Source organism: Peromyscus californicus, unplaced genomic scaffold (assembly GCF_007827085.1).
Source record: "Peromyscus californicus insignis strain IS unplaced genomic scaffold, ASM782708v3 Scaffold_11__1_contigs__length_118956290, whole genome shotgun sequence".
NCBI lineage: Eukaryota > Metazoa > Chordata > Mammalia > Rodentia > Cricetidae > Peromyscus > Peromyscus californicus.
The window spans coordinates 78,993,943-79,066,031 of NW_026294402.1; the positions used below are offsets into that span (position 1 = coordinate 78,993,943).

The 72,089-nt window shown below is 36.5% G+C and overlaps 1 long non-coding RNA gene across 2 annotated transcripts; it reads left to right on the top strand.

The window, feature by feature from the left end:
• The first annotated feature begins 18,838 nt into the window (after positions 1-18,838).
• Positions 18,839-52,149, top strand: LOC128096257 (uncharacterized). Of its 2 annotated transcripts, XR_008213571.1 has the most exons (4): positions 18,839-23,279; positions 37,037-37,094; positions 43,265-43,445; positions 45,919-52,149. It is a non-coding gene; the product is annotated as an uncharacterized LOC128096257 (long non-coding RNA). The 2 variants fall into 2 exon arrangements; XR_008213570.1 differs by lacking the exon at positions 37,037-37,094 and having other exon boundaries at positions 18,845-23,279.
• The last annotated feature ends 19,940 nt before the right edge of the window (positions 52,150-72,089 follow it).

Below are 72,089 nucleotides of genomic sequence, written 5' to 3' on the forward strand. Positions count from 1 at the left end.
GGAGAATGATATTAAGTTAGAAGTTAGATGGTTAAATTATGAGGGTATGAATGTGAGTTATAGGTTTAATTAAGTTTTGAATAACTGTTGGGCTGTGTCATTTGTAGAGAGGATGAGTAAAATTTACCTTCTCATGTTAGTCAAATGGCAAATGGTCTATTCAGTAGTCCAAATTTCTAAGGACCAAAATTGTCTATCTTTAAAATTATCTGCTAGTTTAGTTATCTACTTTCTTTTTCGTTGATCATTGAGTTTTCTGTCTGTGTATTGCAAAAATATCTGGCTAAGAGTGAAGAAATTCTTGATCAAAATAAAACATACAGCAATTGTTTTAGATTTGCCTTCATACTTGATTACACTGCCACTTTGTATCATCATGAATTTTAAGTCAGGTAGAATTCAAATTGAGCCTTGAAGTCATTGACTTTATTCCTTCTTACAATATTAATTTGTCCCATGATTTAAGAACATTTTTCAATAGCTTAACTTTGTAGACTCATATATTTTTACAAATTACCAGTCAAAATAGGCATAATCCACATTAACAACATTTTGAAATATGCTATGAGATAACTATATGCTTCTATCTCCTGCTGTTATAAAGAAGGAAAATTTCAAAGGCTATCATTTTACACACAGTAGGAAGCAAAGCTGCTTTTCTCCACTGATAAAATTTTCTCCAAAGAGCATTAAAATAGAGAATGCATTGTTAAATATTTCAAGGAATACTTCCATTTCTTAGTGTACTCAAAAAACAAACAAACAAAAATCCATGAATGGTTACATTGCTTCATGCCTTGCAGAAGAAATCTCCCCAAACTTATCTGAAGCTATCTAGTTTAACACTTAGAAGTTTTAGCCATCAAATAGAAAGGTGACTTCTGTATGCATAAACACATAGTATTATGTCACCATTTTAATTATCCTGACTTCATGTGTCTCCAATGCATTGGTCTCATTAATTCCACAGTCAAATGCAATGGTCTACGCTCACATTTCCAGCAACGTCATTTCCTGTAATTCCACTGAGAATCTAAACATTATCAAAGCTCACCTTTGTTGCTGCATCATGTGTCCCAAATTCTCTGCGTGAAAAGTTCATGTACATTGAGAAACAGTTCAGACTAGTTCATACATCTTATCGATATACTTTTTATGATGCTGTAATAATTTGTGTACTTACCAAGAGAGTGAAAATTAGGAATAACGTTACAGGCTGAGACCAGAGCTGGCAAATCCAGGCACATTGAATATATGATGACAGAGGTGCAAAGTACTGTGAAGAAGGGCAAACTGGGACAGCAATGTGAAATAATACTTTCACAAAACCCAAAAAGCACCCACTATGGAACAAACAACAGTAATAATCAGAACCACAGAGCAGACATTCAGGATCATGAGTTCAAGGACAAACTTTCATTTAATGCTTTAGTTAATTTCTGCAATTATTTCTCCATAGTGGTAGATGCTTATAAAATTGTACAAAATGAGAGAAATGTATTAAATAAGGTTAAATTAATTAAATATACATTAATTGCTTTATGAAATTGAGTAATAAATTACATTAATAAATCAAGAGTCACCAGGATCTCTAGCATTTTCCATATATAAAATTTTTAATGAAATAAAACTTGTAAAGGCAAAAATGAGCAAACAATAAAGGATAAAGACTGTCACTAATACGAAATCTGCAAGAGTGATAAAACCTTACCAGAACTAACCGTGGAGGCAAAAAGATGCCACAGGATTATTTTCTAGATGGTGATAAGAAGAAATTAAAAATGAAAAGTAACATTACAGTTTAACCAGCAAAATTGCTCAAGTGACTTTTTAAGATAAACCATGAGCTTTCCCAGTCAACAGAAATCTGGACACACTTCTCCTTTCTTCCTTGCCTTCTTCACTCCTTCTCTTCCCTCATCCTTCTGTTCATCCTCACGTCTGTTTATTAGACATCTGACTATGACACCCAGGCTGGTCTCCAGCACATGATCTTTCTGCTTCAGCCTCAGGCATGTGCCTGGCTCTTAGAATTTTAGAAATTATGTCTGTAAAACTTGCTTTAGTGCATACATGTGAATTATTTATTGATCTGGTGAAAATACAGATTCTATCTAATAAGTCTGCAGTGGGGATCCTTAGTTGTATTTTTTGAGTAAAATAGGATTTCCAAGAATATGTATTTTTTGAAAGGGTTAGCAGGAACTCTAGAATTCTAGAATTCTTCATTTAATAATTTTAAACTTTGTTTTTAAGTTAGGATACAAAGTGATGAATATGATTACAGCACATTCATTGTCTGTATACACAGATTCCATTTTACTTTGTTCCGATTTACCCCTCTTCTCTACTTCTGTACCTCACTGACCCTGTGTCCTTCTTTTCATCTCCTATATACCCCAAGTAGTCTTTTCTTGTCTTTATGACACATGTAATTCCATCACTCTATTTTTATCCTCTTTCAGTCACATGGAAATCCCTTCCTCCAATCTAATGATACTCTTCTATTTTCAACACACACACACACACACACACACACACACACACACACACACACACACACACAACTGCACACATAAATCTAGAGTCTGCATGTAGAAGAAAATATGAAGATTTTTTTTAATTTGGCTTATTTCACCTGACATAATATCATGATTAAATTTTTATTCGTACATACCTCATTTCCTTATTTATCTGTTGATGGCCATTTAGGCTGGTGATACTTCTTAGCTATTATGAATAGAGCCTTTTGGTAAGTCATTTCATTTTTTTTGTATAGTAAGTGATAAGCAGCTTTCTGTATCGTTCTTGTTTTTGTTTTGTTTTGTTTTTAAGATAAGGTCTCCCTTTGTAGCTCTAGTTAACTTTGACCTTGCTATGTAAACTACGTTTGTTTTTAACTCATACAGCCACCTGCCTTTGCCTTCTGAGTGCTGGGATTAAAAGTGTATGTTACCAGGCCTGGCTTCGTGATCATGAAATATTTTATTTGTACCTACCTGGAAATGTCCTTATTTCATTATCTATTTTAAATGGTAACTTTATTGATAGACTAATTTGGTTGCTTCGTTGATAGACTAATTTGGTTGAGGGTCATTTACCTTTACTGAGACTTCAAAAAACCGTTTCCACCTCACTTTTGTGATTGTTGAAGAGAAAATTGATGTTATTTTTGTTTTCTTTTTTAGTACAAGTTTGTGCAAGAAACTGAAAAAAAAGTATCAGGCGTTAACATATGTCATGTAAAATACCCCAGGTCTTGAACATTGAAACATCTTCATATTTCTGCCAGACAAGAAAAAGGAAGCAGTTATGAGAAAATGGCCAGAATACCACACCAGAACAATGATGTGAAGCTTAAGTTTGTTTCAAGCTGAGCTCATATGAGAGATGATATAACCTGCAAAAAAACATAACAGGTGTATGATGAAGCAGATGTGACCATTGACTGCTTGTTACCAATGCTGTCACTTTTCTGGAGTTTTGAGACAGATGGAACTTTTCAAGACTCAAACTATTTGAGACCATCTCTTCCCCAAAGACTATATTCCTGTGCTGGGTAGTATATTAGTCCAGTTTCTGTGGTTGTAACAAGTACCCAAGATAACCAACTTAGAATGTATAATTTGGATTCTCAATTGCCCTCTTGCTCTAAGTCTGTGACCAGAAGCATATCATGGTGGGAATGTGTAGTGGAGAAAGCATCTCACTACACTGTGTCCAGAAAGGCAATGAAATAGAGAATGGGAAGGCTTGAGTACATCCCTGTCTAGGGCACACCTTACTTCCATTAAGCCCCACTTCCTAAAAATCCTACCACAACCCAACAGTGCTGTGGGCTGTTGTCCAAGCCTTCAACACATGGGCCTTTGGCGAACACTTATTCATGCCATAGCAGGTAGCTGTGTTTCTGAAATATGAGTTGACACATTTATTTGTTTAAATCATCCTAATAAAGTGCTTTATTAAATACTGCAATCTCAAAACTCTGGTAGGCTAATGGAAATGACAGAACACTAGTTAGGGATGTTGAGCAAGTAAGAGTGACAACACACTGAATGTGAATAATGTCTGGGAAGATGTGGTACCTAAATAAGGAAATGGTAGTCGACAAGTTTTTATTTTGTTTGTAGTTGAAAACTCCTAGAACAGAAAGAAGACTTTTAAAATAAGCTAAAATATATTGCCCTTTTCAGAGACTACCTGGAAAGATATAAAATAAGTATGATTAAATTATGCATTCAGAAAGGGATGAAATTTCTATTTGCACCTGTAATTTTATCAATAAACCCAAATATGCATTGTCATAGATTTTAGCACATTTCTTTTGTACTGAGCACTATAAAATTCAGTGAAATTGCTGAACTCTTCTTGCTTTATTCAGTGCTTCTGAGACCAATGTTGACCAGTGTGTATCCTCTCACATGCACCTTCCAAAGCAACTTTGGAATCTTCATCGTTTTAAGGTATCACTAGCAAAAAAAAAAAAAAAAAAAAAAAAAAAAAAAAAAAAAAAAAAAAAGGATCAACTAGTGTCATCCCATTAGGAGAAATTTTTAGGTCAAACCCGGAAATGATACGCAATACTTCCATTCACATTCCAGGGCATGAAAATTACACCTTTCCCAATAGACTAGGTAATGTGGGTTGTAAACAAAGATACTTCTTGGTATCATTTCTCATATGCGAAGAGAAGAATATGTTTCCATTGACTGAGAGGTACCGTGTTTCTGCTATAGAACCGAAACCCTGATTCATATGTTACTTGATTACTGACAGCAGAGAACATTTTTCTTCCAGATCTTGAATTAATGGTAAAAATGCATGACTGTTGAGGATCTACTCAGAGACTTTTTATTAGACATTTATCTTTTAAACATATAATAGAAGGGGATTGATTAACATTATAGACAGTCTCCAGTTTATGATGGTTCAATTTATGATTTTTTTTTGTTTTATGGAAGTTGAAAAGTGATATGCATTTAGTAGAGATATACTTTGAATTTTATTTCTTTGATCTCATCCTTGTCTCATGATGTGTTGGTATGATGATGTTCTTGTCAAATGCTGGACAGCAAAGTAAGCTGTACCCCAGTCAGCAGTCACAAGAGGAAGAGGGCACTGTGTGGCTAAGTTATGTGTGGTGTGGTAAGCACATTAAATGCAGTTTTAACTTACAATAGTTTCAATATAATAATGAATTTATTGAGACAGAATAGGATATAGCTCCATTATTAATCAAGGAATATCTGGGCAAAATGATTCTGCTTTCCATGTTCTATATGTTTACTTACAAAGGAAACAAAGTGCCAGTTTTTCTTGCAATGAGGGAAAATAAAGTACAGTAAAGCTGATAAAAAAAAAAACCTACCTAAGGATCCCAGTTTTGGTCATTCATAAGGCCAGGTATTTCAGTATTTTTAATTGTTGACTAATAAAGTTTAAAGCAGACAGGATTTTCAAATTAGACTAATCTTGGGATCAGATTCTAGGGTGTTACACACTAATCACAGATTATTATACATTCACTTAAGAACAATTAAAGCTCATAAAGTGAATCTTATTAGGAGAATGAAAAATATATTGTGTGGTAAAGCTGCAGAGGCTTGTAGCTACAACAGATGAAGGGTGACGAGACATGCATACATACATGTGAATACACGATTTCCTTTCCTGAAAAAAAGAATCATTATTTTCAGAACTATTAATTTATATGTTGATAAATATAAAAGAAAACAAATAGCAAACTTGAGTCTATCTATTAGATGAAAAAACAAGATGAAAGTTTGCAGCTGAGGTTTCGAGAGGGATTCTGGGTATCCTGAATTACACAAAACTGCCCAGTGTGTGTCAGCTCCTCAAGTGGTAACAGCCAGCTGTGAGTACTTCTGTAGAACCCAGTATGTTAACTGGAGCGTATGCTTGAGGACTTGTGGCCTCTGCAACAAGGGAGCTAAGTAACTCAGGCAGATGATACTGATGAAGAAAACGGTCGTTATGCAAAAGTTTAAACTCAATGTGTCTGAGTGTGCTATCCGGTAGGCAAGGGGAGAGCACTAAAAAGAAGACTCAGAGAAAAACTGAGGAAAAAGAAGGAAGCCCCACCTGCTCCCATTTGCCTTGGAGCAGGTCTGGAAAACATTTCCTTTGGTACCCTTTTAAAGGAAAGCTTAGAAAGCACTCAGTGGAGGGTGTGTAGGTGGAAAGGTTTCAGGAATGCTTGGATGGAGAATGGCTGGCTGGAGCGGCGCTGGACCCCAGCCTTCTTGTGGAATGATGCACCTGGGCTTGGAATGTGGGGCTAAAGTTTGAGGGTTTATTGGCCTTCTCTCCCCTATTCTGTCACATCTGTGATTTTAGGCACTTTATTGTTTGACTGACTGTGTTTGGGTCTAAGAGTCAGGCCATCTGTAACTAGGAACAGTGGTAAAGTCTGAAGTAAAGTTAGCATTTTGGGTATGTTTACATGAAAAGGGCTGTATTTGCTGTAACTGTATTGTATAGATAAGGTGTTATAGACCATCATTGTATATACTTTAATTAGATCACAGGTTCTAAAATACTTTGAAGATGAAATTTCAATTGCTTGAAGTATAATTCATATTTATGGCATTTCTGCTCTTTTCTTTGGTGTTTGATTTTCTTAGTACGTACTATTTATGATGAGTCTTGATAAGATGTTCAACTGGGTTTATTCTATTAAATTTTGTGTGTCTACTTTGTGCCACTTATGATGGGCTATGAGAATCCATAGAAGAGTAACATATTGTCTTCACTTAGCCTTGGGGAATTGTGTTATAAATGATATATTAAAGGTTTTTAGAGCCCCACAGAAAAGGAGTGGAATTAGAATTTTTAAAAAATGTGAACCTGAAAGGTTTTGTAAAATAGAGATCTCTGAGGAGAATGTTGAAGGGGAAGCAGCAGTAGAATGTCAAATAGCAGTGAAGAGAAGGACATTACACAAAGAGCAGCATCTTTTGAGATGCAAGGTACATACAGTATCTGTGAGAAACTTCAGACTGAGGGTGTAGTTCACACAGAGTTGAGAACGTGAGCCAGGCAGATCTAAATAATAATGAAGTGTTCCTCAAAGGAGTGAGATAACTGCATTGGAGCTCCAGAGCAATTGCTGTATGGGAAGATAAAGTATAGAAGGGATAGAGTAAGAATGGAGGTGGCATGGTACCACCCTGATAAGAAGAGAACGGGACTTCTAGAAATACCCGGGAGAATTGCAGACAGGGTTCCAGCATCTATATGAGAAGGATGATGAAGGAAAGGCAAGAGAATGGGATGTCTTCTAGGCTTCCACTCTAGGCAACTGGGTTTCATTGTGTATGAAAAGCAACATCACCTGAGAAGTAGCATGTTTTCATCTGACGTATTCTCTTTCATTTTGAGTAGAGATGATAACACATGCCAAACTGGAAATCAATCAGCAGATTTGGTAACTTGGGCCTGAAATCTGTAACTTAGCATTCAGAAGTGGATCATTTCAATGTGGGACTCCTGTCAATAACAGCTGTTCCAGCACTCTTCTGTATGAATGTGCAGTTATACATTTTGTAAGAGGATGACATGCTCTGTTTAGTTAAGGAAACTGCAGGCAATAATTTTGACTTTAAAACACAATTATTTCAGCTATTTCGTTTGGGAATATACTATAAAGTATTTTCCTTCATTATCTCTTAAAGTTTTTCTAGACACATGTTCTCCCTTCACAGACATCAACAGGAAGTAACACAAGGACATAGTTAATTCTGTGAATGTCATACATTTTCCAGATGACTATCTTAGTTGATTCATAGTTAACTCACTCTTTCTGCATTATAGTATGATTTACCTGATTAGATAAGTTACAAAAATTTTCTATTTTAGCACCAAAGAAACTTTGGATTGGTCTTCCCATAAAATATGACTATATAATAGTATTGTTGCCATTTTGACTGGTTAATGAGCATTGTACTCATTGCCACAAGGCCTGGATCCTGGTGTAGCTGACTCCAATCTAGAGGGCAACTGCACTGTTGGCTTGTTATGAGTGACTGTGTCTCTCTGGATTTTCCTCCTCACTGTATTTGATGTGTCCAGAATATCCCCATATGCTCTGGAAGTTAAAACCAGTAATTTACATTGTTGGTATGCATCAATCACTTAATGTTAATCACTACTAATATTGTTTTCTGGCTGTAATCATAAACTTTTGGAATACCATTTAAATAGAATCATGGAAAATAACATCTTAAAAATCTGTCTCTAGCTATTTTTTCTTGAAAATAATATACTTTTACTGGTATTAGTAAAAATTATTTCTAGTCACAATTTTACCATTATTTAAAATTACCAGTAGTCTAACATTACATGTATGTGCTTCATATTTCAAATATTTTATTAGCTAGGTAAGGAGGTAAAACAATGAATGATTGATATGTGACTTTTTCCTCAGTGATGTTTTATACAATTTCCTTAGTGAAAGTTAATCAAAATTATTACAGCAACTTTCATAGATCATTCATGATGGCACCTAGCATTCAGAGTTGTCTACTTTTTACTTTGTTATTTTCCACTAAATATAGTTACATGATTTACTGAAGGAATTAAAAATGAAGAAACTTGAAAGAAATACCAATACAATATAGAATAAAGGAAACACGTGGTGAGCTTGAACACAGGTATATGTGTAGGAGCATATGTCCAGCCAGACCCAGCAGACTCTGTGATTCTTCTCCACTGGGAATTTCTTCTAAGGGGAGAAAGTCAGAGGAAGTTAAAAGATATGCAGTTAGGGCAGCTTTGCATATGAGCCTGAGAAAGAGGCCCGCCAGCTTTTGTGTATGTATTTATTGTGTTTGCAAGTGTTGTCTGTGAATTACACTAATACAGCAATCTACCATAGGAAAAATCATGCTCTGCTACATTGAGGTGTTCAAAGTTGTGAGTAAAACACCAGGGTTAAGAGGACTGTCTGTCTCTAAACATATCTCTTCCAGTTGTCTTTGGGACAGATGTATGTGGAAGTGAGAAGATTCCTCTAGTGACCTGCCTTGTGGGTGCTGGGAACTGAACCAAGGTCCTCTGGAAGAGCAGTCAGTGCACTTACCTTCTAGCGTACTGCATGAGCACATTATGGGAAAGATGTACAAGCCAGAGGCCACTTCTGTTGGTTTCAGATAGCTTCTCCTGGGATGCCTTTTACTTTCTGTGCAATAAGTCAGTCATCCCATAAAGCCCCACCCTAAACTTCCCATAGCCCCACCCTATTCTTCCCATAGCCACAGAACCCTGTTGACCCATTCATTTCTCTATTCCCTCACTGTCCCAAATTACTCTTCTGCCATGAACACTGCTATAGCTTCCAGAAGTCTCAAGCTTACCTTTCCTAGGGACACAGACACGCAGAGACTTACCTCATTTGCCAGTGTGAAATAAAAATACAGCCAAGACAACATGAAGGTTAGAAATTTTAACCAAGAGAGCTGCAACATTGCATACACGGACTTGCATTTGTTGTACAGTATTTCCCCTGTGGATCTGAGCAGCATTTCTGTCTTGGCTGAGCGGGCTCTTTTAGATATGCTATGATTGCAGCCAGTACCCTGAAGACCTGCCATCAGCCACATCTCTGACCTCTTGACATCCATCTATTTAGTGCCGCTGTCAGGTTCTGTGAGACAGACACGGCCTCGATCATTTTAGAATTTAGCAGGGAATTAATGAAATAATGACGTAAATATAAGAACAAACTTAAGTCTGCTAAATGACATGAGGGTTAGGTGCAGACTTGATCAAGTTTGCATCGATGTGGCAGTGATTTCTGAAGCAGAAACATTCCCATTAAAACGAGGATGTAAATTGGCAAAGTACCCTAATGTGATACTTTGAAACAGGAAAAAAAAAAAAACAAAAACAAAAAAACCCAAAAAACAAAACCTGAAGTAAATACTGAGTGAAAATGACTTTGCTTAGGGGCCAGCATCTCTAGTACACCACACAATAATTTTGAGACTTCTCTTCAGTTTCTGTAAAACATAATTTCTGCCAGAATGAGTCAAAATTGGCATCGGCAACCACACAGTATTTACATGGCTCTCTCTGTGCTCTCCTCTCAGAGGCATTGGGGAAATCTTACGGATCAGCTGAAAAATACCATCTGGCTTCTAAAGGAAGGCATTCATTTATGTTCCAAACAAGGCAACTGAACATTCAGTCATAACCTCATGATCATGAGAAGTCCACAATGGGTTTGTGCATAGTAGAGGCAGTCATTTCACATTTCACATTTGATAAATGTGTGTTCCTTAGTTCACGCTTGTGGTGAGACAACCTAGCCATCTAGCCAAACCATACCCTCAAATTATACCCTGGAATTCCCTAAAATCCAATGGTAGCTATTTGTGCTTTTTATGATTACTATTACTATTATAAAATATTCTTTAATTCAATGGAGTTGTTTATGGAGATGGGCTGGTCTTCAAGCAGTGTGCTAGTCCCGTGAAAAGGGTGAATATTTAGGATAGCACACTGGGAACTACTTGTTTTCATTACTTCCGTTACCGGCTGATACAGATCAAGTGTGTCTATAGGTTCTTACTTTAAGTTTTAGGGACAGCCAAGAAAGCTGCTATAAGGGAAAATTCAAAGGAACAAAATTCATAGTTATTTCAGAGTTGTGCAAAGTAGAATATTTTCTTTGATACCTTTATCCTATGCTTCAGTTTATAGGTACCCACCTCTATTTTCAGGGGAAATCCTTCATATTATCTTCCATGCTATAGGGAAACACTCAGATTGGGTGGTTAGTAACACTTGGTTTTATTGTCATTCAGTTTAAAACCTTAGGTTTCTTTTACCACACTCTTGTATAAACCCATTCACACTGAATTTGAAACATCTGGTTTAAAAATAAGAACAGTCATATCTCCACTGAGTATTTCAAAGAAATGTGTAGGGAAGACTAAATTAAATGATGCTATATAAACACCTTTCCAGTATGTGAAATGTTATGTAAAAAATCTTTTTTCTTCTGTGGAAAAGATGGATACAAAACTCATGAGATATGATCATAATCAGTGGCTTGCAACTGCGGGCTGAGCTTTGAAAGAATGGGTGAGAGCCTGGACTGGAAGAGATGGGACCGAAGAACTCAGTGTGCACAACTCTGGAATCAGTTGTCCTAGAAAGCTATAAGAATGTGTAGGATGTTCTGGCAGTGAGTGAAAGTTTTCCTACTTTGGAATGTGCTTGAGGTTTGATTTTTGGGCTCCACTACACTTCCTGTTTTTTTTCTTCTGAATAACAACACTTCATTGTGGTGGTATTGTGTTCCCTGAAATATTGTGCACCCTAATAAACTTATCTGGGGTCAGAGACAGAACAGCCACAATATTAAACATAGAGGATAGGCAGTGGTAGCACACGCCTTTAATCCCAGCACTTGGGAGGCAGAGCTAGGCAGAAATCCATGTGTTCAAGGATACAGCCAAGTATGGTGACTCACGCCTTTAATCCCAGAAAGCGAGCCTTTAATCCCAGGGAGTGATGGTAGAAGGCAGAATGATATATAAGGTGTGAGGACCAGGAACTAGAAGCATTTGGCCTGATTAAGCATTCAGGCTTCTGAGCAGCAGTTCAGCTGAGAGCCTTTCGGATATGAGGACACAGAGGCTTCCAGTCTGAGAAAACAAGATCAGCTGAGGATCTGGTGAGGTGAGGTAGCTGTGGCTTGTTCTGGTTTTCTGATCTTCCAGTTCACCCCAAGACCTGGCTCAGGTTTGATTTAATTAATAAGAACATTTAAGATTCATGCTACACTTCATCATATTTCAACTTACTAGATTCTTCACTGCTCTGCCATCTCAAAAGATCTCTTTGTGTTTTAACTAGTTAATTAAGGCAAGGAGCCCTCTTGTTTCCACATCATGTTTGAGTTTGATGAAAATGTTGCTCATATTTTTATTGAAGATTTTGCAAGCTGTAGCCCCATACTAGTATATGATATCCCTTATACTAAGTCTTAAGGGAAATGTAATGGGTCAAAACTATAGTAACAAAGTCCCACTTAATGCTCATATAGTCTACCAGAAGAGAGAACAATACAGTATCAATGTAGGGAAAACAGTAATTTTGGTATGGAACAAGGCTAAAGTTACCCAATGGTCATGCAAGTCAACAAAGCCTAGACTTTGAGAAGTTATCTCAAAGCAATCAAAAAATCATGAATTGGTGCTAAAAAGTTTTGCAATTCTTTTCCATTTCTCTTGAATTGCCTCTCCACATGAAGGTAAGGAAGATCATGTCTGGAGTACAGGAGATCCTTTAGGGTATCTCTTTATGCTACCATGTCCTGTGGGAAACAATCTAACCCAGGCCAGATGATAAAGGGCACAGACCTTTCAGGAATGAAGTTATGGGTCACTCCAGGAAAAGAACCAAGACATGCTGCAGTGATTGCTGAGGTGGAGTAAATAAAGAATGGGTATAGAAAAGTAGTTATAAACACCAGCTAAGGCCGTGTGATCAGTTGCAGAAATGAGAATTACAGTTGACATCAGTGTTTCTGTCATAATTTGTTAAGGATATGTTTGTGTAGATATTTGCATTTTCTTTTCTCAATTTCTTTACCATGAAATGTAACATCATTTAGGAGAATATCACTTGGGATACCAAAAGAATGTTCCTCAAGGGACATTGCTACCTTTTCTAAAATTTATAATGCAGTTTTATGTGGAACAGTTATGTCATGTTAGGCATAATTATGATCTGGTTAAATATATAATGTTCTGTGGTTGCACATAACACAGTCATAACATATTAGGAATAATTATGACTTCTTTTTGTTTACATTTGAAATTAAGCACAGTGTAAGGAGTTATGATTATATGTCAAGTTGTCAAGGGGTAGACTTGTGATAACTCTTCTGGTTGTCAACTTGACTACATCTGAAATTAACTAAAACCCAAGAGGCTAGGTATACTTGTGAGGGACTTTTTTTTCTTGATTAAATCATTTGAAGTGGAAAGACAAACTTTTAATCTTGATGTTTTCGGGTGGGAAAATTCACTTTTAATTTGGGCCACATCTGGTGGCAGCCTATATAAAGGACATGGAAGAAGAATGGTCTCCCTTTGCTTGCTTGCCCTCAAACTCACTGGCAAGTTCATTCCTTCACTAGCATTTGGGACTACTTCTTTGGGATTCTGGTATGTACTGAAGACCAGCTGAGACAACAAGCCTCATAGACTGGATTCTTGGATCTTCCATTGGTAAACAGCCATTGTTGGACTAGTTGGACCACAGTCTGTAAGCTAATTCATGAACCCCCTTTACACACACACACACACACACACACACACACACACACACACACAGAGAGAGAGACAGAGACAGAGAGAGACAGAGAGACACAGAGAGAGAGACAGAGAGACAGAGACAGAGAATCCTGGCTAATACAACTCATTTCCCACTTTAGTGTTCATATAGTACACCAGAAGAGAGAGCAATACTGTATCAACTTAGAGAAAATAGTGGTTTTGGTACGGAACAAGGCAAAAGTTACCCAATGCTCATGCAAGTAAGCAAAATCCAGACTTTTAGAAAAGTTATCTCATTGCAAATAAAATCAAGAAATTGTACTTTTTTGTGTGTTTGCTTTTCTTTTCTTTTTTTTTTGGAGCTGAGGATTGAACCCAGGGCCTTGTGTTTGCTAGGCAAGTGCTCAACCACTGAGCTAAATCCCCAACCCCCACGTTTGCTTTTCTTTTATCTTGTTGGTTTACAACCTAATTTTTTATGGGGAAAACTTTAAAGACACAGTGTAAGAATTACATCTGACATGTTCAAAAGTGCCCAAGAAGTCTCAAGGAATCAGTTATAATCTTGAAGGACAAACGGTGAAGGGAGAGAGGATTCAAAGATTGGGGATTCCTATGTGAAAAAGAAAAAGAATCTGATAGAGTGAAGGGATATGATTCCTAACCCCCTCACATCCATTCCTTTGTGAGAATAGCTGTTATGCTAAAAGTTTATGTATATTTTCTTCTTTTTGACCAGTCTGTGTACTGGAAGAATTCTTACTGTCCTCGTTTATGAACAAGAAACCAAAGGCACAGGGAGGTTCAATATGTCGACCCAAATCTCACAGGTTTTGACTGAGAAAAATGGGACACTAATTCTGAATGTGATGCCACGGAATTCACAGTTATCCCAGAACTTCTTGTGTCTACCCTCTGTGCTGATCCTGAAGAGTTTACCTTTCAATAAAGCTAGGAGGTGAAGACAGGATAAGACAGGAGGTACAACACAATAAGGGAGGTAGAGGACAAAAGTAGAGATGATACGTGGGAAGAACCAGTCTGCGCCCGATGGATCTATAACTGAAGATAATCATCCTTAGCTTTTCTTTCATTTTTAATTCTCTTCTCATACAATACACCCCAACCACAGCCTCCCCTCCCTCTACTCCTTCCAGTTTCCCTGCTCACCTCCCCTCTCCCCCAGTTTCACTGCTCCTCTATTTCCCTTCAGAAAAGAGCAGGTCTCCCAGGGCTGTCAACCGAACAGGGCATAACGAGATACAAGTAAGACTAGGCACAAACCGTCATTTCAAATCTGGACTAGACAACCGAGTAGGAGGAAGCACCCCAAGAGCAGACCAAAGAGTCAGAGACACCCTCACTCCCACTTTTAGGAGTCCCAAGCGAAACAACTCTAATGTGTATGCAGAGGACCTAGTGCAGACCCTTGCAGGCTCCATGATAGCCGCTTTAGTCTCCGGGAGCCCCTATGAACTCAGCTTTTCATTTGCTCTATGCTTTGTGGATAGAATGACCTTAGAGCTTGTACCAAATGCTTCACAGGCATAATCAGAAGTGACTTTTTTTTTTTTTTTGGTTTTTCGAGACAGGGTTTCTCTGTGTAGCTTTGCGCCTTTCCTGGTACTCGCTTTGGAGACCAGGCTGGCCTCGAACTCACAGAGATCCGCCTGGCTCTGCCTCCCGAGTGCTGGGATTAAAGGCGTGCGCCACCACCGCCCGGCGCCAGAAGTGACTTTTAAAGACTAGTTTTTCAAAGTTCTAAACTTAGCAGAAGAGGAAATACAAAGCAAGGTGAGATTTCATCATAGTAAAATAACAACCAAGTCTCATGTGTTGACCTCCGCATTTTTGTGGAGGTCCTCCTATGTTTCAAGTCTCAGCTGGTCCAGTTCACAGAATAATCTGTGGGAATGACGCTTCCTGAGCTTTGAGCATGCATCACCACATGCCCAGGTTTTTATACACCTAGGTTGTCCTGAGTGTATAAAAAAGCAGTCTGAGCAATTCATGAGGAGAAACGCAGTAGGCAGTGTTCCCCCACGCGCTGCTTTAGTTCCTGTCTTCAGATTGCTGCCTTGAGTTCACACACTGACTTTCTCCAGTGTGACCTGAGCATTGTAAGATGAAATTAACAGAGCCTCTGACCCCCAAGTTGCTTTTGGTTATGGTGTTTTATTACAGTAATGGAAACTCCAACTAGGATATTACCTTCGGTGTCTACACTTTCAGATGTTGCGTCCAAGATTTCTGACCCCCAAGCAAATGAAGTTGAGTAGCTAGGAAGGCAGCTGCCTTTTTTGACATTACACATATTCCACTCTGAGAAGAATTAAAACCCAGGTCCTGAGGATTAATTACAGGATAATGAAATAAATAAAAACCACTGTGCTACTGGCTTTGTGATGAAAACAATCTGTCTAGATTTCAGAAGTCGGAGCTTTTCTGGGAGCCTATGGGCAATTTTTATCCCATCAGAGTAATAAGAGTAGTCACAAATTAAATAAGTAGTTTAAACTTGTGAATTCTCATTCCAATTTTGTAGAATTTTAAAATAATACTAGAACAAGTAGGAAATCCCAAAGCTCATCTCACATTTATATCTAGAGCTTTATGAGAATTCCTGAAGTACATACAGACTTCTTTAGTCATTTGGTATATTTTAGAAGCAAATTAAATTCATTCCATGTGAAACCATAGTTTAAAATATTTAAGGGAATACATGTACAACTACACAGTAAACCTCAGCTGTGAATGATTTATGCTGATAAATGGAGTACAAAGACATAAATTTAACTACAAGCTCTAGGAAGAGGTATCTCTGTCAGTAATTCTACCCCCCTCCCCCCACTTTTTTTTTTACAATGGAATATTAACGCACTAAATTCTCAATGGTTAATTATTCTGGCTTGCAAATTCACAGTCTAGGTCATGACTTAAACCCAGAGTGACAATGTAGCTATGTCTGAAGTCAGAATCATCCTTGGACTTTTCAGTTACTTATTTTCGTTTTCTTTCTTTTTTTCCTCAAATGCAATTATTCTGACTTCGTTATCTAAGACTTGGAACAGAAAGTGTTTTGACTAATGGAGTCAAGTTTGAGGGTGTTTTGAGGATGGCTTGAAAAGAAACACATTGGGAAATGTGTTGGGTGGTTTTGAGAGTTTAGGGAAAACAGACTCATTCAAGCTTTATACTATCTATTCAAATAAACTTCTTTATTGCTAGTGAGGCGTACTAGGAATAGCCTTTTGGAGGGTTATAGAGGAACCCCCCCCCCAGAGAATCCAGAAAATCCTAAATGTCTAAAAATATTCCACTATAATCTTACCACCCCCAAATAAGCAGAATCATTTTATCTTTTATTAGATCATTATTATATGTCTGCTGCTTATTTGTGTAAACTATGTATGACAACAATGTCCACCAATATATGTATTGTCCCTATAAGTATGGTTCATGTACTATAAAGAAGAAGAGTTATTTGAACTACTTATCCAATAGAAATATGTCTGTTTACCAAAGTCTTTCTTTGGTGCCAGCCTGTGCTATCCTTATAAATAAAGCTCAATTCTGTTCCATTCCATATAACCAGATGGGATGATCCACATTCTTTCCAAATCCTTCCTAGAGCCTGGTTTCAATGTTTATCAGTATCTCTTGGAGTACAACTGATAATATTTGAAAGCTTTAGGAGATCTTGGTCCCCACACTCTAACCTACTGTGAAAATTCTTCCCTTGGAATGTGAAACCAAGCCCTGGGAGACAGAAAAGAAAAGTTGAATTCTTGACTCAGGTACCAGTGTCACTTGCCCAATGTCTTGCCAACCATAATGAGGCCAGCCAGATCAAAACCCCAGTTTATAATGAATTCCAGATAAGCAGTGGATAGATTTCCAATAACACTATGTCTCATAGAACATTTGGTTTATCCTTTTGATGAAAAATTCATTGTTTAAGTGATGTTAAAATTTGGCTGGTGCCTTGCCTTTTCATTGGCTTAATCTAGTAACCCAACATATAACCCCAAAAATTACATCAGGTTGACACAAAAAAAAGCCACAGTGTCTTCTATTTACTATGCAATTGTCTGGAGCAAGTCCAATTACTTTGTCTTTCCTGCGGTCTCAAATGTAGTTTAAAAAACCATAATCAAACTGAAAGCAATAAGCTGACGTAAAGTCACTGAGACAGGTCTAGAAAGGAAGAAATGAGTATGAAGAACTTTAGGCATAGAACTGAGAAAATAGTGACTGAAGGGTGAATCAAACATTACAATTCTTGCCAAAGAATTGTATGGATATGCTAGCAGGAAAGAGAATAAGGATTCAGGAAAGTGATATGGCAGAGGGCATTAATTCTAGGGTGATTAGAGGAGCTCTCCCTCAATACAATTTCCACTTCCAAGTATTGCCTTATAAAAGTTATTAGGGATTTGATTGGCACATCAGAAAAGAGTCATTCTCTTGTTTTTTGAGAGTTGGCAGAACACAGGCCACACATGTTGTTTGATATGCTCTCCTCTGCTAATTCCAAACTCATATAATCTTCTACCCTTTTACTGCATCAGTGGAAATAAGCAGGGGTTGGAGGTAGGAAGTATCTGAGTTCTGAGAACCAGGGAACTTCATTAAAAAACATTAAAGACCTTCTCTTTGAGGCTCTTACCCAGCATTTAGAGAAGGTGGCTGTATTGGATTAGATGCCAGGCAGTCTAGGCGGATAGAATGCAAGTGTGACTCAGTAGACTTATGTAATTAGAGGAGCAGCCATGGTCACTTACGGAAGAACAGTCCTTACAATTATCCTTTTCATCCTTTCCCCACCAATAAAATCTCACAATGATGACAGAGTATGATTTCATGCTTTGATTTGACTAACCAATAGGGGAAAAGAATAATTTAATATATGTGAAAGTCTTTTCTTAGGACATTTCGATAAATTAAGCAGACTAAATATTGTTCACTAACCTAGAAATCTCCACTTAAACACTTCATTGAAAACATTTATAGATAAAATAGAGATATTTATGCGAAGATGTTCATGGCAGCATCATTGAGGACAAATATCAAAGATAGTCTAATGCTAATTTACTTTGGATATAGTGTGTATTTCCATATAATGGAATATTATTTTGGCATGACATTGCATTGTAGATAGTTAATGACATGATAATGTTCACAATGAATTATTCAACAAAAAATAATTATAATATATTATGCCCAAAGCAGTTTTGCAATTTTCTCAAAAGAGTAGATATATAAATATTCATCAAAGAATCAGAAGGATATGAAATAAAATGTAAATAGTGATTACCAATGCAGAACTATAACATGTGATTGTACTATGTCCCTATACTTGGCTTTCTAACTTACTATAGATATCACACATTACATTTGAATTTAAAAGATAATATTGAATAAACAAGTATTTAACTGAATATATAGAATAATACCACCTCTGCTGGTATTATTAAATCTCAATTTTGTTCTTGGAAGAAAATCTCTAAAAATAGTTAGCTTATTCCCTGGAAAAGCTGAACATGAACTGCAGGAAATAATATCTTAAATATAGAATCTGCCTAAAATTATTGGGTGTAAAGGGTTTCATTTGAATTCATTTAATCTTGTGTTAAGATGATGTCCAGCTTTTAAGAACATATTTCAAAAGTGTCTCTTAGGTGCTGAACAGATTTTCAAGCACAAAAATTATTTCTTAAGTAACATTTGATGATTATTGTATTTAAAAATTCTCAAAACAGATTTAAATCATAGAGGTGAACATGCCTTGTAAAATTACTTACAGTTGTATTCTGACTACTTTACAACCTTAATACAAAACTCTAATCAAAATCACTGTAAGGCCGGGAGTGGGGGGAGGAGGGAAGAGAGGGGGATCTGTGGTTGGTATGTAAAATGAATAAAAAATTTATTAATTAGAAAAAAAGAAAATCATTCTAATTCATAGCTGGATGCAAACTGTCTACAGCAAAATTGCAGCATGTTTTATGATTGACACAGACCATGTAGACTTCCCAGAAGCCTATTCAGTCCCAGATCAAATGAAAATTATTTTCAGCCAAACTATAACAACTTCTTTAAAAATAGAAATGTCCTTGAGGTTGTGTGAAACCACAGGTCTTACAGCCACCCAAAAAGCATTCTGTGAGGATTATGAGGTGTCTATTTTGGGTAAAGAGTTTTGAGCCCAAGTCTCAGCAACAATGCTGAAGTTGTTTCTTTGGGCATTTGTGGGGTGGTGTTAGGAAGATGGGACTTTGTGTGTGGCCTGAGTTCCCACAGTTTTGACATGTGACTGAAAAGATGTGAGAAGGCAAGTGGATTAATGCACCCAAATCTCATTTGGATTAACCTTTCCTGAACGAGGAAATCTTCCAGTGATGACACAAATGGAACTTCTTGAATTTATTGTGTGAGCTTTAGTAGGCATTGGTGTGATAGCCTCCCACTGCAGTCTGCAAGGACATGCCCATTCCTCATTTTTCAACACCTGTTTGCAGGGAAGTTATTCTTAAGTTAGTGTACTGCTCCCAACTCTTCATCTCTTGTTCTATGCTGTACTTGACCCTGTTGATCTGGGGTGTGTGAGACAGTTTTCCTCATGCCCAGGCTTGTGTGCCAGAAGCTTCTGGAGAAGATGACTTGACACATGGCTTCAATCATCTTTCTTTGGCAGCATGTGAAGCCAACTCGTTGGCAGATTCCAGGTCCATAGCTGAAATAGAGTCTGCTATTCTTGCACTGAGCTTAGGTTCTGCTGCTGCAGCACAAATGAACCCTTCCTACATGTGCGATGAAATGCAGTCTTGTTAAAAGAGGAAAAGAGGTGAGTCAAGAGTGGCAGAGATGGTGTGCACATAATCATGAGATATAAAATAGTGATAAGCAATAATAACATATCCAGAAGCCTAGCAGATAAGATAAGGGCAGCTTTAGCATGAGAATAAATACTTTCCCATTATATTTACTCATGTAGGTCAGCATCTCTCCAAAACCCATTTGTGTTACTATAATCAACCCTCTCAGGTTTTTATACTCTCTCCTAAGATGGAGATCACACTACACTATTCCCTTAGAAATACAGATTTCATGGCCTCTCAAACATGTTCTTATAAGACTTCAGTTTTCTTATTGGTGAAGTGAGATCTGAAACAGATGATCAGCAGCATCTGTGCCAAGTCTTTAGCTTCGAATTATCTTTCACAGTGAGGCCAATTTCTCTGGGAAGTGGTCCCTGTCCACTGTATCAGTAACTGGGAGAAGAGGGAATATCTGGACTTTAGGTCATTTCCCATATTCTAATCTTCTCCTCATGGTTCTAGGCTTGAACCTCGTGGTCCAAGGACATATGACATGTATAAGTGTAGATTGGTAAGGGAGTGTAATGTGATTTTTATACCCAAGGAAGCAGTAGAAGAGACAAAATAACATATGGTTGCTTATTTTTTTTCACTTAATAATAGTAGTTTAGGGCAAGACATTTTACCTCTTTAGATACAAAAATTTTTATTCAAAAATATAGTATATCTCATACTGTACAGGACTTTGTTAGCACTGAAAGAGAATATTTGGATTATAGAAAAATTTAAAATATTAATTTCCATATGTGTGCATGATGGCGTGACATATTAAGTTTATTAAAATAAAAATATAGTGGGGCAAGCTTTTGAAAATTAAATCAAAGTTTTATCTCTTTTAATGAAGTAGAATTTTTAAAGATGAAGAAAGGTAGTTTGGTATGTTTGTTTCTTATTTAATGAATAAAATACTTATTGTGTACTGGGCAATTTTGCTTTGAACACATCAATGAATATACAGGCAATGATCTATCTCCAAGCTCATGGTGCTGACATTCTACTAATTTGATTGACTCTTATGGAACATGAATTATTTAAAAGCTTGATAAGCTGCTAAAGAGCCAATAGATGGTTGTGTTTGATCATGTGAATGACAGTGGAGCTGTGCCTTTTTCATGCATCAGTGAGTCATGATGTCATAGGAAGTTCATGGCTGGATTGGAAGAAAGGGTTACAAAGAGTTTCTTAAGAACGGAATGCCACAGTGAAACAGAAACGAAGAAGCAAATAAACACTACAGTGAAAAATAACTATCTTTTGGAAATTATGCCAGGTAATGGTTCTACCTTATCTAAATAAAGCATTAAATTTGTCAAGCCTTTTGGGTAGAATTTAACAATAAGTGCACTCTAAGGTAATTTATTTGAGTGGTTATGATGATTATTTCATGTAAACAGAGGTCAGTAGTACATAAACATAAACTTTGGTTTCATGATGTATTTTTAAATACACTATCAAAATAATTTTAGCCAATAGGAAGATAGTGACTCATTTTGCTGAATTTGGGGGGTCAATGTTTTTCCTCCTGGAATTCTCATACACATTCTCATTTTTCAGTCCCTTTGCCAAGAGCCAACCAGTTGTACCTATTTGAAAGTAAAACATGGAGTAACTTCCTTTTAAGCTCTTTTGAAAAGTTGAAATTCCCTTAGCAAGCACTAGTTTCATACTGAAAATGAAATCTGTTGATATCTAGTTATGCCAGCACCATTTGTTTAAGATGCTTTCTTTTTCCCATTGTACAGTTTTGGCTTTTTTTTTTTTTGTTGTTGTTGTTGTAAAAAAATCAGGTATTCACAGGTGTGTGGGTTAATGTCAGGGTCTTCAATTCAATTCCATTGGTCCACATGTCGGTTTTTATGCCAATACCAAGCTGTTTTTATTACTATATCTCTATAGTAGAGCTTGATGTCAGGGATGATGATGCCTCCAGAGGTGCCTTTGTTATACAGGATTCTTTTAGCTATCCTGGGTTTTCTGTTTTTCCAAATGAAGTTGAGTATTGTTCTCTCCATGTCTGTGAAGAATTGTGTTGGGATTTTGATGGGGATTGTATTGAATCTGTAGATTGCTTTTGGTAAGATTGCCATTTTTACTGTGTTAATTCTACCTATCCATGAGCATGGGAGATCTTTCCATTTTCTGGTATCTTCAATTTCTTTCTTCAGGGACTTAAAGTTCTTGTCATACAGGTCTTTCACTTGCTTAATTAGAGGTACCCCAAGGTATTTTATATTATTTGTGGTTATTGTAAAGGGTGATGTTTCTCTGATTTGCTTCTCAGCCCATTTATCGTTTGTATACAGGAAGGCTACAGATTTTTTTTTTGAGTTAATCTTGTATCTTGCCACATTACTGAAGGTGTTTATCAGCCATAGGAGTTCCCTGGTAGAATTTTTGGGGTCACTTATGTACACTATCATGTCATCTGCAAATAGTGAAAGTTTGACTTCTTCCATTCCAATTTGTATCCCCTTGATCTTTTGTTATCTTGTTGCTCTAGCTAGAACTTCAACTCTATTGAATAAATATGGGGAGAGTGAACAGCCTTGTCTTGTTCCTGATTTTAGTGTAATCGCTGGATCACCCTGGGAAGGGGAAATAGATGAGATCTCCATGAGTGAACTAAGGGTGAAGGGTGGGATGGAGGGTAGGGGATGGGGGATAAGAACATAAGGGAATGGGATGGAGTGGAAAAGCAATGAGAGAGATACTATGATGGAGGGAGATATCATGGGGACAGAGAGAAACCCAGTGCTAGGGAAGTTGCCGGGAATCCCCAAGGATGACCTCAGCTTGGACTACTAGAAATAGTGGAGAGGGTGCCTGAACTGAACTGGCTTGCCCCAGTGATCATATCTGTGAATAACCTAACTGTCATCACAGAACTTTTCTCCAGTGACTGATGGAGGCAGATGCAGAGATCCACAGCTAAACACAAGGCAGAGCTCCAGAATTCTATGAGCAAGTGCATCAGGATCATGATGAGGAAACCTGCAGAGACGACCAAACCAAACTAGTGGGAACTCATGAAAGTTGGATTAATGGCTGTGGAGACATCATGTGACTGGACTAGGCCCTCTGCATGGTGAGACAATTGTGTAACTTGATACACTTCGTGGGCCCCCTGGTGGTAGAATCAGAATCCATCCCTGGTGCATGAGGGGGCTTTTTGGAGCTCACTACATATGATGGGACACCTCATGCAGACTTGAGGCAGGGGGAAGGGCTTGGACTTGCCTCTACTTGATGTGCTTCCCCATGGGAGGCCTTGTCCGCTTGTGGGGGAAGTGTGTGGGGTGGGTTCAGGGGGAGGCTTGGGGGGCAGGAGGAGGGAAGAGGGGGATCTTTGATTGGTGTGTAAAATGAATGAAAAAATTTTTCTTAAAAAAAAAAAGAAAATGAAATCTGCTGTTCTTCACTTTGCTGATGCTTCAGCAGAGCTGTTCTTATGCATTCCAGCCCTATTTTCCCTAGAGTAGGTAAAAACTAGACTTTACTATCGTTCTTGGTACTAATTGCCTTAGACATTAATTTGATGGGGATTTGTTCATAGACTGATGATACAGAGTTAGCTTTGGCACCTCCTATCTACTGCTTTTATGAAGTCTTGTGAAAATATTTGTAAAATCCCAGGAGTGCCTTTCAGCCTCAAGAAGATTTCATCATACAATAACAAAGAGGGTGTCAAAACCAGGCTATGGCTGGCTACCATCAGCCCCACCCTAGAGTAGTTTAGAGGACAATCTGGTTCTGCTCCCAAAGGTGTCCCCCCACCCCAGGGTCAATTTGGCTGCCTAGGCTGGTATTAAATGCTTGGGTTCTAGGGATATTTCTGACTCAGTCTTCCAAGAAATAGGACTACAAACATGTGCTGCCACCATCTCCCCTTGACCACCAATGTGAATGTGAGCCAGGTGTTGCATCACAAGCCTGTTATCCAATCTTGGGAAAGGGAGGCAAGTCGGTGTGGACTTCAGCTTGTTCCTGTATAGCCAAAAATGGCAGAATGGCCACCTGTATTCCTTCTTGTCCCACAAAACTATCATATAATTTACACAGACTTCTTGATTAGAATTTCACAATGTTGAGTTTTCCTCTTGGGGAAGTTGTGAGAGGTCAGTTAGTAACATGACAATTTTATTTAACCTTGGTCATAATATTGGGTCATATAGATAATCTCCTACTGCAAGAGTTCCATTATGTAGGTTAATACACAGATCCCCTGAGCCTGGGAAAACTAAGAGGAACTTGTTTTCATGTTAAAGATTTCTGTGATTCTTTTTGTTTATTTTTGAAAAGGTTTGTAAAGAAATGCCCTTTTTTTTCCTCTAAAATTCCAAGCTTTAAAAGTAGTTTATACAAATGGTTAATACTAATGGGCAACTGTAGCTACAAGTTTTCTTGTGCCCCAACTGGCTGGCGGTAGGCACAAATCTCTCCCATTCGCATCCCCCAAGTAAATACACAGAGGCTTATATTAATTATAACTTCTTTGGCCATTAGCTCAGGCTTAATACTGACTAGCTCTTACACTTAAATTAACCTATGATTCTTATGTATGTTTAGCCACGTGACTTGGTACCTTTTTTTTCAGTTCTGCCTTGTCATCTTGCTTCCTCTGTGTCTGGCTGGCAATTCCTGACTCACCCTTCCTCTTCCCAGAATTCTCCTTGTCTGCTTATCCCACATATACTTCCTGTCTGGCTACTGGCCAATCAGCATTTTATTTATCAACCAATCAGAGCAACACATATATTCACAGCATATAGAAAGATGTCCCACAACAGGCAACTGTATAATTTAATTATTTTTATTATGTTTGTTCCTTTGTGTATGGAGGATATGGATATGTGCATGAATACCACCCAGAACATGTGGAGGTCAGAGAACAATTTGCAGGAGTCAGTTCTCTCCTTCCAGTGTGTGGGTTCCTGGGTATCGAATTCAGGTCCTTAGATTTGACAGCAAGTGCATTTATCCACTAAAACATCTCACTAGTCACAAATTATGTGATTTTTTTTAACAATAAGATTGTTGCTCTTATTTTATGATAAATTGATCTTTTATTAATAGAAGTATAATGGTTCTAGTTTTTTGAATGCTTCTTAAGAGTCTATTCTAAAACGTAAGTGCAAAAGGATGACTGCTTCTAACCCAAACACGTTTTACATTTTTTAAAATAACTATTTACAATGTTGCCCTTTCCTGCCCTCACAGTGCAAGATTGTTATCAGCAACATGGTATCAAAGACATTCTTTTCACTGTTCTGGATGGTAGTAAAACAATTTAGGCCTGGTGCTGGTGGCCCATGCCTTTAATCCCAGGCAGAGCCAGGTGGATCACTGTGAGTTCCAGGTCAGCCTGGTCTACAGATTGAGATCCAAGACAGGCACCAAAACTACATGGAGAAACCCTGTCTCAAAAACCAAAAAAAAAAAAAATAATAAAAATTAAAAAAATAAAAACAAACAAACAAAACCCCAACAAAACAAAAAACAATTTAAAAGCTTTTATTATGAAAGAATATACACCTTTTTTTCCCCAATAGTGTTTGTTGAATTAGATATTTTTATTTAAAATGTGTTTTCAAGGCCAGATTTTCTGATGGAGCAATAGATTCAGAAATCATAGAATGTATTCATATCAAGTTCCCAATGTTTTCTGTCTTTGTTAAGAAAAAAGAATAAACATGAACACCTGAAAGACACTGGACATTGAGTGGGAGGCTGGAGCTAGTAGCCCAAGGCAAAAACTTTGTGCTGACATTTCCCTTTTTTTTTCTAGTACTGATGTTTGAATCTTGATTTTTACTGAGTGTACCACATGAGAGAGAAGTCTTCAGACATTCTGCCCATTTATTCTATGGTCACTTAGTGAAAGATTTCTGTGACATGGGTACTGTTCTATAGCTAGATTTGTATAGGCTGTGTACAAACCACAACTAAAAAGATACTCATTTATTTCACCTACAATTAATTAAAGACAATTTGTACTACATTCTGTAGTATAGAGATAAATAATGAATGCTTTTAAATTCAGGGAGCTTGTATTATAGCCAGGAATTAAATCCCTCTAGTAATTAGTGAACTAAACAAATATTTAATTGTATCCACCAAGTGGCAGGCATTAAAGACTGATGGAAGGAGAGAGCAATGTCCAGTCTTACAGGAGACTTTTCCTCATGAGCCCTCAGGGTCTAGAGAAGATACAGAAGCACATGAGCAAATCCATGTACAGTATCAGGTGTACAGAGAAAAACAGAGCGATATGAGCAATCTGGGAGAGCAGTCAGGAAAGAGCTACTTTAGTGTGACGAGGGATGCCTCTGTAGGTGATTTCAGCAACAGGAGCCTGATAAAGGATTTAAACCAAGTCCTTCATCATCAAAAAAATTTCACTTTCAAAAAAATTTCTTTAGAGGCTACAGTAATGTGGGTTGGAAAGGTGTTCAAAACAGAAGAAGAAAGATAGGATAAGATGGAACCAGTGAGACTAGAAAGATCTTGCCTGGCCTGAGAGAATGGTATAAGGGAGAAACGAACTTGAGACACATTTTACAAGCAGGACCAATCGAATCTGATGGAGGATAGAATACAAATTAATATATGCACTAAAGTACTGTATGCATTAGTACATTCATGACCAAAGTGAAAAGCATAGGGATCCCTCACAGAGTGTGCACAGTGCTGGAAAAGCCTTGATAGAAGGCAGTATCTCTGGATTGAGTTTGTGTACCCAGGCAGTGAGAGGCTGGGCATTTGTGCAGCGTACTAGCATGACAGAAGACAGCAAAGGGAGGTTGCATGCGAGAGGACAAGAGCAAATGTGCTGAGAGGCCCAGGAGGACACGTGGGTTGTTGTATTGGTCAGGCTTCTTTACATAAACAGAACTGGTAGGATGGCTATTATTAAACAGCATATTTATTAGATTGGATTGCACAACATTATCTGAGTAGTCCAACAATGGCTGTCAAGCCCTGGAGAGGCTGAGAACCTGGCAGCTGCTGAGTTGAGGAGACTGGATGCCTGGGTAGTCCAAGTTTGGTGCTGAAGGCCTGGAAGATTCTTGGAGAGCTGCTGCTCTCCAGTCCACCTTGGATGGCCTAGGAAGCTGGGTTCAGGTGTCCATGAAGAACAGTGGCAGCCATGACAACAGCAGCAACATGCTAGATTAAGTCCACAGTGAGACAGGAAGTGAAACCCAAAGGCAAGCAAACCAAAAGGGAAAGTATTTTCCCTTGGACTTCTTTATATGGATGGTAACAGATGGTGTTGCTCACATTTAGGGTATGTCTTCCCACTTAAAACAACCAGGAAAAGCGAATCCTTTATAGAAGAGGCACAGATTCTCTTTCAGTTGATTCCAGATCTAGGAAGTCAACAACCAAGATTAGCCATCAGCTACTCAGTGTGATGCTGAAAAGTTCAGAGATTGCCCTGTAGGAGGAAGCACACCACTTGGGAGAAGACAACATCATAACAGTGTGGAGAAAGATCCGTGCATTTTCCTATTGGTAAAAATAGTCACCAAACCCATCACCTAGTTGTAATACAACAGTTTTGAATAATATTACCTTGAATATATCATTTTAGAATTAATATATATGTATATACACATTTTAAGTTTTCAAAATCATTAATGATTTCTAAACATACTGTTTTCGAATGGATAACATTAGCTTTAACAAGAATGTAAACTTCATTATTTGTGGCAAGCAATACAATGTAAGAACATAGATCCTTATATACATGAAAATATATCCCTTTCATGTTACTCTTAAATGCTCATCTATCAAACCAGATGCTGATTAAATTTTAAGGATGCTTAACGCGTTCTTCATTTCATTTTATCTTATGACCTGTATGTATGAATATAATAGAAATAATCATAGTTTTCTGTAATTTTTATGTAACAAATCTCTGATTTGTCCTATGGATTATTATTTTGTTATTGTTCAGATTTTTTTATATATAAATGGTAAGTTTAAATCTGTTTGCACAGGGTAAAGGTCTTTCAGTGGAGAATTTTGAGAGCAATTGTAAGAGAAAATGGCATTATAGCGTAAGTTGTCTTGAGACCATAATGAGGTAAAAGTGTTTTGTACCCACTGAAGCTACAGTCACACTCATCTGAACATGACCAGCAAGTCAAGTGTTTTCAAGGTAATGAATGCATTCCAGAAGATCATCTGTGTTTTGCTCCACACTCCAAATAGCTGGAAGATGGTTGGAATAATTTACTGTGGCATCAAAGACATCCTGGTGGGCGTTGCCCTCACAATTCCAAAGCAGAATTTAGCAAAGAGTGGGCATTTTAATGAGCACCAACTTACATTTTTCTTGGCATTAGGTTTACATAGAGCCGTATTTCTTGCCCTTTGGAAAAAGATACAAAAATGCAAAGAATGACTATAATGATTAACCAAAATGAATGTCCAGGGTAATAGATATTTTAGCAGACTCCAGGTAGCATTTTGTGAGAGTTTTACTGATTTGTTGCTGCACCGTGAGTGTTGATTGGAAAAAAATATTCTAAAAATATAAAAACACTGTTTGCATATACCATAAAGTAAGGTTCAGGAGAATCTGACAGTCACAAAAGTTAATGGAAATTGCTTACTTCATTGCTGTTTTGATATGCTACACTTGAGAACAAGAAAGATTAGTGTGAAATGTCAGCTGACTTACTTTCCCAAATGTTGTCAAGGCAGCCCCCATGGTTATTTATAGGATTACTCTTATGTCATATGTAGGAAGATTAAGGACACAAGCTCAGTGTTTAAACCAGTAGAAATCTGATATATTAAACAGAAAGTCTAAGTTTCTTCAGTTTTACGGTCATGAAGAAAATGCTTACTTTTTTTTTTTTTTGAGAAACAAATGTCTCTCACACCATATGGGGATGAGTGAAAAATTCCCTCTGAGTTCATTGATTTAATTGTACAAAAATCTCCTAACATCTTCAGGAATTTTTATTGCCTTTTGTGAAGTGATTCCTATGTCAGTCCTACGGTATGCTGACATTTGGTATCAGTTTTAAAATTAGTTTAAGCTGTAATTTTAAAACATGGTTCTAATCATTTTTAATAGCTTATTTGAGAGAATTTTGTGGATACAAATAACACAAAACAAATTTTAAGACAAATAAGAATATGGCTGTTATGTGTTTTGTTTTCAAATTTTGCATCACATGGCATATGGATGTGAAAAAAAACCATCAGCACTAAAATTTGGGATTTGTATGACATATTGAACACATATAATTTAAAGAGAGAAGTAAAGTTTGAAATGTAAGCCTCACATTTCATAATGGATGCAAGACGTCACACTCATTTGGACTACCGTTACATTTATTGTAGACCCATACTCATTTAAGATGAACAAAGAAATAAGCAAGTATTTTACTGGGCACTCTTCATATTTGAAGAAGTACCAGGCTCTATTGGAAAAGGCATGCAATACTCTCTTTTGGGGAACTTCTCAGGTACTTAGGATGTGTGATGGTAATGTGGGGTGATTGAGTTATAGGATATCAAGGAAAGAAACTGCTGTGAAACTTTAGCGATGGAATGAATGACTTCTGATTGAGGGAAGTATTTAAAATGGCATTTGAAGGTTGAAAACATTTGTGTATTTAGAAGTAAAAATTTCAGACAGATAAACAAAGATAGAAATCATATTAGCTTGCAATGGTTTCTGTATGGGATGTCAGATGAGTCTAAGGAAACATGCTGTGTTTCCTGGGGATAATATTGATTAGGAGTTAGGTTGATTTTTAATTTTCTACTCAATTGGACCTTTAATGATTTTTTGTTAAATATATATACATATATATACATACATATATATATATATATATATATATATATATATATATATATATATATATGTATATATATGCATATGTGTCTCCATGTGTATCTGTGCAGGTGTGTACAGTGCTTGTAGGGGTCAGGAGATGGTGTCACATCCCAGAAGCTTGAGTTACAGGCAGCTGTGAGCTACCAGATGGGTGCTGGGAATGGAACTCCAGTTCTCTAGAAGAGCAGGAAGCACTCTTAACTGATGATCCATCTCTCCAGACCCCATTAATGTTTTTTTTGTTGGTATTTGTGTGGGCCTGTGTGTATGTACATAAGAATTCATGTGTATATGGTTATGTGTGTACAATACATATGTGTGTGTGTGTGTGTGTGTGTGTGTGTGTGTGTGTGTGTGTGTGTGTGTGTGTGTCTGTGTGTGTTTTATGGACCAGAAAAAAATCAGGTTCTATCCTCAGGAGCATCATCTACCTTCTTTGAAACAGGGCCTCTCATTGTCCTGGAGCTTGCCAATCAAATGAAAATAGGTAACTCTTGAGTACCGGGGATGTCCCTGTGTTTGCTTCCCTGGCTCTGTGATCCCAAGTGCACACCACCACACTTGGATGTTTTTTTTACATGGATTCTGGGGATAGAACTCAGGTCTACAAGCGTGTCTTACGTGTACTTAACTGACTGAGGCAATTGCTCTACCCACCATCAACAGTTTTTTAGAGTTCACAGGTTGAAAACTTTTTAGACAAAAAGAATTTTCAGAGGTGCTGAGGAAAATGTTGATTAAGGAGAACACTGATGTCGTTAATGGTGCCCAGCGGTGTTCTGGGTAACCTTGGTGAATTGTGGTGACTGGAGGAAGGGAAGGAGGATGTTCACTCAAGCAATCCTGGGAGATTTAAGTTTGGGAGGTCACAAAGCTGCAAGGCTTTTTCCTGGCATGTGAAGGATTTTTATTTTATTTTAATAAATCTACTTCCACAAAATTTCATAGTCAAGTAGAAATTAACTCCTTGTGAAATAAACTGGATCCTGCTGTTTGTAAATAAAACTTAAATAAAAAGTGAATCCAGAAAAATGTGCTGTTATACTAATTACTCTATTCCTCAGTGGATACTCAAAGTCACATTAATACCGTAAACAACCTACTGGATGCACTTTGTGCTATTTTATTTAATGACTTAAATGTAAGTTGTTGACATAATTTTGACTGTTTGTTTCCTTAATAATTTCTCAATAATCATGACTATTCTCTTAAACAAACAAAAGACAACTGAAGTGCTATCAGTAAAGATCTCAAGTGAAGACAGAGATGAAGGGTATCTACTGTACTATCACATGGAGAATTCCTAAATGGAGATGGAGGTGAGCAGATGTCTCCTGTACTAAATACATGGAGAATTCCCAAGAGTAGATAAAGCAGGTCCTGTCATTTCCTCCTTTTATCACAGAAGCTTTCCCAGCAAAGAAAGATCAATTCTGGACAAGGAAGTTCTGTTTCTTTAACCTTTGTGAATCAATAAGATGCAAATGCCACCTGCACCACGCACAAGGCACACATTGTTTTCTCTCTAACGTCTTCTTTGAACTTTGTTTATGTCTTTTGGCTCATACTTTTGTTTGAATTTGGTGTCTGAAATGGCAAACTTTGATTATTAGCAAATAATATAATTTCAAAACGCCACACCTTGACATTTATTCTGAAGAACTTCCCCTGTGTCAATATATTTCATGATAGAACCTGGACAAAGGTTGCCCAAACCACTCATGAACCTTTTGAAAAGTGTATCACAGTAAAAAGAGAACTATTTTTTGTAATGCTTTTTCAGGTCTCACATGGGGAATAAACTGAATGTAAATTGTAACAGTCTTTATTGAATTTACTGAAAGTTAGCACAGGTAGTCTTAAGTGAAGCTGTGTGAAGTGGTTCTTGAGGACCGGTCTTGTGAATGATGCTGGCTGGCTGGTACATTTTCCACTGCATTAGTTTGTTTCCATAAGCTTTGAAAATCTATTTGGAGCAAAAGTATGCTAGAAAGGTAGCTTCCATGTGTTCTGTGATGTATGGTTTCTGTATTTTAGCCACCCTGCATATGACTAAGTGAGGAGCAAAATTTACCTTGAGGACTGCACTAGTTTGGTAGTATATTTAGTATGTATGGAACCACATCTTTTTCTTCCTACATCTACAAAGTCTAGCTGCTTTGGCCCTTCTCAGCCAGTTTCTCTAAACTTGGTACCTTAGGCCTCAGGGAAGGCTTGAAGACCATTCTTTTTTATTGGAACACTTACTCTTGCAATTGGATAAGCTCAGTCTGTTCGCTTGTATGTCCTGAATGTGACTGAAGAACTCTAGGGACCAATGATGCCATTTCCACATTTCCAGTCTTTCAAAAGTCAATAAAAATGGTAATGAATTTCCTAGATGCCAAGATATTTATTTTAAGGTTTAAGATTTTTCTTGTAATAGCTATTTGTATTAAGTATATGCAACAATGTAGTACAAATCTGCTTAATTTGAGTTTACTCACCCCAAAGAAGCCTTTTGCTACTGCCACAGTCAACATTAGATCTAGCTTCTTTTATAATCCATGCCAATCGAGCTCATCATTGCTGAGAACTAACAAATGATTTTGGATATAGATAAAATATCCTTTCTGCTTAGTTTATGAAGCATTGGTTTGCACAGATTGCTACTTTGAGACATCGCATAATATGTAAGCTTCCTCAAAAACCTTGCCACAGTTCAAAGAGAGGCTCTGAAGGGTCTATCTGTCAAAAGAGTTACTGGGACTTAAATTAGGCATGTACTTGACTTCTGGTGCTTAAGATGCTGTTGTACGGCTGATAGACAGATACCATTTCAAAGCATTATTCAAGTTGATCCTTTGTGCAGAATGCTCTGTCGATCCACCTTGCCTACCTCTCAGGGTTTCCTAGGACCAGAACTTGGGATTTCTGTGCTTGGGAAAGTGCAATTGATTAGATGTGGGCAGTTGTCTGGTCTACCTTGCCATTCTTTGTTCCTCTAGTTTGGAAATGAGCTGCAATTGCTCAATAGGATGCAAGGTAAGTAATTTGGTGAGATTTGATAACATTGTCTACTTTGCATTTCCTTTTACAATTATATACTAAGCTAACATTACAAAACACCTTATAGTATTTTCTGATTTAAACTATTGTAAATTTAGTAGTTTTCAGCTATCATCTCTAAATATGGGCCAAATAAAAATATTCTAATAGTTTATCAAGAAATTTTAATATTTAGTTCTAAAGCCACAACTTCCCTCTTGTTCCATTGTTTTTTTCCTTTGTTTCTTTTCTTCTATACTGTTTTCAGTTTGGATATTAGAAGTTGTCTGCCACCTCAAAGTTTGCACTCTGTCAAAGTCTGTAAGATAAAAGTGCTGTTGAATTGAAGGAGAAGGAAGAAGCATGGATATTTTTGACTCCAAATGTATAGTCCAAATTCCTTTCTTTTGTTGTAGTTATACTTCTACATGAAGTGGGTGAGTATAAATAAGGACTGTGCTGTGTTCTCCAGGCAGCACCCTGCCAAACAACCTGATACAATGAGAGTCAAAAACACATCATTGGTAACAGAAGCCAATTCTTGATCCAAGTCATCTGTGATGTGGCTGGCCGTGTACAAATGGCTCATACTTTTTTGTTTTTAAATATTCACCTCTGACCTCTGAGGATTTGATGGTCTCAGAAATAGAATTACAGATGTCTTAAATGAAAGTTGATTTGGAAAGATATTCTACTTAGCTTTTCAAGTCCAAGACTAGTTAGACTTTAAAAAAGCTAAAAGAAGTATTTTATGAAATGAATCCAAGCCTAAATGCCATGTAATTAATATGCCTCATTTATCTCAGAATGAATATTTTTATAAGAACAAAATCAAAGTATAGAAACCATCAGTGCATAAATTGAAGATTTTTCACAAAATAAACAGTTCTGAATTATCAGCGTGTAGATTTGGAAACAGCATAATCTGTATCTTGGATCCTTTCCAATTACCAGCACCGCCTAAGATAAGCATGGTCCTAGCTTCAAACACAGTTAGTTGTCCTTATGTTTGACTGCTTTATAGAAGAAAGAAACAAAAATTCATTCTTTTGTGCTTGGATTTTTGAAGATCAGTATTGTCATACTGATCTTTTTTTAATCCTTTTTTTTCTTCTTTTGTCTTTAATCTTTGTTGACATAAAGTATTGCTGTGTAACTCAAGCTGGACTTGAACTCATGGTCTTCATCTCCATCTCACGAGTGCCAGGATTACTAATGAGCCATATCATGCCTGGTTCATATGATTTCTTTATGTGTGTTACGTAGGCTAATGGAGCAAGTGTATTGTACTGAAGCTGAGCTAACTGGAACACAGATCTTGACTCTGTCATTCCTTAATGTCATTGGATTTTATATATTATTTAATTGAGTGGAACTAACTGCTGAGTTGAAACTTGGCAATTATTAGTTTCCTACCTCAACATCTTTCAACTTCTACCTTTTTAAAGTAAACAAGATAGCTAGAGAAAAGTTATTCTCAATGTAAGCTAAAATATTTTGTCAAGGGAGACCCATGTATTGTTCAAAGGAACAAAATACTATTTGTTAGAATATTTAAAGAAACACAATTATATTTTTCAACAACAAAGTAAATGTCAAGGGACATTGATTCACAGTACAGCCAGGAGCTTACTATGTCAGCAAGTTGGATGTGAAGTCTTGTCTCTCCTCAGTGGCTTCTTCTTTTTTGCAATTGACCAAGGAGGGATTCTTAGACACTACTTTAGACTTAGATTTAATGGAACAGTGGTTTCCATCTGGTATATTAATGTTTAAAAATAAAAATATAATAATATTCAATGTAGATGTATTTATTGTTATACATTGATGGTAATTATTGCTATGAAGAAAAAAATGCCTGAAAATTATTAAATAAAAGACAAGTTCAGCTAATTCAAAATTTCAATGAATTTGTTCATTTGTTATAGCTCAGAGAGAGTGAGGTCCCAAGTGAATGTGTACTGTTGATATGGACGTGGCCCTGCCATGTACCCCACAGTCTTAGACCAATGGGAAAATGGCAAAGTTTCCAGTGTTAGGCTCATAGGGACAGCAAACTCTTCCTAGGTGAATAAGAGTGAATAGCGCATGGAGAAATGTACACCATAACTCCCCTCAACATTTACAACCTAAAGACTGCTCCCTATAGAGACTGCTTCTACCAAGATTAGCTACAACTGTCTCTTTGATCCAACTGTATACCACAACCCCTGCCTCCTTGTTGACATGTATACAATAACCCCATCTCTCTGTTCAACTCTCTATATAAATGCAATGACCTTGGGGAGTGGGCTGTGGTTTCTCTAGTGGAGAGTACAGTCCACTCTATCCCAGCTTTTCTATGCCTGTTTGTAATTTCTTCATTCCTTCATTATTCTCAGTCAGGTCCAAGTCCCTGGGGCTGTGCAAAGATGTGGCAGTTAAGGGTGTGCAAAAACTGGAACCAGAGCACATTGACAGTGAAAATGAACAATAGACATGATGACAACCAGTGTGGAGAGCCATCAAAAAACTAGATGTGGAACGTGATGTGATCCAGCCACCTCATTCATGTGTATTTTTCCAAAAGAACTGAAATCAGGATTTCGAAGAAGCAGAGAATTAGTATGTTCCTGTAGCTTCTTCCAGAGCAGCCACTGTGCAGAAAAGACTTAACTGTCCACTGCAGAGTGGATGAAGTGTGGCACATAGACAGTCACACACAGGCAGTAAGGGATTGCACAATATGTATCAATTTGGATGGACTTTAAGGACAGTATGCTGAGCGAGATTAGTCAGTCACAACAAATGCTGTGTGATTCCACCGATGTGTGGCACCGTAAAACCTACACTGATAGAATCAAAAGGAGCATTAGTGATTGCCAGATGCTGAGGGACGGAGTGGAGGGGCATGAAGTCAAGGTAAAAGCCGTGGTTAAGCTCCTTTGGCCACTCAGCATACCTGAACTACAGTGTGCTCCTCACTAAAATGTCTGTTAGAGTGTAATAGGTCTTGTCAAAAATTTCTCCCATCTGTTCAGTTTAAGTGTCCCCATCTCTAAATTAAAACCACTGGTTTATGAAATTAAAGTTAGAAGCTGGCCAGTCTCCCTGCATGCTCCTATACAGACCCTGTAGTGTTTTTACTGTGTCTCTTTGATCTTCCACACAGGAACACTTACCTGGGGAATGTCACCAAGACGCGCACATACTTCTCTCACACATAGATGGCGCTACTAACACATCATCTCTAATAAATCTCCTAAACTCTTACTGGCTGTGGATAAGCACTGGTCTGTCCTGTCTGGTCCCCAGATAGTTTCTATTTCGGGAGGGCTAACTGGGGTTTTGGGGTGGGGTGAAGTCTTTAACAAGGATCTGTTATTGTATGCAACCAACCCTGCTAATATTTAGAAACAGAACGCATTAGTTGAATAGACCTTTTATATTTCAACGGATTGGCTGTTATGTGAGTGAAGAAAAGGAGCCTGATTTGGACCTTTTTACTTCAAGGAATTGTTTGTGGGATGCTGTCTGCTTCTCTGAATCATCTTGGTCTCTGCTTTCCTAATTTGGATGGGAGGAAAGGAACCAACATTTACTGATAATCTAGTATATACCAGTAACTGGGCTACTCATGAATGACACATACTCCTAATCTCTTCATTCTTGGTGGGAAAATGGCTGATCTTCTTTTATTTATACATTATAAAAGTGGAGGTTAAAGATTTTACAATTAAGCCACAAAGACATTGTGATTTTGATTTTAGACCAGTGCTATATGATTTAAGATTTGAATCAAATGTCTATACAAACATGTCCTGCAAATAGATTCAATACTAGCCTTGTATTAACATTGCTGTCATGGGGCTAGATAAGCCATATATCTTTGGAAGGATAAATGACAACAGAAGCTGATTTAAATACCTTCATTGAATCAAGCATCCTCAGATTAACCAATGCTCTCTTTACAGAACATACTGACTTACATAAGTGTGGACCCTTTCTGTTGCTTTCAGACTGAAGTATGAGGTAGGATTGTAAATATTTAAATTTTATGAATATATGTGTGTGATTTTATTAAGAACTCTATGGAATTGAGGAAGTTCTAAAAATAATATATAATATATAATGAAAAGTATATATGTATATATATAATCTCTGGTTTGAGAAAGAACAGTTTATCAAAAATTATGTATTTTCACCAATGGATTAGCTTGATATGACATACACATTTACTATATCATATTATGGTGATTGCTTCTGAAGATCATCAGGACCACTTTCTGCAAGGCCAGATGTGGGCAATTTGCTAATAATTATTTTGAAAATTAAAAAAAAATCTATAAATCTGTAAATGTTGGGTCACCTCTCACATGCCCAGTCTAATACACATGCACAGGATAGACTCATTTCTGCATTGCAGGACCATGTGTTAGAATTTTATGTCAAATCCCTAATTAGTTTCTCCATAATTACTTTTATTGCATTTTTCAATTTGATTATGCTTCTAAATCTGTACAGTTGAGTGACTTTGCAAAGTTTCCTCCCATCTTTGTGTTTAAAACACCTGGTTAGGAGGCCCTGTGACGTCATTCATGGTGGTTCTTAGGGAGGGGCCGCTCACACAGTGGTACCCACACAGTAGAGAGGCCGTGTTTTCAGTACAGATATAGAGACCAAGGGCTAAGGCAGATTCCAAAGGCAGATGCCCTTTAAGTAAATAAAAGACAGACACTCAAAGTAAGTCAAAGAGTTTTGAGCTGCATTTTAGCAGAAAGGGGCTTACAGTTGATGGATGACTCAAGTCTGAGCATTTGGCGCTGACCTTGACAGCTAGATTTAGGACAAGTAGATTAAAAAAATTGATAAGGCTACTTCCACAAAGAGAGGGATGCACAGGGACGATGTTCCCCACTAACAGAAGAACTGTTTCTGGAGCAAGGTAATAAATGGGTAGACTATGAAAGAAAACCTCAGAATCCACAGAGCAGCAGGAAATTCCTTCACCAAAGAATGAAAAGTGCTGCTTTCATTTCTGTTCATTCATTTCTGTTCTTTTTGCTTTGTTCCTACTGCGTATGGTCTTCATGTGAAAAACAGATCCCACTAATGAACCTTTCACAAGTTTACACTGATTCTCTTTTCTCTTCTTGTATGACTCTTCTTTGAATGATGCAAATAAAACTCAGTACGCACCAGTAAAAGCCAAGGGCCTCCTCTGTCCAGCCTGCTGCCATATTCCATCACATTTCAACCTTTTCCTTAGTAGAGTAAAACAAAGAGCAAAGATTCCATTTCCTCAGGACTTCCTTACATATCCAGTGTCCACTTTACAGAGGTTTGGTGTGCATCTCCATTCCTCTCTAGAAGAGTTACTTTACAAACACCTGCTTTCCATATTGTCAAATCCAAAGCTACTTCTCTATCTCCATTTCCCTGCACTTGCTGGGAATAGTCAACAGAAAACCAGTCACTCTCTGTTGAAAAGCATTTCCCCCACTGGTCTCTGCAACACGGTTTTCATTTGGTTATTCCTAATAGTCATAATTTGGGTTAATAATCAACAAAGACAATGCTGAGCCTTGAGATTTTGTTGCTTTTGGACCTCTAAGCTTTGCTTAGAAGCTGTCTTATAAATTTTAGTTGGGGAATGGATCTAGGGGAGAAGAAAGGTGGGGAGAGCTAGGAGGAGTGGAGGGAGGGGAAACTGTAGTTGAGATATAGTCTACAAGAGAAGAATCTGTTTTCAAAAAAGATAACCACACCCATCTCACCTCAGAACAATATTTTCCACACTTTCATAGTAAGTGTATTTGACAATCACTGCCCTGGGCTGGTTAGGTCAGCTGGATCATGGTGTAGTGGAAAATATCAGGCCAATAGTAGTCAATGTATTCATAGCATAAGAGGAGTTGAATTCAGGCAACTATAAAACAAAACTATTAATTTTCTGAAATAGTCCAGTTACTGCTGATGTCCAGCTTTATTTCAATAGAATAATTTAAAGACTGAAAGTGTTTCCATCTATTTCCTTGAGTATAGACTAAGTGTTCCACCAACTTGAATATGTGTTTTCAAAATTTGCTCTCTTAAAATTGGGTTATAACTACCTTCATTTACTTTCAGATTAAATTGTTCTGGTGATTAATTTTATTTTGACATGTCAAGAAGCATACTTTAGGTGTTGAAATGTGTTTTATTTCTGTACATGCAAACAGCTTACAGATTTGATTGACACTAGATATAAAGTGGTTCTATAGTCTGAGGCACAAGTGAGCTTCAAGTTGAGCCTTGTAATGCTTAGATGTGTTTATGGAAAAATGAGTTGAAATATAAAACCACAACCATTGTCTGCATTCTATAGTCTTTGCTGAGCCTAAATGCCATTTTGCTTAGAGAACTCTCTATGCTTTTAGGTTACAGATGTTGAACATAATGTAAATGAACACATTGTTATTCAGTTGCCTATTGGCAACATCATTTTTGTATGGGCATAGCCAGTGACTTCTTGAACACCAACAGTGAAATATCAGAAACACAGAAACAAGTAGTTCTAGGTGATTGGGACTGGCACAGAAAGAAGGGAGTGAAAAACAAAAATGTAACACTTACCGTCACAGAGAAGCCTCAGACTGATCCACGATGATATCTGTAGATGGAAGACCCAATCCAGGTTAATGGCTACTTAGATGTATGTAACATACTTGTGAAAGCATAGTAGTATGCTCCTAAATACTAACTTAAGGAACTTAAAACTAAACCTCAGTCTTTAGCCAAAAAGACTGAAATGAAACCCATCTCAAAAGGAGAGCAAAATGGCCTGACGAAAGCAAACAAATGCTCGGTTTTAGGGATGGAATTTAGCTAGCTCTGGAGTCTACTTTTATTTAGGAGATAGTTTCTCATTCCTTAGGTGATGAATCTTAAGCCTGTGCTTGAGAGGCTAAAGTGTTAATGGTGAATAAGGGAAACAAAATCACACCACAACTGGAGAGTAACTTTAAAACTCAGTCAACTGATTCGGCAATATCTACTTGTCTGTGCATGTATGTATTTATTGGCTGGTTCCTGCATTCATTATATAATGTGTCTCTTTTTTGGATAATCTCATGCATGTATACAATGTATTTTGACTTATTTACTCCCCGTAGTCCTTTCACTCACCTTACTCCTGACTCCTCCCATTTCTAGGTGTTTCCAGACAGCCCCCTCTTACCTTCATGCCTCTTTTTGTGTAGTCATGTGCAGAGCACTGCACTTACTGTTTTCATGATTGCAGTGACAATGTCTTATCCTGAAAGTGACATTTCATCATACCCATCCTCCGGCTACTGCAATGTTCCATCACTTCTTCCTGGCTGGTTTTTTAGCCATTGGGTCGTTTAGATGTTTCATGAAGGGCTAAACATTCAACGGTCTCTTGTTCTCCATACTTTACCCACTCGTGGGTCTCTGCATTAATGCCCCCCCCACACTGAAAAAGCAGCTTCTGTGATGAAGGTTGAGAGCCACACCACTAATTTGTGGAATAAACATAAATATTTAGAAGGAAGCTTGGTTACATGTCCACATATGACATAACTTTTGCCTCAGGTTAAATATATTATCATCTCAGTTACTACGTGACAGCACACCTGAACTTCTTACTCCTGTCTAACTGCAACTTAGTCCATTGATGAAATCTTTCCATCAACCCCCCTCCACAGACTCATAACCACAACTGTACTCTCAGCTTCCATGGGGCCAGACTTGTTAGATTCTGTAAATGAGTGAGGTAATGTGGTACTTGTTTTTCTGTACCTGGCTAATTTGGAACTGGTTTGTGAAGCAGTAATATGCCTTTATTAGCTGTATTATTGAAGAATATGAAATCGTGATGCCAGACACTATCATAACAGACAAAATTGGAAGCAACCTGTGTCTATTAACTGACAAGTACATAAAAATTTGGTATGTATGTGCAATGGAGTACTGCTCAGCCTCATACAAGAATGAGTTGCTGTCTTTTGTAGCAGTATGGAGATCTTTATGGTAAATAAGTAAGTCAGACTTTTTTCGATTACTAAGTTACCTACTGAATTTAAAATTTTAATTTTTATATGAGACAGTATAGAATATTTATTGAAAACTTACTGCATTTTCCACCATGCATAGTGATTTTTTTCCAGGAAGTGCTTTTATTTAACTTCCATGAAACTGAGTGAGGCTGTACCTCCCTTTCCATCTCAGATGTGAGAATTTCAACTTTGTGAAGAAATTTGCAAATTCTTACACACTATGGGTGAGGTGCATAAAACATCATTTTGCTTTGTGAAGGGTTGAAACCAAACTTAATTAAACTTATTTTACAACTAGCATATGAAACACACAATTGTACATAGTAGTGTACTGTCATGTAATGATTTGATATATGTGCACATTCTATATGTTTAACTTAGGTCAAACATATTTATCCCTACTCATCTTCAAACTGTCAGCTCCCCAAGCCTCTGCTTATGCTTCCTATATCACACAATAGAACAACTGGATGACTCCTCACCTACAGAAAATGCTTTATAAATGTCATTAGAGCTGAACGCAAATGGATTTATCAAAATCTTTGAGGAAATGTAAAAGCAGAATTTGATGATTTCATGATCAGATGATGTCCAGGCTTTATTGTTTCACCGGATCATGTAGAGATTACATTTTCAGGACTCTGCATTTTTGAGCTGAATACCCTTTGCCTTAGGGTCTGCTGCACTCGGAACCATTTCACATTCCGTTCCTGTGACTGACTGACTGATGTGCATGACTATGACAAACACTTGGCAGCCTAGCTGGGCGAGGCCTGAGTGTGAGGACTCAGACTGTCATTAAACTGGGGCCTGGATCCAAGGACTGAGTGCATGCTCCAAGCCCCACCATCCTACTGGCCAAGACACAAGTGCAAATTGTACTTGTGAATTTATCATAAATTATTATTTTTTTAATAGAACATTTAAAACTAGACAAAGAAAGTGCTCTCCCCGTGGAATGGAATTACACTGCATTGCAGTCTGAATTTTACTTGATAAATAATTGGGCAGGCTACTGAGAGAGATTACAAATTGTATCTCTCAGGGGTTTTTAAGAGAAGAGCCATCTGTACAGGATGAGTGTGAGGTAGGGCTGAATCTGTGAATCCGAGAGGCAAGTGGTATTGTGAAAGAAACATTTCATAACAGAAGAGGAACAAATTTCAGCTTTCATCTTTCCAGTAACTCCTTTTGTGTGATTTCAGCAACTTGATTGATGCTCATAGTTTCCTCTTGCCATGTTGTGATCTGACCAGAGAGTAGGCATTCTTCTCTGTAAACTTGGAGCACTTACATACTAAGAAACTGAGTCTACAGTAAGATGAGAGAGCTGACCACAGATTTGTTTTGGGAAAACTAGCTTCATAGGAGGGCTGACAATTACTTTGTCATTAAGTTGGGGAAAGTGAATGGAATGAGTAAAGTTTGGTTTTGAATTTCAAGGAGATGTTAATATGTTTACCATATTAAATATGAATGAGAGCCCCAGTTGCCTAATGGATAAGGCATTGGCCTCCTAAATATGAATGGTTTGAGAGAGTTAAGACACTTAAAGTTTATCAAGTGCAGAAGCATGGGATGCATTTTGTACCAGGAATAATAGATTGCATATCTTAGATAATATACTATGTTCACAGATTTTGAGTATGATTTTTTTTTGCTTTTGCACATTCAGCATCTCTGTGTTTTATGACAACTCTGGTTTCATTGTGCTTTTTATTGGAAATATGAAAACATGCATATTCATTAACCCATATGGGAAAGAAATTTGTGCCAATATGTGTCAGGGTAATGCTTAGTGCTGAGAACGTGTCAATGGATGAAGAATAACACAAAATTCCTGATCACATAAGAGCTTATATTTTAGGGCTGTAAGGCACATAATAAATAATTAAATAATAAAAAAATAAATACTATGGAGAAAAACAGAAAAAAAAGTATCTGGGTTTACTTTAGTGACTCATTTACAACCAGTGAGGTCAGGAGGGGTTGGCATGGCTTCTGCAGCTGGGCTGTCAAAGCTGATTTTAAAAAATTACAAAACTATTACTTGAGATATTCTGAGGACATGTGTATCTTAAAATTTGGAAATTAATCAAAACACAAAAATGTATTTACCGTGTGTTCTGTCTGTTTCCACAGGACAGAGGCTCTGTTCTATCTGCAGCTCTGTCTGCTTCCCAAGCAAAGGCCATTCTTGAGACTGACGACTCTGAACCAGCTGACATAGGCTGGCTATGCTGCATGGATTCTCTCTTCTGAAATTTTATTTGTAGGCTGAAGATCCAGTTCCATGGTAGAGTGCCTGCCTAACATCCACAAGGTACAGTTTTAACACAATAAAAAAGAGAAGGCTACTCAGGAAGTCATATTAGTCAGATAGCATGATATTGGAGTTGGCCAACTAATTTAAATGGCTAATTAAATTAAGCTACAATAAGCTGTTCATTTTAACAAGAGACACTTATTCTCACAGTATGGGAAATAGAGTATAATTGCTGAGTAAAATTACACAGAACTAGATGAGAGGTTAAAGTGTGGTTTCAGTAAATATGTGTGTTTTTATTTATTTCTGAATTTTGAGACACACACATCCTCAAACATCTAAAATTGAATCCTTCTAAGATTTTTCTTTATGAAAGAAAGCAATTCACATGCTTAGGCTGATTTTAAATCAAATTCATCTTATACAACTGATTTGATATTCAGATTCATAATATTTGGAAATCAAATTAATTTTCCTTATTGCTTTGAAGAGTATACAGCTGTACCTGGGATTTTAAGAGGCTGTAACTCTAAAATAACCATGAATCCAAGGAGTAGAGCATAATTCTAAAGACATCTATTAAAGGGGCTATTTCTTTTTGTATTAATTATATTAATAAGCAGATGAAACACAGATAATGAACATAACAATGTGGTCTAAGGCATTGTGTTATAACTTTACTATGTTTCTATTTGAATAAACTCATTTTAAATTATTCTGAATGGCTTTGATTACAACTTAGAAATCCATACTGCCTTCTGATTGGCTCCTATAACTAGTCCAAATAACTAAAACTCACATTTGAAAGCTTAAATTCTCTTTCAATGCTGCTAAAATCAAATTGTCACCATTATACAATTAATTTACATGTAAGGAGAATTTGTTAGCTCATTTATTCTGAATCTACATAATTAAACATCATTAATAAGAAAGCATATGGCAAGCCGGGCGGTGGTGGCGCACGCCTTTAATCCCAGCACTCGGGAGGCAGAGCCAGGTGGATCGCTGTGAGTTCGAGGCCAGCCTGGGCTACCAAGTGAGTCCCAGGAAAGGCTCAAAGCTACACAGAGAAACCCTGTCTCGAAAAACCAAAAAAAAAAAAAAAAAAAAAAAAGAAAGCATATGGCATATAGAAGACCGCAAAATCAACTTAACTTCAATATATTTATTTGCCATTGAGTTCTTTGATTTGATCATTGTAAGTGAGTTTAGGGTCTGTTTTGGATGGCATCCTACAGAAAAGAGAAATGTGGTGATCAGGAGAGGAGTAATTGTGCATGTGGCTTATAAAAATCTCTCATAAGCCCCAAACTCACAGGGAAACAAAATGAAGAGACCATCCTGGCCACCACACTAATCATATAGGTTTATTCTCTATTCAGCATGCCTAGTTTTATACTAGTCACCCCATGCAATTTTAGTTGGGGGCTCATTACACAGAATAAGAAACTTTTTAATTGGAAATAAATAGTCACAGGGGCTTTTTTTGGTGTGTGTAAATTTCATTGTTCTTAAGGTATGGTATTTTGAACACAGTAAGATTGACGGAGCTGCACACAATGCAGGTGGCTGTCAGAAAATCGGTAAAAAATAGATTTTGTGAATTTCATACCCTTCAAGCTTGCTTTGTTGCATTGGAATCTGATGAAGCTGAAATGATTATGTAGGCCTACCTGTAATCTATGCTTCTTTCAGAAACATTTTACCCTGAAGTTTCATTAAAAAGTCAGAAGAACGTCTCTCCTCCTTCTCTACTAGTTCTTTTCCTCTGACCCAAGAAAGAACAATCAGAAGAGCAGGTTTTAAACAGGGACTGGTTAGTACCTTGGATAGTTCCCGAGCTCATCTCCCTGATTTACATTCATGACCTCATTGAGTCTTTATTCCTGAGCATTCTAGCGATTTAGAAGTTGTCTTTCCCTTTCATTTATTTAATAACTAATCTTCAGTGCTTACTTGATGTTTCCTGGAAACATTTGCAGTGGAATGGCACAGAGGCACACAGCCCAGCATGGTGATGCAGAGCTCTCCTTCATTCTCCTCACTAAACTTCTGCCCTCAGCAGATACATGGTATTTTGCCTACAAAGGTATGCCGCAGGGATTTAATGACCCCAGGAGCTCTCTCAGTCTTGTAATAACATATTTTGAGCAGTTAATCAAGAGTTTAACCAACAGGGATTCAGAGTGGAAATTTAAAGCAATTTCACAACATGGGGTATAATTGGTTTCTTTTGTACTTTGCTTGGCTGCTCAACCAAGGATACTGTATAATCATGCATTTGCTCCAAAATCTATTACCCTTTACTTTACATAATCTAACTAGGTACATACATCCGGTAATAAATATATCACATTCTGATCTTCAGATTGTTGTTTTAAAAATGAACTCTTCACAATGTTCAATGAGAAAAAATATGTTACTCTGCCTTGTTTTTCATTCAGGGAAATGTCATCTCTCTTACTTCATGTGTTCAGAATAATTGTTCCATCTTACTTACTCTTTGTTTCTATTACTTTGTTCTTTCTAGACACAGAAACAAGGAAGGACTTACAGTAATGTCTAGACTCCAGGTCTTCTCTTCAAAAAGATCACTGCTGAACCAGATGTGTGCTATCCAGCAGAGGCTTCCTTTACTTCTATAATCCTACTGACATTTTTTCATTATCATTTATCTTGTTTTGGAAGGAATTCTATGAAACATCTTTGAAACAAGGGAAGAAAAATGAGAAAAAAAACAGATCAAGAATCTCATGAGACAGCATGTTAGGAGAAATAAATAAAGAAAAACCTCACATATTTTAAGTAGTTTAAGATATCTGTTTAGTTTGGGAGTAACTACAATTGAGCAAGAACACTAATAAAACAAATCTTCCATGCTTCACTTAATTCCTGAAACAGAACATAAGCACGGATCTAACTGACTGATGTGCTAGTGGATACTCAGAGAATACAAACCCTTTCACTCAAAGCACATGTCTTTGCATTGTTACACTTTGCAAGCTACTGCTCCTTTACAATCTGCTTTACATGATAGTTTTAAACTGTTGAAATATGGAGTAGCATATAATAAATTTAATTATAGGGTAAAAACATTAACCAACCAAAAAACAACATGAACTGTTCAAGTGTCTAAGGTTAATTGAATTATGACTCTAAAAATACTCAGTTTAATGTATTATGGCATATCGTAGAAGGCCTTCGTGATTTATTATAATGAAGAGTGACAACTCTATTGAATTATAAAAAGTAATATATTGACATATGAAAAGTTATACTGTAGATTAGGAAATGCATATCTATGTAACTGTGATAAGTAATACATAGTCAGTTATTATTTAAATAGATGCTCACTTATTACACTATTAAAGTATTTTTGAATAAAGCAAAATTTGTCTGGGGTATTATGCCATGAATATATTTCAGCATATTAACCCATATAAAACACATAAACATGTTCATATCTGTGATTAAATTATTAATTGTCTAACATAAGGTATAAAAATGAATGAAATACTATGCTATATTATCACAATAACAAATTAAAATTGAAAATGATAGGTACTATATGTGAAGAAACAACAATGTTCATTGAAAAACTAACACAACAGTTATTTCACTCAGTAAATCAGACTAAGCATGAGCAAATCTTTGCAGCCCCAAACTGTCTTGGAATTTTCTCACAACAAAATAACGTTTACAAGATTGACTCTCAAATCATCTTCCACCAAACATTTAGAATAAATCTTTGTGTTCTGAATTAATGCTTTTATCCAACATCAAAGCCACTTAAAATTTTAGAAGAATTATCTATCATCCTTTTCTTTGAAAGCCTAATGTATTCTAGTTATGAAAAAATCAAGCAATATTCCAAAGTACAAAAACAGAAAAATACACTCAGAATTTCACTACCCAGATACAATAAATAATTAATGGCATCTCATGCACATCAGTTTCTGTGTGCACATTTCTTGTTCTACGTGTCCAGATAATGTGTAAAGTACGAACACTTTTAGTAACAAGTTACCTAGTATTAAATCAACAGTGGTTCAGCTGTAAACCAACAATGGTAGAGATAAGTTCTCCCCTTAGGCAAAGTGTTGAAACTCAGTGATAGAATCCAATGATCCATATTGGTTTGTTGTGTTATTTTCACCATGCCCAATTTGGATCCCATGGTGGCAAAATGGCTGCGTTAGATCCAGATGTCTACATTCTAAGTATGAAGCAAATGAAAATGGGATCCTGCAATGGGCTTGTATTTTGTCCTCCAGAGCACAAAAGTTTCCTGGGGAATTCTTGTCTCTAGCAGTTTTCCGTTTATAGCTCATCAGCCACACGATTATATTTCTACATCTAGGTAGACCTGGACCTAAGAAAAGAAATTTACTAGAGAAGGTGGTTAAATATATTATCATCTCTATAGATGTAAAGCACATTTAAAGTTGATATTTTCCAATAAACATTTAAAATTTTGTTTTGCAGGAAAAAATAAAGTAAATTTTAAGGAAACATTGAACTAATAGGTTCTCAGAAAATAGCTCTTATTTTGTAAGAATACTTATGATATGAGAAAAACTCAATGGTATTTATTGAAAAATATCAAGAGTAATTTTGATTTATTTGTATGTATGAATGTAGTAATAGACCTGCCACTTTCTTTGCTACATGCATACCTAAGAGCAGAAATTTTATATCTTATAAACAAGCATATTTAGCTATTTATTGATTCACTCACAAAATTAATACATGTCTGTGACCTCTTTCCCTTAGTTTTCTAATTTATGTTGACAGTTAAACTTGTCAAGATTCCTAGAATTTATTATTTTGTAGCTATAAACTCCATAACTGTTCATTTGCACATTTAAATCTTTCAATGATTTTTTAGTCATTCTATGAGATTTCCATTTTTGTTTTTTATCTTTGGTATTAATTAACCAAATTTTCAGGGGAAGCTTTTAAATGGAATAAAGATGTGTTAAGAATAAATTCTTAAGTGATAAGTTTTTTCAAGTCATTTAGTCTTTGTTTTATCTATTCATTATGGTTGTATTAATTGGAGTGGGGATTTGTTGTAAGATCCTCAGTCGAAATTCATTCAGAATTTGGATTTTTATTTTTGAGAAAACATAGCTTTTGTTTCTCAAAAGACTACACATCCTGAATTCTTAGTTGCTTGTGTAGTATTTACTTTCAAAGTGCTTTAACCTCATTCCATTTCATCTTCGCAAACCTATAAATACCAAGGAAGAGCAGGGGAAAGGTTGTAAGAGCCAGAGGGGATGGAGGACACCAGGAGAACAAAGCCTTCTTAATCAACTAAGCAAGGCACATACGAGCTCATAGAGACTGCAGCAGCAAGCACAGGGCCTGCCCAGGTCGGTACCAGGTCCTCTGAATATATACAATAGCTATTAGCTCAGTATTGTTATGGGATGCCTGACTGTGAGAATGAGTGGGTTGCTGACTCTTTTGCCTGCTCTTGGGACTCTTCCTTCTGTTGGTTTACGGCATCCAACTTTAATATGATAGTGTCTGCTTTATCTTACTATATTTTATTTTGTCATGTTTCTTTACCTCTTATAAGCCTATTCTTTTCTAATGTGAGGCAGAAAGGAAGTGGATCTGGAGGTAAGGAGAGGTAGGGAGGAATTGAGAAAGGTAGAGTGAGGAGAATCTGTAATCAGGATATATTGAATGAGAATAAAATTAAAAAAGAATCTATATTCAGTTGAAAGAAGATAAAAGAGAAAAAAGCATTGTCTCATATTTTATAACACAAAACTAAAATGTAAGTAACTTAAGTGCCTTTTTAATGTAGTATTAATCTAAAATTGAATTAAAATGAAATTAAAACATATATGCATGTAATATCATATGAACTGGGCAGGTTGTATTTAGAGATGCATGTACATACATATGTACTTGTAACAACAATTGATGAAAATAGAAAATGAATTTGAAAGAGAGCAGTGAGGGGCAAATGGCAGGGCTAGGAGAGAGGAAAACAAAGGAGAGAATGATGTAATTATATCATAATCTCAAAAAATAAAAGAAAAAAAACTCTACCCAGCATGTCTTTATGTACAACATCTTTACCTCTGTATGTAACATTCGTTAATTTTGACTTTGAAAATTTTCGTAGTTACTTAACTGGTATACTATGCAGTATTAATTTGTCATATTTTAAAGCTTTTGAAGGTAGCAGAAATAATGTGGAAGAACTCAGAAAACCTAAGTGAATTATCTTTTCAAAGGTTTATGATTTCAGTTCATATTATTTAGCTGTGTTTGATTGTGGAGGAAATTCAGTCTTCAGCTTTTATGAAGCTTAAGTTTGCATGCTAGAGTTTTAATCATTTCTAATTTTACTAGAAGATCTGATACAAGAGAAAATAATTCAGATAGTTTGTGGGACAATGCAATGCTGTGATCCTACCACTGCCTAGGTTCAGGTCCTGCAACTGGGAAGGGACATGGGCAGAAGAAGAATTGTCCAACCACCAGATGAATTTCATACAAGTGACCTGCCCTGGATATCTCAAGTCATATTTATTTATACTTCAAAAATAAGCATGTTTCGCCCACTCTCGGCCATTAACCTCTGGTAAAAACAAATATGTCAAATATGTTTTTTCCCAACCTTTGCACCAAAACAACTTTTAAACCAAAAGCAACTGTTCAGTATTTTTCTAGTTTGGCTAAATTTCAAGCCAGGCATCTTTACAAAGCTAAAAGGTAATAAGCATAGACACACACTTTCAAGAATGCAACATTGTTCAAAACTTAACACATCATATATTTACATAAATAGAAATTATTTGCCATAAACTGCTTGCATATAGTTAGCTTGTATTTCTCGAACTGTTCTCTTGTCTTTCAAAAGGGTCCTGCATAGTATTGCTGAGTGAGAGTCCATTACCACGGGTTTTGCCTCATGGAGACCTGTTGGACAAACACTCATATGCTGATCTGAAATTAGGCCACATGGCTCCCCACAATGCAATGTGCTGTATGCTTTGAGTTTTTTCTCATTCCTTTTTGAAACAATCACAGAAATTCAAACTGTAAAGGGAAGAGACTTTTAAGTCAGTTAATACACCCTCTCACACTTAGCCCTAGCCAAAGAAGAAACACACACCAGTTACCTCCAAGGTCGAGATAGTGGCTTAGGTCTGAGCCTGGTGGCACAGGCTTTTAATCCCAGCTACTGAAGCAAGAGCACTGCAAGTTCAAGGCCTGACAAAGCATTTTAGTGAGACCATGTCTCAAAGTAAACAATGGCTGGGTCTACTACTCAGTGTGCCAGTGCTTGCTGGACATGTTTGAGATCACAGGGTCTGTCTCCAGGATTGCAAAAAGACGAAACAAATACCTTATGTCTGTTTCTATTCGGACTCCAGTTGGGTTTTAAAAGGCCATGGACAGATGAAAAATGCAGACTCCACTTAGGGTTCAGGTCTCCATGAGCAATGGGAGGAACCCAGGACACTGGCCAAGGTGATCTTTGCAGGAAATATATAAGGAAGTAGGGGAGACTGACCAAGCAAATGCGAGGAGGGAAGCTGAAGGCTGTCTCCTTCCGTCACCCTCCCTCCTGCTCTCAGTCTGTGTCAAGTGGACACCGGAGATATTTTGTCTAGTATTGCATTGCAATGGGTTTTCCTCTGGTTGAAAGTAGATCTCACCATTTTAAGCCAGAGAAAATTTGACTTGGGTGCGTTATTTTAGTACAAGGCCATGGTAATGGTGGTTGTCTGTACCTTCCAACGTCTGCTTTTCATGGATGTGCTCTGTAAAGAATGGCACAATCTTACTAAGAGATAATTGTGCAGTATGATTTACTAGATTATTATGTCTAAACATAAGGAATACTCCACATGAACCATAAAAGAAAAATTCATATTCTTAGATATTTAACCTAAAGCAATAATGATTGATTGTTTTCATAATAGTGTTGATACAGCAAATCTTGGAAAACATGAGTAACAAATGTTCTAGATTACTGTGTACCCTTTGAATGATCATATAAAATGTAATACTGACAGAATATATTACTGAAATATTTTACAGTGTAATTTTAAGCTATAAAATTATATCTAAAGGATATATACATGTAGTGTGCTTAAATGGATATTAAAAGGATTATGCATCATATTGTACCAGTTTTCGTGGTAAGGCTTCCTAGCTCTTCTTTGAAGATAGTTCAAACCAGGTATCAAATAAGAAAGAAAGTGGAATAAGTGAACATAGTCTAAAACTTATATAGAAGAGCATGTGGTTATTAAATCCCACTGTAATTTCATTCATGGCTTAAATTGTGATGCCCTGGTAAACACAGAGAGATGACTGTAGGTCCTTATGAAATCACAGTTCGCTTTAGTGGTAACAGTTTTGTTATACTTTCAATAGATAATGATAGCTCTTAGTGCTTGATTAGGCTAGATATGAGTATGACACCCACCCATACTCTGTCAAACAGGTCACATTCTCTCTTGGAGTCTTTTTGGTGATGCTTGTGATTTACTGGACCCAATACACTTAGGGCATTGAGTAAGGAATTGATTGTTTTGGCATTACTTTAGTGGCCCCTGCTTTCCAGTTACTTACCATATTCCAGCCATAGAATCCCAAGTTAGGGAGCCACATCTGCCTCTTAACCTAGCTCCTTCAGTTCCTGTGCCAAATCCAGTCCCACACATGGACAGAAGAAATCCCATCTGAATTCTCAACTAGTGGCAAAGGCTTTTGGTGGAAGCCAGAGCATATGAGGATAGCAAATAAGTTATGAGTAAAGTTTCTTAATGTCCTACGAGTCTGGCAGGACTCCACCTCTAGGCACCCCTGGAGAGTGCTTGGGAGCGTAAAGTAGGATCTTACGCAATGGACTAAGTTGTATTAGTCATATTTACTTACCTTATAAAACCAAAATTATATCTCTCAATTGTTTTGAAGACAGCTGCAGCTAGTGTATCTATCCCTCTGGGTACTCTCAGATTTGGGTTATATTTTCTCAACTGGTTGGAACAGTTTAGACCCTGGCTACCACATTGCTATACTACAGCAAACAAATTATTCACAGCTTATTATTACTATGATTCACCACAAAGGGAGCTTCAGATTTAGGAAATTCCCAATGTTGTAGGGAATGGAAAACTTTGAAACTGTATCATAACAAATTTTACCAAGACGCCAAGAATTTAGGATAGAGAGTTGGGTTTGAGACATTGGTGGGAAAGCTGTTTCTTAGAATAGTATGTACTGGATTGGAATGAAGAATAGAGAAAGGCAGACAAATCAGAATTTAGATCAAAGGACACCAGGTCACAAATATCACTTTTACATTTTATTCATATGCTACAGACTTATTATATTTATGATGAGTATATGTCACAGAATGTAATTCTTTACACTTTCACTTTTCTCATCATTAAGCATTTATTCTTAAGTTAGATTTGTTAGTTAGGCTAAGGGTTAGTAACCTTTTTGTCTGTAAAAGGCCAGGCAGTAAATATTTTGGCTATTTTGGATCATAAGGTCTCTGTTGCAACTACTTGGTGTGACTGTTGTACAATAAGGACAATAAGGACAAATGGATCTTGCTCTCTGAATTTTCATTTCCATAAGGTATAGGTCAACAGATATGCCATGCAGGTCATGCAAAAGCATCAGAGATTGATATTTTATATTCTTTTTTTTTTTTTTTTTTTTTTTTTTTTTTTTTTGGTTTTTCGAGACAGGGTCTCTCTGTGTAGCTTTGCGCCTTTCCTGGAACTCACTTGGTAGACCAGGCTGGCCTCGAACTCACAGAGATCCGCCTGGCTCTGCCTCCCGAGTGCTGGATTAAAGGCGTGCGCCACCACCGCCCGGCTTGATATTTTATATTCTTAATTTCTGCTATATTTTAAAAACCACTCTAGGCACTTAGAATTATGCTTTATATTATGTTGAATCATAGTTTAAAACTTCAACATGCTAAAAATCATGAGATGTTTTTGAGGTAACTTAAAATTCTAATCTCTTTTTCCTTAGACCATAAGTAATTTGAGGAACAGTGGATGTATTTATATGTCTCTATTCTAGAAACAATTCATGACCTCCTTTTTCTTGGAAGCACTTGATCATCTTCATTGGACAGTGTCAAATCTGGGTTTCATATAGGAAGCTTCTCTTTAGACATCAGTTGAACATAATCACACCATCTTCTAAATTATTAGTAAAATCTAAAGTCCTTATCCATAATGATAAAAATTCTTGGACATTGTGGAATTATGGATCTTTATAGGCTAAAAAAGATTCTAAGAGAAAATGACAGCTTGGGCCACCCACCAAAGGTCTGCTACTAAAACTCTTGTGGTCAGATGCTACTTTACAGAGTAAATCAGTTCATTTACTTTGAAGATCATTGATTTTCACTGATATACTCTGACATTTATGTTTATTATGTATTTTGTATCTCTTTTATGACAGAAAGTCTTTGTAGCCAAACACTATACTGATAATTGGCTCTATATCTTGTCAACTAATGTTATTATATGGAAATATCATGGAATCTCTGAGCTAAAAAGGACTTAGAAATTGTGTATTTTTTTCACTTCATATCATATTGTGAATATTGCACAATTTATAATAAGTTTTTACTCATGAATATTTCACAGCAAGAAAATAATTAGCAAAAAATAAGAAAGTTATCACTTGATGAATTTTATAATAAAATATTTAAAATAAGGTGTACTGGAAAGACACAAGGAAGGTTGTTTACTTGTTAAATGTTCAGAATTTTGGCTGAGAGGAAAATAAAAAGAGACATAATTGCAAATCTGATCTTCATAAATTTCTTTGAAATCTGTGACTTATAATTCACTATATATATTTATTTATTTATAATGAAAACTAGAAAATATATAGCATCACCAATATACGGAAGTGATGAGTATGACTGTACTCTATGCAGTATTCTGTGTCTCAGAATACTATATCATCTGATTTATATTCTGTTCAAATCCAATGGCAGTAAAATGAGTGTTAGGGTATTTATTAACAATAATATGGGGAGATGCTTTATTAATGAATTATATAAAAATACTAACTGAAGTGTGCCTATATTTTAAAAATCCATCATATTGATGATTTTTAATGATGCAAGTGATTAAAATAATTAACCTTCCCAAATCCTTCTATTTTGTCAAACTCCAAATCAGGAAACCTGGCAAAATGTAATGAATGACCTAAATCTAATATATAACATAATGTAAATACATTTTAACATTTTAATGTAGTATTTTCTTTTATCATATAAATAACAACTACATGTTCAATTTTCTGATAGGTTCAGAAAAATAAAAATATTTACTTTCTATAGTCTTAAAGAAATAGTTTATTAAACCTAACTTAAACAATTGCTGTGGTTCATGTTTCCTTTATGACGCATGATATGTATTATGTATACACACAATATACATCCATACATGTGTATATATGTGTATATATAAAGTTCATATTCACAACTATATGAAATATGAATGATAATTATGTTTGAAATAAGTACATAATTATTATTAGTGAATATATGAATTACATAAAAATGGCACAGGAGATTTCCAGTATAAAAAAAAAACTCACTGCTTGCCATGTTTCTTACTGAGTTCTGATGATTCAAGAAATGTTACCTTCTGTCACTGGTACTATGCCCAGTCTGACAGTGCTGCACATTATCATGTGAAAATGTTTGTAAAAAATGACAGATGCTGATTATAAACACAAGGAAGAGAAGTTTAATTACTTCAGTCTGACAGCCTATGTGTACTCAAAACAACAGAGTCAACCTTGAGGAATGAAAAATAAACTCTAAAATTTTGCCTCTTGGTGATTGGTGGAACACCAAAACTATGAAAAATATTCATGCAACAGTAAATGCACTATATATATATGTATATGTATGTATGTATGTATGTATGTATGTATATATATATATATATATATATATATATATATATATATATATATATATGCAGGGTATAGTTCACAGTTCGAAGCATGCAAAGAAAAGTGACAGAGGATGTTCTTATGTTGCCAGAGAAACAAAGTTAAGGAAAAATTGAATACATGTCTAATATAATGGATCCATGAAGTCAGTGTGTGCTATCACTAAGGCTTTTGTCCTGTTTTTCACAGAAGGAGAACTTTGAAAGACCACAGTGAAGAATTATGCACTGTCTGACAAAGGTGTTGTAGGAAAAATTTTCAAGTATGAAGGCATTTGGAAGCTTGAATTATCCCAATTAAAAAAAAGGGCCTCCAATAATAATGCACATCCTGAAATCTGGTGTATACCGGGATGTTGATGAATTTTTACACAAATCCTTTTTCTTCTTTCTGCAATATTTATGAACCTTTTGCTTCATTGAAATACTGCAAGTTATCAGTAGTAGGGAAGATTTGTCCTTAATTGGCTAGGAATAGGGTTAGAGGTAGATGAACAGAAACCTGAGTATACAGTGGAGAACAAAAAGATGCATATTCCTAAACAGTTTACATAAGAAACGTAAAACGTTACTATTCATTGCTGTAGCAGACAGTAGTTGTTTGAATTTGTCCCCTTGGAGTGCTGAGCCTTAATGGTCACCATGAGTATTAGCACACACGGACTTTATGAAGGGCTGAGAAATTAGAGCCACCCTAGAAGAGCCTGAGTGAAGCCCTTCTAACAGATGCTTCGTGGAGATTTGGGTTTCTGTCTGGTTCTTCTGTTTTTCACTTCCCCTTCCCTCTCCCCCCTTCCCCTCCCTCCCCACTTCTTTTCCTTCCCCTTCCATGTATGTGCCTGGTGCCTGTGAAGGGCTTTAGACTGTTGTGTGATATTTTGGTTGTTTTCTGACAAATAAAGCTTGCTTGGAGTCAGAGGGCGAGGCCACCCACTAGCTGATCATAGAGGTTTGGAGGACTATAGTGAGAGGAGAGAGGAAGTGGTAAGGCGAGGCTGAGAGAGGGTCACAGCCCTTTTGGTGGGAGGAACAGAGAGGTAGTTAGCAACTGTGGCTGCTCCCCTGCTTCTTTGTTCTTTCAGATATTTACCCTGATATCTGACTCCTGATTTTCTATTGATAAAGATTAAATTTGTACTTCATTGGATCTCTTGGAACTGGTGGTACAGCTGGTTACAGCCACTATGTGGGTGTTGGGCAGCACATCCTTGTTCTCCAGAAAAGAAGAGAGTGCTCTGCACCCCTGAGATGTCTCTTCAGCCCTCATCCTCAGGTATTTTATTGTAGCCGAACACAAGACATGGGTCAAGGTGTAGGTAGATTTCCCTTATTTTGAAAAAAAAAAAAAGAATGCAGTAAAAAAAAAATCCAGTACTTTTTTATGATAAAATTTTACTTTTTATATAGAAAAATCTTCTGTGTATATGTATATTATGGCACATATATCTGTGATAATTATCAAAGTTAAATGAAAACAATTTTGAAAGCCTGTGACTTTTTTATTATTTTTTATTTAATGTCAAGATTTATTCATTCCTGAAAATACCATTCTATAAAACGATGCCCTTTAAAATGTAGTTATCAAATATGCCACATTTGCCATGGCCATATGTATATGTATAGCCATTAGTCAATGGAGTCTCTCAATCATCCATTTTCCAGTTTACATCACTGCTTCCTTGATTATACCACAATTAATAGCATGTAGTTCCTTATTGTCTTATCTTTTCACTGTAGTTTCTTATCTTTTGTCTTTATTATTTTGACGTGAGGAAACTAAAACCCTCTGAGAAAAACTAGTAGCTAGTTTGCTTGTTAAATTCATCAGAACTTAGAATTCCAAAAATAGAATACATTGCAGGGAACTGGAAGTTGTACTGTCTTGTGACGAACTGAGGGGAGCTGTCTCACAGGGCTATGTCTTTCTCATTTTCATGCACCCAGGGATAGGAGTTAAGGAGGATGCTGATGGTTGAATTTGGAAGCACAAACCTTTTCCCTAGATTTTGCCACAGAGGACATCTTGAACCCTTCATGACCATAACTCTGCCTCGTTCTGGTTAGCACTTCTGGAAATGCCAGGCTGAGTGGTTTTGACTTCTGACATTTAGTGTTAGAAACTACATTTGTTCCTTGGGAATAGAAACCACTCTCTAATACATGCTTCATGACAGTGTTGCATCAACTCCCATGTGCATTTCCGTATTGTTTTATTTCCTGATTGCTCATAACGTGAATAGGAGTGGAATATACTGGGTTTAACTGGAGCTCCACCAAGCAGTACTAATGATGTCCATTTTATAGGCTATGTCCCAGATGCCATGGCTTCAGCCTATAATTTCATACCAAAGGAATAGGACTAAAGCCATTTATGCCAGTATGACTTTGGAGTTTGAGTTGTTAATATAAATACACATGGAATAGAATTATTTGAATTTTCAAAAAATGAATTCTTACAGAAATTCATGGTAAATATTTTAAACAAACTATCCACTGAAATATAAAGTATGTATCTATTTAAATGAGGAAAAAGTTAAGAATTATGCTATTTCAATCATGGCTTTAATCTAAATGAGCTTAGAGATGAAGTATATTATTAAGTTCTACTTTCTAACTGCTGACATGTTTGTCTTATATTGGAAACACAACTGAGAAAGTTTAATGAAAATAAAACCCAGGAAATTATTTTTTAGTTATGTATCTGTAATATATTAATTTGTTTTTTGTTTTTACTTATTTTTTAGTTATAATTTAGTTATGACATTGTGTAAGTGAAAGTATAGAGTGTACACAGGAATTATGCTTGAAAACAATATCCATGAAGCACCTGGCACATATAATCCCTAAAGATATTGATAACTCCTACTAAATATCATTCAAGTATCATTAATAAATATATTCCCATAGTCCCAAGCATACTGTATACAACATGTCAATATAAAATGGTGTTTTTAACTCACAACTTTGAAATATACTTAAAAGTTCTTTTTCTGTTAACTGTGATTTTGAATACTGTTACACTGTACTTCTTTGCTTGATGATGGTGAAGATTTCTGAGCAGTGGTTAACTCGGGCTATAAATCTTGCCAAAACAGAATGAAAACCCCACATTAGAATTACAGAAGATGGGTGAAATTTTGTTCAAGAGATATTTATTAAATGTTCCCTTTTAGGTGGCATCATGGTTTTAAAGACTTAGCTTTTCACATAAATGAATGGGTTTAGAAAAAGCAGGATGTATATTCCACTGAAGTGGAATGTACTGTAGAGTAGATTCATTGTAAATCAGCAGTTTCCATAATAGAATCTCCGTCTGTATGTGAAAATGAATTTTTCAGCAACTTTATTGATGCCTAAAAAAAGGTAATTTAAAAAAGAAAACACCACTGCTTCATGAGGAGCGCAATGTTAATTACAGAGTTTACGATACAGACTGCATTAAGACATGTTTAAGATTTATATATGCTATGTACAGGGGTTGAAATAGAGGTGAGGCTTTTCCAGGTACAATTCAATAATGTTGAAGGCCCATGCTGTGTCCTGTTATAGAACAGAAGATGTCCTGCTGGTGTCATTGTCAGAGATGAATGCAGCACGCGGTGTCCCAGCGTGACATTTCTCAGTGTTTATTAGGCAGGTAAAGAATGGTGATGAGCGCACAGTTTGGTGTGTGTGTTTGGGTTCCTTTTCAGTCCCTTCCCGCATGGTTTTTCCATGACCTCTTCCATTCACTGCACGGACTTAGCAAACATTTCCATTTCAGCTCTCTCACATCCTCCCTCTCCTCTTACTTCATCACGCCAAGGGTCCTATGCTAACCTAGAATTGTAATCACTTTCGACTTTGGTCATGTATCCCGTTTGCAAAGTTATGGAAGAGGGCATTATGCCATATTCATTTTTATACCTTTCATATTACTTAGCAGCTGTAATCAGCTCAAAATCATTGAATTCATTTTGCTGTTAATGCCTACTCACGGGATTTAAATTTCTTGAATTTGGCTTCCCTCGGTAGCTCTTTGCTTTCCCAGTGTTGACTCTATAGTTGGAAGTGTTAATAATATATAATATTATAAATGCATAAAAATATCTAAGGAAATTTTTAGAACATTTCTTATAAGTACAAATTATATTTACGTGATGAGAAAGTCTCTCTTCGCTTTGTATTTGATACATTAATGAATGGTGACTTAATATTACATACGACAGTTCTTCCAAGGTTAAATTATAATTTTAATCAAATACAAGCAAGTTACTTGATGAAGTTAAACAAATCAATACTAAATTGGTATAAATAAAACAAACTGTGATAGCCTGGAAAGCAGCCAAAGAAAATCAGCTTGGGAGACCCTACTTCTGCAGACTGTAAAACGTATCATAAAGTTTTCAAAAATGAACAGCATGGTTCTGGGACATTAATATACAAACAGGTCAGAAGCTAAAATGGAAACCCCATACAATGTAGACTGAAAACTGAAAAATCTTTCATTGAGCGTGCTGGACACCTGAGTATGCTTTCATAAGAAGATAAAATTACAGCCACTTCACATATAATATTCAAAAATATAAATCATGTACAAGAATAAGTCATAAAAGTATGAGATGGAAACACAGGGGGATTTCTCTATACACTATACAAAGACTTTCTACATATGACTCAAATTCTAAAATCTATTATTAAAAGACTGATAAATTTGACTACATAAAACTTACTGATAAAAGAATCAAAAGATATGACAAACTAGGAGAAAATCTAATTGCAGAAACAAACAAACAAAACCCCCACAAAACAGAATAAAAGAAAAACCAACCAAGCAAAAAACATTGAATGAGGGCTAGAAAGATATCTCAGTGAGTAAAAGTGTTTCTGCCTAGCTAATGACCTGAGTTTGTTCCCTGGAATCCACTTGGTGGAGAGAGAGAATTAACTCCTGCAGGTTGCACTCTGATCTCCATGCATGCACTGCGGCATATAAAAGTGTTTACACATCAACACCCCAAAATAAATGTTTATAAAGTGATTGGATGAATGCAAATTGAAAGACATTCTTTAAAATTATTGTCTACGACTCACTCAAGGTGTTGAGGTTTTTTTTTTTTTTCACAAAGAAGCAAAGAAGAATTCAGAAACACAGATTGGAGAAATAAAGATCAATGGTTTAGCATTTATTATTTTTATTAATGTCTGATAATCTGGTCTGACTATTTTATAATGTGTACACACATTATTATTATTGAGAAAGATAGACAAAAGGTGTATACGAAATTTTTGTTTTTTAGTTTTCTATGCATCTAGAATTTCTTAACATCAGAGTTTGTTAAAGGGATTATAAAGGCTTATAGAAACAAAAAGGCACAAATGTGGGTGCTGAACAGGGAGGGAGTTAGCAAGTAGATATGATCATATTTCACTGTAGACATATGAAAATTTCAAGAATAAAATAAAGTGTCTAGAGTTACAGAAAATATATGAAGGTTACATGTCATTGTAGCTTGTATCCTAAAATAAATTACTGTGTGGCCCAAGCACAGCTTGTAGGATGAACCCAGAAAAATTTAAATTAATAAATAGTACTGTCTTACACACACACACACACACACACACACACACACACACACACACACATATCTGCATTGAAAGGTAAATACCACCTTTAGATAGTCATTACTTCTGGAGGCATGGAAAAGAAGTAGGAATTAAAGGGCACACAGAAAACTCCCATTCAGTGCAATGTTTAATTTCCTAAGGCACATTGGGATAAATATGCCAAGAGTCAGGATTTTATGAATTTTGGCATTGGGTGCATGTGCTAGCTCTTTTATCCTTGAATTACTCTGTATGAAATATATTGAAATAAAAATGTCATGAATTGACTAGAATTCAATTGAATTCCTCTTTTCAATGAGGAATGAAAACCCTGTCTAGGATGCACATGCATCTAAAAAATGCTTGAAAGTACTCACCGTATTCCTACTGGTTCTATAGTAGAAAACATAGACTAGCAATATTGATATAATTTCATACTTTTTCTTTGAATTTTATACTAAACAAGTAGTTTATTTAAAATATTTATATGTAAATACAGATATAAAATACCTCTTTCTATATTAATTATTTGGAGAGGCCACACATAATATGTGTTTGGTAAAGTGCACCCAGTAATTTTTATAAAGTTAAACTAACGTGTACAGTTGGAAATATTTGGAAATTCATATTTTTTTTTGCTTCTTGTGAAAATAAAACTAAGAGGCTAACAGTCCTGGCTCTGTAGTGGGAACAAGAGCTGAGCCGGCGGTATGCCTAGTCTCTGTGGCCCCTACCATTAATTCCAACTACATTTTGTACCTTCCTAGGTCATTTAATATCTTGATTTTACCTGCTTTCCCTTGTAGCTTAGGAGTTTAAAATTTCTGCTCTAAGGGTGAAACATTTACTACATTTACTCTTCTTCCCTTTGAAAATCCCCTCTGTCTCTGTCTTTGTCTCTGTTTCTGTCTCTGTCTCTGTCTCTCTCTCTCTGTGTACATGTACACATGTGGGTGCATGTATGAGCAGTTTTTTAGAACAATATAATCTGAAGCTTCTTTCAAGTTAATTTTTGTAGGTATTCTAAGTACATATATTGCTATGAACAATCTGAAAATAGAGTCGTTTTAGAAAAATATGGTGTTGTAAGACCAATTTGTTCTTATTTTTATTGTGTGTATGTGTGCATTTCTCTCTGGGTGTTTGTTCATTTGTGTGCAGGTACCCTCAGAGTCCAGAAGAGGGCATTGGAGCTAGAGTTACAGGTACCTAATGTGGGTGCTGATAACTGAATTCAGGTCCTCTGGAAGATCAGCTAGTGCCCACAGCCCCTAAGCCATCTATCCAGACCCTATAAGAGGCTAAGTAAGCAACACTTTTCACAGCCATTTAAAAGGATCTACAGGCAACAAAGGAAAGCTGAGATTGGGAGAAATAGTCTTTCCCAAGGAAGAACATACCAATTGGTAATCCAAAACCTGAAAACATAAACAAAAGTAACACTTAACAGACTGACCAAGTTGTACTTATCTATTTAGGAATGTATATATAATATTCATCTCACACACACACACACACACACACACACACACACACACACACACTCATGAAACAATAATTAAGGACAGAAGAAGTCATGGATTTGTAAGAGAGCCAGGAGCTATATGGGAAGTCTTGGAGGGAGAAAATGGAAGGAAGAAATAATATAATTATATAATAATCTCAAAAGATAAATGAAATTATTTAAAAAAAAACAACTGAAATCATTAAAAAATAAATGAAAACATTATAAACAAACAAGGTCAATGGAATGCCTCCTATCATGTGTAGGTGGAAGATTACCTAATTACTCAAACTGTAGATCATGCTTTCTCTATTCATCATCTACCTTTCCTTTTCCTTTTTTCTATTAGCATATTTAACACAATATTACATATGCATAACTGAACTCTAATGGAAACTAGTCTGTAGCTTATTAATTCAATATTATACAATTTTATTAGCCATATTTTGGCAAAGGAGCATTTGGGGTAGCTTAGGTTAAATTCTGATATCATTACTGATCCACAGTGTGAGGAATACATTACATGCTTGACAAGAAGTTATTACTTGGCGTGACAATAAATAAATAATTGTTTCTTTCTCTTTTTTGTAATTTTCTTTTTTGTTCTCTTTTCTCCTGCTCCCAGCTTTATTTTATTACCCTAAGTAATAAAACTAACTGTGGTCACATGGAGCTGCAGTTACAAGAACTCAGGTCTGAATGTGCCAATAACCTCCTGTGAGTTGCTGAGGCCTGAGCTCCTTGGAGGGTTGAGGTCTTTCTGAATCCATCCTGAGACCAGCCTCAGCAGATGATAAGGCATCATTGGGAATGGGGAGTTCCTGGTACTCATGCTCTGCTTCTGATCTTGGCATCTCTGACAATATCACAGTGTTTTTTTCCTTCTCCAAGTCCCAAGTGTTAGATATCAGTCTGTTGGTATAAAGGACAGCTATTTCCTGCTTTCTGTTCTTGTTCCTAAGGAGCTGTGTGGCACATACAATGATTGGCAATTAGAGCAACCAAGATCTTGACATGCCAATAGCCTTTGGTGGACCTTGCCTCTGGAGTCCTGCAAAACTGCTCCTAAACTGACCTGGACTTCAGACCACAGCTAAATAATCAGTTCCTTGTTTCTTATTTGTACTCTGTGATGACACTTTTGTTTCTGTTGTTTGTTTTGTTTTGATTGGCAGAAACCAAATGTGTTTTCTAGTTTGTGTTTGTAATACTTCCTTATGTGGAGTGGAGCAAACACAGCTTGGACGCAGTGCAGCTGGCTCAGAGCCTGCCAGCCGTGTAGGTGACTCAAGCACTAACGTTTTGTGAATATCCGTTGAACTCAAATATAGGATATTTGTTATTTGAACTCTTAGGTGTGATGAACAGATTCTGACCAGTTTATGTGGCTCAGTATATGTAATTTAGAAATATCCTAACAGAGCCCTGCCTCTTCCTTCATGATAAGGACAGTGATGCAAAGTGTGTTTGGAGAACTTCCCCTGCAGGGTGAAACGAACTTAGTTGTACTAATAGCAATGACAGACTTTCGAAGGAAAAGTTAAAACGAGGTAAGCAACTTCTTCCCACACCCATCTCAAAGTCAATCCGAAGAAACAAAGTTTGTTCCAAATGGTTGAAACTGAGCAGGTTTTAGGTCAGAGGAGTAGGACTTATTGCCATTGTGGTGAGTTGTTAGGCTGCATTCATATCGATCAGCCCACAGGCCACAAGTTGGACAGGTCTGTACATAATCACCTAAAGAGGAAGGTCACTTTTGGGGCCATTCATCAGTTTCGAAGAATTGGTGAGATGAGGCTTTAGCTTGAAAACAAGCAAAGCATTTTGGATGATGTCACTGAATTGCTTGGTTTTTTTTTTCAGAGTAATGACATATTTATATCTACATATAATCATATCGCTATATCTTTTCTATAATCTATCTATCATCTATCTATCTATCTATCTATCATCTATCTATCTATCTATCTATCTATCTATCTATCTATCTATCTATCTATCTATCATCTATCTATCATCTTCTATGTACGTATCTATCTAAAGGAATTTAGTATTGGAGTTGAGTCACATCATTATGGAATTTGAGAAATGCAAGATACACTTTCTGTAAGTAGAGGAAGTGTTGGTGGTAGGACTCAGTTTCTAATTTAGATCTAGACTGAGAAGATCTAATGGTATCATCCTCACTGGGACCATGCCCTCAGAGGAGATTAACATCTGGTTAGTTCTCACAAAGGTTTGTTCACAGGGTTAAGCTCGGCCCTATTCAGCTCTTTGAGAACCTTTACCATGCCCTGTGGACTTGCAGTTTCCAAAATAGTTTTATAAATGAAGTTTTTTTTTTATAACTTTACCTATCTTGTGAATTTTACTTCTAACACAGGATAAATCTGATTTTCTGTATTTTACCAACTTCAGTAAAAATCTCTCAGAAAATAGAGTTTTGCCAGCTGTCTTGGTATCCTTTAGTCTATCAGGTTGACAGACAATATTAAGCATCAAAATATTCCCCTTGACAGTGCAGAGTGCAGTATACCACCTTAAACCCAGTCTCAAAATAAAGATAAGAGTTATGACTCTAACATGATACAACCGTCTAATATAGAGCTGAAAACCCACCATCATCTTGGGCAGAGGAAAAGGTGAAGTCAAGTAACATTTATTGTTCTGATGTCCTGTAACTTAAATGTTTTCATGAAAAATAATACTTACATGGTTATATAAGCTGAATATAGCTTGTGTCACATAACAAAGTAATGAGAAAGGAAAGAAACCTTGTATTTGTTTACTATAAACTTGTATATGCATATAAACATATTTAACTAAATAGAGAAGAGATATTTTGACAATGATCTTGCTCACTTCTTCAATTAGTCATGTGGTGACAACTTGCATGTATAACTAGTGTTATACATTTTGCATTCCTCCTGTATTCAGTGAACACCTCATATGTTCATGATTGTCTTAGCAGAGATAGCCAAAGCTTTGACAGTCTATGTTAACCATAAAACATGGAGTTGCTAAGAGACACTGCCACAGACAGACAGCCTGTATTCCAGACTTTCTCTTCCTTACTTCCATTGAGGTATACTCCAGTCTCCCCTTGATAGTCGGAATCAATCACTGCACTCAACACCATCATTCCTTGGATGGTGTGCTGCCTCAAAGTAGGTGGCAGCTTTAACTTCCGGTTCAATACACTCAGTGCACTTCCTAGAGCGAGCATTCCTCTACGAAAATAAGAACCCTAACGGAGCAAAGCATGGACTTGTAAGAACAATAAACAACAATTTTGATTTGGATTACTACAGGTGTTGATGAGTGGTGCTAATCTTATTTCTACACCTTGATTTCTGTGCCTTTGAATCCTGTCTGTTGGAGAAATAGTGCTATGCAATGTATTAGACTCATAATATATGCAACATATGAACAATCTTTGTAGAAATTTACTGTAGCTATACAAAGTATTTCTGCCCAGGTGGCCCTTTGCAACTAATCTTCAAGAATGCATTCCATTGGTCTACCAATCCTTTTGGTTTGGCATTTAGGGAAGATAATAAGAAAAATGAATCCTTTGAGCATGAAACTATTGTCACACTCCCTGAGTTCCTTGATCAGAGGCAAATCTGTATGGAATATGACACTGGTGTAAGTTAATGACTGAAAGTTTTGGCAGAAGCAGTACACGCAGGGAAGGGAAGTCCAAATCCATATGTCTACTCAGTAAGAATTCTTCCTGTCTGTGATTGCAGCTGATTGGTGCAATCAATACCAAACAGTTGGCTCATCACCCTTGGGGTAATGCCACATTACAGCTTCAGTTTTGATTACTGTTATTAGAATATTGGACAGTTAGTTGTGGTTATTAACAGGTCAGCCTTGGTGAATGAAATTATGCACTACTGAAATCAGGCATAGTCTCTACCCTGTCATCATGGCCATGCTGTTTATAATCTTATTGAGTAGTAATAAGGGATCCTGGGCACAGAGGCTGACTGGTATACACATAACAAGTGACCTATCCATTTGATTATTCACAAGTTCCTCTGTTGTGTAGATCTTTGGGTAACATATCATATGAGACACCTATTCACATTTTTAGTTTTGGAGAACTGTCGTCATTTTAACCTATTTTACCAGATACTCCTTCCTGAAAGTCAGTTGGCCCACATGTCTTCAAACACCAAAGTCAGTGGATGGGATGCGGCATATCTATAGTGTCAGCAGTAGGGAGGGTAAGATAAGAGGATCTCAAATTAATGTTTGACTAGTATACAAGATGGGGAGTTTCTTTCCTGGTCTGTTTCAAGTTCTGTGTGCCTCTTGGACCTTGATAGGTCTCATTTTCTTAGATTGGGGACATACTCTTCTATGATTTTGTTGAAAATAGTTTCTGTGCTTCTGACCTTGATCTCTACTCCTCCTTCTATACCTATATTTCATAGATTTAGTATTTTTAAAGTGTCACAGTGTTCCTGCATGCTTCCTCCTTGGGTTATTTTAGATTTGACATTTTTTTTTGACTGAGAGATTCAAGTCCTATACCTTGTCTTTGAGACCTGATATTCTCTATTTCATGTGCTCCAATCTGTTCATGAGTCTTTCCTTTGAGTATTTTTTAATTGAATTGCTGACTTTTTGCATTTTTAGTTTCATTTTATTTTGGCTTTTCTTCCATGATTTTCTCTCTTTATTAAAGTCTATTTTAATACCTTGAATTTTTTTTTACTATTTCATTCAACTGTTCGTGTTCTTGTGTTTTCCATTCTGGTGTTTATTCATATCTTCTTTGGTCTTCTTGATAACGTTTACTATTGCTATTTTGAAACTATTGTCTTGGACATCTAAGTCTCCCTTTTTTCAGGGAACATTACTATGGAGGTACTAATTTTTCACGTAAGATCTATTGTCTGTGTTTGAATTTTTGCAGTACAACCTAGGCATCTGGAGTTAAGTTATTGGTAATGTTTCTTGGTATGGAGCCTCTCATTTATTCTCAGTAGGTTGTTTTCTTAGAGTCCAATTTTAAGATTTCTTTGCACACTTTGCATGCAAATCTTTTTTATCATTAATTTTCATTTTGCACTAGTAAACAAAGTAATAGGTTTCATTAAAATAGTTTTCAAACAACCCTTGTATTTGCTAATCCTTCTCTCTCTGTTCTTTCTGCTGAGTTACACTTTTTTTTATAACCTTCTCCTCCCAATAGCCTCTTATCTGCCCCTCGTTCTTCTGCACTAACATTTCCCATTGTCTTCTCTTTAGTTCATAAAGTATACCCGTTTTCACACTCTGTAAGAAATACATAGAGACATTAAAAGTTAAGATCTGCATATGAAATAAAACATGTCATTTTCCTTCCTTCCTTCCTTCCTTCCTTCCTTCCTTCCTTCCTTCCTTCCTTCCTTCCTTCCTTCCTTTCTTTCTCTCTCCTCTCTCTCTCTCTCTCTCTCTCTTTCTCTCTCTCTCTTTCTTTCTTTCTTTTCCTTAGGAGTCTATATCACCTCACTTAATACAAATCCTTTACCACATTTGTGTGGTGTCTTTCCACTCACTTGCTCTTCCACAGAAAACTTCAGATTTTAATAAAGCTGATGTTCACTTTTCCATGTATCATAATTCCTTCACTTTTGGGGTGATTATTATTTTGATAGTTTATTCTAAAATGTGACAGGCATTCCAGGTGATACTGTTGCATTCTTTTTGTCTCTTCTGATATACTTTTTTCTTCTGAATGTCACTGTTTATTAGTCATACAGAAAAAGGGAGAAAGTCCTTCTCTGCTTTTTATTATCTGTTAATAATTTGTAGCTGTTGGAGAGAGATTTCCTAATTGTTTTGGTAATGGAGCAAGTAATGTGGATTGATTTGATAATCTACATTTTCTTCAATCTAATGGGGTGCAAGTGTGGTCCTTGATTCCAAGTACTTTTCTCTTTTATTCACATAGTTTCTTACTGTGTGTCCTTAGAATCTCATCCATTCTTTTCAAGTGCATGTCAGCGCATTGCCAGCCCCACGGTGTTGTTTCCAGCAGACCACTTTGGCACAGCTCCTGGACAGGCTGCCAGCATCTAGTTTCCTTACCTCCTCTCACCACCTTATGATCCTTCCCTGTGGGAGATGCCATTGCGTACATGAGTCACTTGGTAAAGTGTGATAAAGTTGTGAAAGAATGCTTAAAGAGCCTCTTAAAATAGACCCCGTAATGGCAAAGAGAAATAATTCATAAAACATTCTTCATATTTGTGAATGCAGGAGGTGGAACAGGATGCTGGCCACTCTAACTGCAGAAAGGTGACTCCAGCATGGAAGACAAAGCTTATTGATGAAGCACCTTTCTGGACCAGCCCCTGATAACCCGGTAGACAGGAAATCATCCCAATGCATCTTTGAGGGCATTACTTCATTGTTATTTGAGATAAGGGGTTGGCTAACTGTAGGAATTCCTTTAATTCTTTTATGAATAACTATTGGTTTAAAAGAAATTATCTAATTATTCTAATAGTATGAAGTTAATGAAAAAACACTGAGTTTTAGCTACTGAATCAATCCTTAGAGACCCCATAACAATTGCCATCATTTGGAAGCTTGACTTGGTAATTTTATTTTTGGACTAAATTACAAAGATTAATCCATGACAAGCGAAGATCTGTTTTTAATAAGCTACATTTAAATGTGGTTTAATAATAATGAAATGAATAACTATATGACAATGATGTAATTCTTTCTGTTGTATTTACTAAATTTTCATAAACATAATTATATGAATAAAAGCAATCTCACTAAGTATTATTAAATACTATGATAATATCTTAGCCTTTTAAGGTCTTAGTTACAGATTATTTATTTTATTATGGGAGTTTTAATGATAACAAAATGATGATGTCATTAATAGGCATTGTTTATCTGATTAAAATAGAGATTGCAAAGAAAAATAAAGTATCAGAGCTTTCCTTAACATTATATTAATAAAATTACATATTTTAATAATATCTTACAAAGACAATATTGTACCTTTATACGTGGAAGCTTTCAAATCATATTTTATATAACTATGTACACTGGATTCGTGGTCTTATATGTAACTGTAAAGAAATTATTACTTAAGAAACATTTCACTTTGGAACTTAAGAAAATAATTTTAATATAAAACATGATTTTTGTATCCAAAATTCATAGAATTTTTAGATCAGATACAAATATAGACCACATTTTAGAGATAACATCTCAGTGCAACTAACTCTTACAGATTCTATATAGGCCCATGACTTGACCAAGGTCTTATCAGTGACTTCCCTGCTGGGACAGCAATCTGGTCTCTATCTCTTTATTCACATTTCTGTATGATTTCCACAAGGCCATGTGTATCACATATGGCACCCAGATTTGGTGGTTTGGAGTAAGAACAAGGGTGTTTCCTTCTCTCAGCTTGTATACATAAGCATGGAGTCCTGGCAGGAGAGCACAAATAGCTAAGCACCCCTGTAAGTTCTTGTAATGATTAATTACGGTGCTTGGGTATGTAGTACTGCAAATGACTAAAAATGTTTGAAGGGTGTGTTTCTGATCCTAGTCCAGTCATCTTGTAGACCCTTCCCTATGTTTTGATCCCTTCTTAGAGGACTGAAGATGTGTTGTGCAAGCACAGTTCACATTTTGACTTTTCTATTATCTGTTTTGATCTATTGAAGAGTATTTAACTGCTATGTAGAATATATACTAATTCTTCCTTCATAGTAGGCCATTAGGACTATTCATGGACAACACCAGTCCAATTCCTGGTGGTAGCATCACTTGATCAATGTTGATGTGATGATATTGATGGCAATGATAACAACACACCTCACTTTGCCATTTTCCATACACCTCTTGGTCAGCTGTCCTTTTGCTGGTATTTTAACAGCTTGACTTTCCCCCTGGTTAGTTTCCATGGTCACTGCCACAACTTTTCTTTCTTTCTCCGGTGAACTCATCTAATCCAATGGGTTTTACTTCTGTGTGTATTTCAATAACTTTCAAGATGAAGTCTTCCTAAGATTTCTACAGCTGTCCTTACACATCTATTGGATAAGCCAATTATGAACTGAAATGTTAAAGAATGATATGGAATCTTGCATGGAACACACACATACTTTTTATTTCTTAAATAGTATAGTGTAATAAATATTTGCATAGCATTTACATTGTGTTAAGTATTATATAAATAATACAGAGATGACAAAGTACACAGGAGGATGTGCAAGTGTTAAGCTATGGGGCTCGAACATCTTCAGAGTTGTGGATCTGTTTACCCTGGACAACGGGAAGTAGTTCCATGTTAATCTCAATTAATGACTACTTTTTCTGTTGCTCAGGCAGACAATCTTGGATTGATTCTTCCTCTCTCCTATTGGGGGAGATATTTGACCACACTGTGAAACTCGAGGTTGCATTTGCATTAATTAAATAAAATTAACCTTGAGTTAGGAGGCTGAGTTAGCAACTAGTTGACAGAAAGTAGTGAAGGGGGCTTAGAGGGCATCTGAAAGAGATGAGAAATGCACCAGAAGTGGTAAGGAGTGATTATGAGTGGCGGCGTTTTTTTGTTTTGGCAGAGTGGAAGAAGATTCTTGGGGAGCTGCCAACAAGGAAAGAAGATTAGCTAGTTGCTACTCAACCTCTCTGTGCTAGCAGGTTTTCACCCCAGGCTTTCAATCTCGAGCCTTATTTATAAATAAAACGATACCGTTTTAGTGGAATCAGCTGACGCCTACGGGAACAGAATTCTCGCCATGCTGTGGCCTGAGTGGTTGAGCCACTTCCGGAGAAGCAGGCTGGTAATGGTGGACTTGTAATAGCTGGCAGAAACAGCAGTAGATTAAGGCTCAGCCACTGTGAAGTAGATAAAACAACATCTCCCACTAGAGGTCTAAAGTAACACGGAAGCATTTCCTGATAACTAGGTGATGAGGGCAAAAAAAAAAAGACTTTATAAATAAGACTGAGAGAAGAGCTCAGACATTTCTCAGGGCCTGCTGTAAGATCATCTCTCAGTATGGAGCAGAAACCCGATGAGGCTGTCATGGTGCCTGATGATGGATCTTTAAAATTTGTTCAAGGAATATCGGAATCCTTTCCAAATTGATCCTAGGAAACTGGGCTTGGCAAGGGCTAGGTCAGGGATCTGGTCTAGATGAGGAGAGCTGAACAATATGGGATCTATTTGCCTCAGAGAACAGCATCAATCTGGAGTTAATTAAAAGATCTTGAAAGGTATAAAATTTTAGATTAGTCATCATCCATTTGTCTTTTGCACCAACAGAATCTATGTATGATTAGCAAAGGTTTTGTCTTTATTATATAAGGAAATAACTTTCACTATTAAATCATGAAAATTATGGAAAGCAATTACATATTTCCATTATTAATCATATACATCCTTGTAGGACTTGGCTGTGGTTTCCAAAGTTTGCAGTTTGTGAATGCGGGTACATGTGTGAAGATTATCTAGAATGACACCTGAGTGGTAGGAGAGAGTGAAGGGCAAGAGTCTTCTGAGTAACAGTGAAGTTAGAGAACTCTAATGTGTGAGCAGGGAGAAGCACAGCAAAGGGTGTTAATGCTGTAGAGGAGGTGCCCCAGTCC